We start from the raw sequence: 70,899 nt of genomic DNA on the forward strand, positions 1-70,899 counted from the left end.
GAAGAGCTTGTGCCACATCTGATGTGTTTTTCTGGGGATGGTTTTGAGGGACATAAGAATGCAGTTTTGCCTGGGTAGCGGTGTGCTGATGAGTTGAGAGAATCTGAGCTTTTGCCCCTGCCCATCTCACTGTTTCTGATTACTGCAGCACTGTATGTTGTAACAGGCATGTCTGAATGCCCTGCAGCAGTGGCCAACTTATTTGCAATGGATCAGTGATGATCCACGCAGCTGGGGTTGGAGCTGCCCCAGCCCGGAAGTCCGGTCTCCCTTGGGCTTTTGTAGCAGTAACGATCAGGACGCTAGCAAAGGCCTGGGACGGAGTGGAGGTGGTCTCCAAAGAGGCTGCTGTAACTGGGGCTTCTGTTGTTGGGTGCAGAATAACTCTTCAGCTGTGCGGGTTGAGTTTGATGTTGGGCTCATCATTAGGGTAGGAGAGCCCCAGTCACCAGATTTCTGTGTGAAGCTGTTAGAATAAACAGTAGTGACTGCCCAGGGCCTACCCTCTGGGCTCTGATTGTGGACTGTCAAGTTAAGCAGGGTGGTGCCTGGTTAGATCTTGGCTGGGAGAGCTGTGCTGCAACCCAAGTGCTTCCTAAGAGGTGGTGGCAATCCATGGCCAGGTGCACTGAGGCAGCTTGCTCATTCAGGGGCACTGCTACCAGCGGTGCTGTGTCAGGGGACCCAGCCTCTGACCTTGGCTTGCCATTAAAGACTTTGTGGCACTTTCACCAGGCTGGCGTGTTAGCCCTGCAGAACTGGCCACCGGCATCCCGCTCTGGGCATTCCATTGTCTGCCTAAAGCCCCTCAGCTAGCCTCTCTTGGAGCCCTCACGCCCTGCTCCAAACCTCTGTGCAGCGTCCAAGCACGGGGCAGGGCCGCAGCCTGCTTCCCCCAGAGGTCGCTGCGTCTCGGGACACCAGCCTACTCTGCACGGTGGGACGAAAAGCACCTTTGAACTGTAAGCCGTTCTCATTAAAAGTGCCGGGGGCCTTTGTGTGGGATTCCACCCAGAGCCTCCCCTCCCGCCCGCTCAGGAAGCGAAAGCAGGTTGGCGGAGTGTCGCTCTTGATGCGTAGGGTCTGCACCTGTTCTGCTATTAAAGATTACTACTCCTGGGGGCTTCCCTGGCGTAAGATGGTAGAATGAGGACAGGCTGCTCTGGGCCCTTGCAGCGCTCTGACTTCGGTTCTCTTGCTGGGATTTTTTTTGGCGGGGGGTGATTCATTGTAGTCCCAGCTGTGCAGGAAACCACCAGCAAGGTGCAGCTGCCCTGATAGAGATGATAGGACAGGGTCCTGCTGTCACCCTCGGGGCCGGCAGCAGCTGCCTGGCAGCTGGTACGTGTGGGTGAGGGGCACTGAGCTGCTCCTGGGAGGCCTGAAGACTGTGCTGGCTCGGTGCCAATGCCAGCTTTTGATTTCTGCCACTACTAATTGGCAGGGGACAGATAGGAGGGGGATGAGGCAGGAGGGAGAAATGGCTGATTAGAGCATGACGTGCCTTCCCCATGTCTCCTTGCTCCTGGGACATGCTTTGTATGGCGTAGTGCAATACTGCCGCCTTTCACAAACCTTGGCGGTGGGGGGGGTTGAAGAATCCCCCCCCCCGCCGCCTTTTTCTCCATCAAAGGCTCCCCAGCCTCGTGGGAGGAGCAGGGGTTCGATTCCTGGCCTAGGCGTGACCGTAGCACGTCGCTTCTTGCCTGCCACAATTTCCTCCTCCGTGGCGTGGGCCTGACTGTCCCGGGCAGAGCACAGCGAAGGGCTCAGCCAGGGTGGGTGAAGAGCTCCCAGGCGCCCCGCCCCCCACACTTCTGGCGCTTTGTACCTGCAGTGGTTTATGAGGAAGCTGTGGTGATGCAAAGGGCCCCTGTGGCTGTCTCCTCCGCAGAGAACCAGTGTGTTAATACCTGAGGGTGAGGAGTGAGGTACCCCAGCTATCATGGGACCAGGCTGGGGTGACACTGGCCTAACCCAGGCTTGGAGCACTGTTGGGCTCAGGCTGGCCCTGGCAGAGGCAGGAGGCTGGGACTTAAATGCCTGTGATCTAAAGGGGCCCAGATAAGGGGCCTGCAGGGTGGCAGGGCAGGGCACAAGCAGGTGCTGGGCCAGCAATGGGGCAGGGTGGGAGCTGATATTATGGCCAGGGGGTGGGCCCCAAGCTGGTGCTGGCTGAGGGGGCGAGCTGGGCCTGACATAAACATTCCCACCTGCCCCCCGTGTTGCTGTTCCCAATGTAGCTTTACATATGGCCCCGAGCAGAGGCTGCATCCTACCCCAGAGCTACGGATGGCTCCTGAGTCCAGCCAATCTGTTGCTGCTCTCGCTCCACCTCGCTCTGCTCCCGCCAGCCGTCCCCACTGGGAGCGGAAGATGGACAAGGAAAAGCGCCCGGGGTTTTATACAGCACCGGAGTAGCTGATCACACTATTTGCAGCCAGCTGGCCCCTGATCCCTGCTTGCTGCCCGGTCCTCGGAGGTGGAACCTGACCCCAGATGATCAGCTGGAAAGCCCTTGCTCAGATTGACAGTCTCCAGGGGCCAGGCATGGCCCAGGGCCGTGGCGGACTAGTTCCGCGAGTGGGTGAAGTGGGGCTATGTGATCAGTGTGGTTGCACCCATGTTGACCACCAAGGCTAGACCAGGACATACAAACTCTGCACTGATCCGTCTTTTTCCATTAGCAGCAAACCTGTGTTTGCCCTTCTCTATGGCTGGAGCTTAAAGCTCTGCAGCTTGACCAAGCGCTGGCTCCTGCCCATGGCCAGAGCTCCTTCCGAAGAGGGATGATGGGGCCGTGGCTGGCTCTGGTGTGGGGGTGGGGACTTTGAAGGCATCTGTTCAAGGCCTGTTGGTGCTGGCAGGAGTGTGTTTAAAATTCAGAATGCTTTCCCTGCGGGTGTTGCTCCATTTGTCACCAGCAGAGAAAGAACAGACCCACCCCCTGGGGGCCATGATTAATCCTGGGTGCCCCAAGTGGGTGGGAGCTCTCTCAGCCAAGCATGCGCTGCACGGGGGGAGCAGAGTTTTGGGGCGTGTAAAGCAGCCGGCGCTGGGGAAGTCAGGCGTTGATTGCCGTGGCTCTTGGGGATGGGGGCTTGCTGGCCCACTTGCCTTCTTCCTTCCCAGGACTGAGATCAAGGCCAAATGAGCCCTTTCTTCTTCAACCTTTCTGCTGTTGGGAAAGGCCTACACCTCCCTTGCCCTGTGGCGGTCCCAGGAGAGACCAGAGGGCAAGTTTCCGCCTTGACCCGTGCTGTGACCTTCCTAATAGGCTGGGCATGCATCACCCCCCCCTGTACAGAATGGGAGAGGCCGGGGGGGGCCACAGGCTCTTAACAGGGACAGCTCTACCCTTAGTCATGGGGAGGGGCCCACAGCAGTCAGCACCTGGGAAGTGTCCCAACCCCACCCCCTGCTTCAGCTCCAATACGCCTCAGCCCCAGGCTGCTCATGTGTAGCTGGGACGGGGCTGGTGGCTCGTGCTGAGGGGCACTGAATGAAGCGCAGCTGGGCTGAACGGCTGCTGTAATTTATGTGCTTCCCCCCCAGAGCCAGTAGGGGCGAGGGGAGGCCGTGTGGCCCTGTGGCACAAGCCCTTGTGGGGCAGAGAAGTCCTGCTCTGCCCCTTACTAAAGACCACAAGGCTTCAATGCCAGTGTAGCTCTTCCTGGGCCTAAGGCCACACCCTTGGGCCTAAAGCTGCCAGAAGCAAAGGGGCTGCTGGATGTGTATTTCTGAAAGAGGGACCCTCCGAAATGCTGCGAACACCCCCCCCCGGCAAGCTGGGAGCCCGGGTCTGCACATGCACAACAGCCACTGGACACACACTCAGTCTGGCAACAGGGGCACTTTTATTTCTGTAGGAGACGGGGGGGACTTACCAATAAAAATGACCCAAGGCCGGCAGGACACAAGGGTTGAGCCCTGGTTCTGCTTTGTCTGTCCATGGGCCAGGCTTTAGTGCCCAGCCCGCTCACGTTCCCCTGTCACAGCCAGTTGCACCACTCAGGCTCCTGGGGGTGGGGGTGGGGGTGATATTTATTGCTAAGAGGTGCAGCGGCTCAAAGGACCAGGGGCTGGAATGACGTGAATGGAGGGAGAGGAACCTTTCCCCTTTGGGTCACCAGTCCAACCCCCATCCCCCACTGGGAGGCTTTGCCAGCTGATTGCTGCTTGGTGGCCCATGTGAAACACGTTAATGGCTTTATTCCAGCATCCGCCGGAGGGGCCAGGTGGCCAGCGCTCTCTGTCTCACACACCTGGCAATTGGCACTGATTGGCCTCCTTGTTCGCAGCCTCAGCAGAGGCCAAGAGCCAAATGGGCCTTGCTGAGTCAAAGCCCCTTGGTTTACAAAAAAGGCCCGTTTGGGCTGGCGGGGGCGGGGGGGGGGGTGTGGTAGCCTGCCCTGCAGGGCTAAGCCCAGCCTCTCCCACTGCAGGGCTTGGGCTGGTACAAGGCCTAAAGTCACTTAATATCCAGGCATCAGAAACCAGATGGAAGCCCTAGTTCAACAAGGGGAGGAAGGTAGGCACCCTGCCTGGCCTCAGCATGAAGTGGGTAGGGAGCCCTTGGTGGTGGTCTGCACTGGCTGTCACTGGGCGTGCACGCCTCAGCCAGGAGCGGACAAGACGGACACGCCGCATGGGCTTGTGCCAGAGGAGGCATCCCATGGTGCTAACCTGCCCTCACTATGGAGCAGAGGCCCAAGCCTGCTGTTCAGTGCATTATGCAAAGGGCATGCACCGAGTCCTCCCCACCGACGCCTTTGCCGCCATGCAGCAACCAGAGCGCAGTAGGAAGGAAAACTGGCAGCTGTTTGTCAGCTCCTGCAGAGCCCTAAAGTTTGTGTGTGAACTTCAGATCAGCAGGGGGGGAAAAGCAAGCCGGGCCTAAAGGAGCATTTTTGTTCCACTTTTCTCCCCGCACGTCTCTCTGCTGCTCACTGTTGCCCTGCGGACAGATGAATGGGGGGGTGGGGGAGTGATGGGGATTAAAAGGTAACGCAGTGTGGCATGTTTACCTTTAGTAGCTGGTCCAGCTAAGAGGTTTATGCGGCTGTTGCTGCTCATTAGAGGAGCTGTCCTCTAGCTCAAGCATTAATGGCTTATTATTCTGGGACTGAAGGTCCCCAGTTCAAATCTGACCTCAGCAGCATCACCTGTACCAACCCTGCAAGCTGTATCTGTGGCTTGGCCCTTCCAGTAGCTAAGCATGTGCTTCTTGCCCTCGCAGTAGAAATACAGCTCTAGAGAGGGACTGCTCAGGGGCGTGGCACCCTTACAGGGCTAGCACTCCGCCTGGCAGCCATTAGCCACCCACAGACACACGCGCCAGCAGTACAAAGCCCTTTTGAAAAGGACTGAAGCAGAATTAAGGAAACAAAAAATTGACAAGGGCCGCAACTGAGTGAAACACGCACGTGACTAGCAAAGCCCGGCCCCTACGAAGGGAAGAGAGCCGTTTCCCCAGGCTGACAGTAGCAGTGGCTTTTCAAACTCATGCCGGGGGGTCGAAACAGCTTGGGCACAAAGGAGCTTGACCACCTCCATGGTGGACCACGGTGAGTGGCTGAACATGGTCAGGGAGACGCAGGCTGACCCAGCCTGAGAGCCTGTGGCTACAGTTCCGTGGGGCCGCAACTGCTGGGCGGGGCTGTGCCATAGGTAGCCGGTGCATGCAATAACCGGTGGTAGGGGAGTGACTGACACCCTGCAGGCCCAGCACTAGCAGCAAGCCCAGCGGCCAGCTTGGCACTGCTGCCTGCTCTGGAACCTGTACGAGTGGAGAGGGGAACATGGCTGGGCCTGGGGCAGGGGTGTGTGTGAGAGAACAATACAAGGTTGAGGGGGAAGCAGTGACGCGCACGACACGTATGGCCAACACACCCAGCGCGCTGGGAGCGCTCAGGCCCTGGTCTGGAGCCACTCCAAGCCCCACACGCCCTGCTGGGCGGTAACCTGGCAGGAGCGACCATCAGGGCCAGCTGCTGGGCAGTAGCTGCAGCCAGAAAGGCTCCATGGTGAAGCCAGGCCATAGAGCCTACCCACTGAGACAGCTTTGCATCCCCTTTAAACCACCATGCCCCCATCAGCCCCCACCTGAGCTGCCAAAGCCAGCGCTCAGCCTTGCCCCGGCTGGCAGAAATGTCCCACAGAAACTAAAAATAATGACCAGCCCCCAACCTCAGCCAGCAGTCACTGTTTACGTAGGACCTATGTTTTGCTACTCTGCAGCTAGCAAGGGACAGCCCTGTGTTCACCTACTGACCCACAGCCCTGGCCCGCGGGCGCTAAATGCAACAAGAACTGCAGGGTCAGCTAGGCCATCATTCGAAACATTCAAAAACGGTGTAAGACAAATCCCCAACCCTACTCGGCACTGGTGCCTAGCGTGTGAAGGGGAGCGAGCTGAGCTGGCAGAGAAGGGAAAAGTAAAACTCCTTGTGAGCCCTTACCAGCTGCCCTTTTGTACAGTTCGTTTATACTGGTGATTGTGTGCCCTTGTTTACAACCCACGTGGAGGGGCAGAGGGAGGGGACGGGCTGCACGTGCTAACCCAATGGGCTTTAATGGCTATTGCAATTGCTTGTCTCACATCTCCCACCAGTTGTCCTTCCCCTCGAGGGGGTGGGGGGTGGTGCTTTCCCCATTGCCAGCTGGGCTTGGACGTGACTCCCCTGGCCAGAGCAGTGGAGTCCCCCGGCTCCCGTCAACATTGACCGTTCTGGTACAAGTGTGATGTGATGGACAGGTAAACTGGAAACAACAGCCGTGCATCAATCACAGGGCACATGCATGCCTGTTTCACCATGCACGTTATCCGCGTACTCTCAGGAGCTGTGGGCACCTGTTCTGGTGGGGATTCCCCCACCTTCCTCGCCCCTCCTGACACCCAGCCTAGTGCCACCAGCTATAATGGGGAAGCACCTCTGGTACTTCGCTAGCAGGTGGTCTGGGCTGACAAGACCGTTAGCCCCAGAGGCTGCTGGGACATAAAACGAAAAGATGAAGGTTCTTTTTAGACAGTGACCTCAGTCTTGCTATTAGTGGAGAAGGGCCGCGGGGGCTGGACATAGTGGGTGGGCGTCTGGCTGAAGACCTCCGGCAGCTTCTCGACGCTGAACTGGCGCTTGTTGGCATAGATCTGTCGGCGGACATCAGGGGGGTGGTGATGGTTGGGGTCCCAGCTTCCCTTGAAGGCCGGACTGGCCACCAGTGGGTGGGCGTTGGTTTTCACCACTTTGGCCTTCTGCCCAGGTGTAGCCAAACCAACCAAGGCACAGCTGTCGTGCAGGGAAGGCATGTCTTTCTGATGCAGCCCCATGGGTGGGAAGGACAGAGGACCAGGCGGAGGCATGTCCACCATGGGAAACCGCTTGTAGAATTCTTCGGGCGCACTCTCTGCAGGGGAAAACAAAGCAAAGGGCAGGAAGTCAGACAGCCAGGGAACACACCCGCCTTCCTGGGCTGCACAAGAGCCTTTCGCCTCTCTGCCTGCCAGGATGGCTCTCCTCCATGCCTGTCCCCGCCTCCCCCGGACCTGGGCTTCAATTCTGCTGCGAGGGACAGAACCTTAGCCATTTCACACTCTGGCCCCCGCTCCATGAATGCAGCAGCTTCCCTTGCGCAGCCTTGTCCCAGGCCCCTTTCCTTCACTGATGCCTGTGCTGAGCCCCCACCCCTGAGCTAAACTTTGCTCGAACTCAGCACACATGACACTTGCAGTCCCTGCCTCTCTCTCCAGGCCTGCGGAACCGCTAGAGCTGGGGGGCCGCACTGCTCTCCCTGACAGCACCAAGGATGTCCCGTTTCCTTCCCTCTGGCCTTGGGGAAATCACAGTCACTGCTACCACGGGATGCTGGGAGAGAAGAGCTGAAGCAAAGCCAGAGGAAGCACAGGCTGGTGACGCAGCCCTGTCCGGTCCCTGGGCTGCGGTAGCACATACCTACGGCCTTGAGCGTGGCGTACTTGGCGTAGTCCGGAGCTTGGTGGGGCATGGTGCTCATCATCTGCAGCCGGTTGCTGTGGGCATGTGGCAGCCCCATCTGGGGGGCGATAGGGGGGCTGACCACAGCGTTATTCAAGTGCATATTGTCTGGAAATGCAAAGAAAGATTCTGGGAGGGAAGGTTTAAGGGGTCAGAGAGTCAGAATTTAAGGCCAGAAAGAACCATTAGATCATCTAGCCTGTCCCCCTGTCCACCACAGGTCATTCCATTTCGGCTGCTTACCCCAGTACTGAGCCCAGGAATTTGTGCGTGGCTACAGCACATCTTCCAGAGAGGCCTCCAGCCTTGATCTGACAGCAGCAAGAGCCTGAAAATCGACCACTTCCCTTGGTAGTTTGTCCCAATGGTTTCACCTCCCGCACTGATAAAAATCTGTGCCTTAATTTTAATCTGGCTTCAGCGTCCAGCCATTGGTTCTTGTTACACCTCTTGCCACCACATTAAAGAGCCCGTGTGTTCTCTCCATGAAGGTGCTTGTGCATTAATCAAGTTACCTCTCCATCTTCTTTTTGAGAGGCTACGCAGATGGCACGTGTTAAGTGGCTCCCTGCAAGGCATCTCCTCCCGCCTGCCAATCCTTGTTTGTTGCTCTTTTCTGCACCTTCTCCAATTTTTAAACATTCTTTTAAAACTGCCGACCCCAGAACTGGATGGGTATGCCAGGGTCAGTCTCACCAGGGACATACACAGAGGTAAAATCACCCCCCCCCACCCTCCCGTTTATACACTCAAGGAGAGTTAACAGCCCTTTTTGCCACGGCACCGCACCGGGAGCTCAGGTGGAGTTGCTGGTCCCCTAGGGCTCCTCGCTCTTTTTCCGAGTCACTGATTTCCAGGCTAGAGTGTCTGGCCTGCCTTCCTTGGTCCTAATTATATATATTTGTATTTAGCTGCATAAAAATGCATTTTAATGTTAACAAGCTCACCCTTCCCCCACCCTGGCCTCAGGTTTGGATACTCCCTCCCCCCATGCGTCCCCACAGTCTCCCCTGGCTTTGCCCTGAGCAGTCAGACATCTTTGCTGAGAGCAAACATCACCACCTGCCTAGTGGGACTGGACACCTTGGAGGACTGATCAGGGAACCTTCTATGGCTGTGGCTCTGGTGATAGTCTGTCCCCAGATCAGAAGAGGCCAAAAGCCCTTTGTGACCGACAGCTGTTTGGTGACTGGCATGAAGGGCGCATTCCCATTCCAATGGGACACCCACAGCCCTGACACCGCCATTCCCGTCAGCACTAACTGGCCTCCTCTGCAGAGAGACCAACGCTGAATGGGCCAAAGGACCTGACCTCCTGTCACTCCTAGCAGCAGTCCCTTGGTGCCAGGCTTGGTGTGGGCCATGTGGGTGCAAAGCTAGGAGAGTGGGTGCCCGTGTATCTGTTCAGACTTCAGGCTCCAGGGCTCTCAGTCGGGTGACATTCACCAGCGGTAACTTCAGATCAAAGCATTTCAATGCAAATTCCCCTTGCCCCCTTTAACCCGGGACAAGCATCACTGGCAAATGAAAGAGAAAACAGAGCCTTCCCCATCTTCCCCGAGCAGAGTTGAACTAAACTAAGAGGCCACTGGATTAGCAGCTGATTTCCCCGTGTTACACAGCTGGGGACCATGGTGGTACCAGTGACTCCTGGCTCCACCAATCCTCCCATTGTCACCACCCAGGGGAGTCCCAAGGGGACAGCATGGGATAGCGATCAGCCCATCCTTCAGCAGAGGAGAAACATTCCCCCCCCCACCCACCTCGGAAGCAGATCCCCTGCGGGGACATCCCCCGGCCACATGCTGGATGACCTCACCGGTTACCATTCACCAGCACTGGGACTAGCTCCAGCTCTGAGGGGGAAATCCCAGCCACCTGTGCTCTAGAAGGATGATATACAGCATGGATCCCACCCACCCCAGGTGCACTCTGGCCAGTGCCGGACGCTGCCCTGAAGCGTATTCTGGCGTGCTTTGCTCAGCCTAGCTTTAAAGAACCCAAGCGATGGGACTTTCCCCAGCACTGCCCCACCACGGGACTGCTCCACCTCCTAACACACCTCACGGCTAGGACAGTTTTCCTCCCTCCTCCATGCTCCCACCTGCTAGCCCGGGTGCAGCTAGTAACCCGCCAGCCTCGGGGGCTCCTGCAGCTTGTCCTAGCCGGATGACTGCACTGCGCTTTGACCTGTGAGCTGCAAACACACACTGGCTGCTGCCAGGGCAAATGTCACTTCCAATCTTTCAGAGAAGCAAGCAGGGGACTGTCAGCCTGGAGGGGGAGCCTCCTCCCAGAGGCTGAATGGGTAGGCAGCAGGGAGCGCACTGGAGAAGGGGCAGAAGGCACAAATGCAACTTATGCAAGCCTCGAAAGCTGCCCCCCTACAGCAGGGGCAGACACAGCCGCCACGCATCCAAATCAGTGTTGTGTTTCACCTGTGCCAGCTGTTCTTGGTGATGACTGTCCCAGAACCAGGAGCAGAACCAACAGGGAGCCCAAACTTCCTGAGCCTCAACATATCTCGCACCCACAGCCTCTGCAACATCCATGAGAGCAGCAAATACTGGGAGGGTGGAGAGAGGCACTCCCAGCTTCCCAGGGGAGTGTCGACAAAGAGCAGTGACGGGGCCCCAAGTGGGAAGAAAGAGGCCCCTTGAAGAGGAAGGAATTCCTCGTTTGAGAGTAGGGTTCTGGTGAAAGAATTTCCAGGGGCTGTATCCCCTCCTCCCTGGGAACCCCTGATGCCAGCATGGTGCCCCCAGCACTCCCCATGACCAGCGCCCCCTTACGCTGGGTTGACATTAGGAGAGGAGCTCAATGCCTGCAATCCTCCCCATGACCAGCATTTTGGTGGGGGGCCGCTCTCTCACCCTGAAGTCCACTGCGGGAGGGCTGCCTTTAAAGCTCTACTTTAAATAGAAAACAACAGAAACAAGGGAACAGACTTCCTCCCATGCATGTTCTTCTACTGCCTCTGTGCAAACCGCCCTGCTTGGTTTGCTCCACCCCCCCCAGCTTCCCTCCTGCCCCCCTCGAGTCCCATTCACAGAAATGGAAGGAGACCGGGAGGCCCTCTGCTGCCCACAAACCGGTCCCTGCCCAGCACAGATGGGACCGTGGGGAGGGCGGGAGGTGATGCTCTTACCTGTGCCATTTCTGGGGGAGCTCCGGGCAAGCCCGTCACCCATCTGGACCTGGATGCTGCCCAAGTGGCTGTCAGTCATGTGGTCAGAGGGGCCGTGGCCCGGCTGCTTCAGCAAGTCTGTGAGCGTTCTGGAGAAGGCGGAAAGGAAAGTAGCAAACCAGCGTCACGTGAGGGGAGTCTCCACACTCTCCGCCTCACGGGCGTGCGATACAGACACTTGGTGCAGACATAAGACCACTCAGCCAATGCACCTCAGTTTAGACCCACAGGGCAGGCCTACGCTTCATATGCGGCACTGCTGCAGCGCTTTAGTGAAGATGCTCTCCCCGCAGCGTAGTGAATCCTCCTCCCTGAGAGGCAGGAGCGGTGTTGGCGGGAGAAGCTCTCCTGCCATGATAGCACTGTCTGCATCAGCACTTAGGTCCGTGTAACTACGTCGCCCAGGGGGTGGATGAGTCACATCCCCGAGGGACATAGTTATATTGAAGTAATTCTGTAGTGTAGACCTCCCCACAGAAACCCTGGTTATTCCAGCCTAGGGCTCAATACAGCACTGCCAATGCACCTCCACTCCGGCCTGTAGAACCCACAGCTATTCCAGTGCCGGGCCACTACATGGGTCTCCCAGTGCCTCTCACACAGCCGCTTTCCAGCCCTGTGCAGCGATGGCCCAACAAACCAAACGTCATGGTGGCCAACCACCAAACTCACCTGCCAACCAAGGTGGGATCTGAACTCTGTGCTAGCCAAGGATAGAAGGAAAGGCCAAGCCCCACGTAGCCACACCCTCCCAGCACGCTCAGCCTTGTAGCATGATCCACTTCCTCTTGAAAAGCACGACCACTGTGGGGCACTTTGTCAATGTTACAAGGGAGGCCCTTGCCACCTAGTAAATGGTCAGTTGTTGCTACTGTTAAAGGGGTGGGGTGGGGGGCAGGGGAATTAAAGAGTGAAACCTTTGTGTTCATCACACTGCCCTCTTTCCCTTCCTGCACACCCAGAAGCTGGAGAGACCCATTTGCATGACTAGATTAAAATAAAGAAAGACATGAGGCTTGGCAAAGGTTACGGGCTTGGGGACACAATACCTGAAGGGTGTAAAAGCAGTGAGGGAGAGGAATTGTTCCGAGTGCACCAAAGATGTATAACTAGGAGTAATGGGATGAAACAGAGGAGGAAAACTCAGGCTGAATAACAGGGGAGGTTTCCCAAGGGACAGAGCTACCAGAATGTGAATTGTTTGCTAAGGGAAGCAATGGAAACCCCAGCGCTTGAGTCATTTCAAACTGAAGTGGAGAAAGCCCTGGAGAAGAGACTGTAGGGAAAGATCCGGCATCAGCAGGGATGTGGATGAGCCAGATGTGACCTTTCTTGGCTATTCTATCCATTTTTAATCATCCCTTTCTGAATAATGACATTAAAGAACATTACATAAGCGTAATTTGTTTAACATTCATGTGTGAAGACATCCCAGAAATTCCATGGTGCATGGAAGCTCCCAGAGCAACATATACACTCAGAAACCAGAACAGCCATGGACAGCAAGTTCCAGGATCAGATCCCCATGGTGCTATTGCATGAAAATTAGCATAAAAACAAGCCTGTTCTGCAAGGAAAGACCACGCAAGGGGTGTCTAGATAGTTTTTTCTGCCTCCAATCTGTATGATCATTCGCCTCCACTTTCCTTCTGAACACAGATTTGCTGCTTTTACTCTGTATTTCTCGCATATTCCACTGCAGATGCTTCTGTCACAGCCTGTCCCTGTCCCCTGCCTCTGGACAGACACCAGTCTGTTGTGAGTGGACTCAACCACTGGATCCCACATGCTCCTAAGTCAGTCAGGTCTGGGCAGAGCCTGGTCATTGGTTCTAGCTCTGGCTTTCTCAGACTTCCTCCCAGGTATCCGTTTGTGACCCTGTGTGCCTAGGGCAGCCTTCCCTGGAAATGCCAAGGTCAGGGCAGGCTGTAAAAGGGAGAGACTGGTGGGTAACACTGAAGTTAAGCTCCCCAAACAGTCACAAACTGTGCTCCTGATCCCCCACACTGGTTATCAAGAAGCATAAAAGGAAACCACACAGCCCCCTTTTAGTTCATTCCAGTTCTCTGGCTCCCAGTCAGCACCTAGGTCCAGTACAGTGAGCAGTTATTTTAAACTTGGCTCACATATACAAAATGTTCTTCTGACCCCAAAGGGTCAGTCACGTTACCAGGTCAATATGAGTTTGGATCTTACACAAAATACCATGCTGCCAGCCATTCCTTAAGCATCTAAAACTAAAAGTTTATTATAAAGAAAAAAGAAAGAACAAGAAGAGAGAAAACAGTCACATACATACAAAAACTTCAAAGTCCATATATCAGGTTCTTAGCAGCATAGGTACTGACTCCGTGGGTGCTCTGGGGCTGGAGCTTCCACGGGGAAAATTAGTGGGTGCTCTGCACCCACTGGCAGCCAAGCTCCCCTCTCCCCCTCCTTTTCCTCCCCCACCCCGAGTGCCCGCTCCTCCGCCTACCTCCCAGTGTTTCCCGCCTGGCCACCGCCAAACAGCTGTTTGCATGCTCCAGGAGGGAGGGAGAGGAGCGGGAAGCCGCGTGCTGGGGGCGGGAGGCGGGGAAGAGGAGGGGCTGGGGCAGGGATTTGGGGAAGGGGTTCAAATAGGGGCAGGGAAGGGGCGGAGTTGGGGTGGGGACTTTGGGGAAGGGGCTGGAATGGGGGCGGGGAAGGGGTGGGAAGAGACTGGTTGGGGAGGGGCCTCATGGAAGGGGTGGAGTGGGGGCGGGGCCGGGGACAGAGGTGGGGTCGAGCATCCAGGGGAAAGAGGGGAAGTTGGTGCCTATGCTTAGCAGTATTGGTGAGTTTGCTGGCTTGAAAGTCCCTCTGGAACGCATCCACAGCTTGGATGGGTCATTCAGTCCTTTGTTCAGAGCTTCGTTTGTAGGAAGGTTATTCCAGAGGTAAGAAGCAGGAATGAAGACAAAATGGAGAAGCTGCAGCTGCCTTTTATAGTCTTTTGCCATGCAGCTTGTATTTCCTTTGTTCCAAATGCAAGCTGCCCAGCACATGGCCTGGAAGCATTACAGTTCTGTCCATAGGCATGTCCCTGCATGCCTTGTTGAGTCATAAGGTGGATCCCTGACCCTTTCAATGGGTTCATTGTACAGTTGATGTCCCTTGATGGGCCATCAAGCATGTTAGGCAGTGTTGATGCCAATCTGTCTGGGGATGTCATCCAGATGCACAGCACAAGTTTGGAAATATATATATCCCCTACATATCTATACCTCATAATACAAAGATGAGACAAACATATAAACAGGACGATCATACTTGGCAAATTACAACATTTTCACAGATACCTCACTCGGCATATCTGGCACGACTCAGTGCCATTTTACAATATTGGGATTTATAATACCCTAAAGTGCCCGCCCCCAAATTCCACACAGCGTCACACTGCTACCCTACCTTGTGAAGTGGACTCTGCGGCCCAGCCATCTTAGACCCCAGAACCAGTGGCCCCACCCTCCTGAGCCCCAATTGCTCAGAGACACTCTTCCAACATTCCACCTTGCTGTGAGTGCTCTGAGCTTCTTGATCAACCCTTTCAGGGACAACATGGCAGGCAGGCAAGCAAGCAAAGCACTAAAGCATTACAGAGCTTTGCAAAATAAGAGTTCTGAGACATCCCCCTCCAAAGTCTGTTCTCATCCTTTCTGTGAGGCCTGCATCTCAGGCCAGGCAGAGTGCCTTCTGCCTTCTCTCTCTCTCCAGCCTGGTCTCCTGGCATGTGGCAGTGGCCAGCCCCCCGTCACAGAGATCATCCCCCTTAAATACAGTCTCTGACCCCTTGTGCCCATGTGCCCAGGCTAAGAAAAGCCAGCCCTTTCCCCTTCTGTGTAGAGAGCTTGTGTTCCATGTGGATGGCCAATAGTTGAGAGACAGAGCTGATGACTCTAGTTTGTTTTGTGATGGCTTCTCATTCAGTCTTTCAGCAAGGCCCTCCGCACCGCTCCTGGGAAGGGCAGCATGTGGGATGCAGCATACTAACCTGGCCCTGGACAAGGTGAGTCCTGGGTTCAGCTCCTAAACAAAAGGATATCCTAATCCAAAATGAAGGTTACCATCCAAAACGGAGTTTGCACTTTGATACAGACATAGCCTACTTTGTCACAGCTTCTATAAATGGGTCATTCCTGTATCACATTTAATTGTGTCTTGGCATCTGGACAATGAACTGAGACTCAGTACTGAAGTACATAACCATGAACTTTACACTAGTTTTTCCCGCACTACAAGGGAATTGCCACAGCTTTCACCAAACTTCTAAAGTCCTGGACTAGCATTCCCAGTGCTGAATGTAAAACTAGAGATGGATTCTCTGAGGACAGTCCCTTTGCCAGTTGTTCCAGATCCCAGTCTGGAATGGGGAAGGGCTGTTCCTAGGACTGTTATGCTTCACTCCAGCTCCTGTCAGCGACTGGTGAACATCATAAGCTAACTCTAACAGTAGCCAGTGGAGACAGTGCTTAGAAAGCACATGCCATTGGTTGATCATCTTGCATCAGTCTCTGAGAATTTGCACCAACTGAGATCTTGGGCTTTTTGTTAATCTCAGAATATTTCAGTGCTGGTCTTTCGATGGCAACCTTTGTTTAATTCCTCAACATTTTTCTTTTGCTAGCCATTGCTGTATCATTCTGTATTAGTCTCCAAGAGCACTCTGCCTGTGACAAATGAGGGACAATTTGCTTAGGTAGACTAACATGGCCACGAATCTCCATAGGTGCTCCTTGATTTTGGGTCTTTCCATTTGCACAATTGACTCCACTTTTCTTGGGTCCAGTCTTTGTCACTGAGTCCGTGTCCTACATACCTGCCCTCACTCAGCCTGACCTGGCATTTGTGCCTGTTTGATCTCTGGCATGCTGCTGAGCAGTCTGCAGTCTGTCATTGAGGTGTGGATTGTTTTTGTTCCAAATCAGCAGACCATCACCAGTAATTATTTCCACCCCATCCAGATCCTCGAAGATCTAGGACAGGACATATTAGTACAGCTCAGGTGCTGAGGCAATCCCAAAAGGAAGTAGCTTAGCCATTGGGTCTCCCCACTCACCCTCCCCCCCCCACCCAACCCAAGAGGGATGTTGAAGGCACAGAGATTTGGTTTGATTTGTATTTTGGGGTGAGGATTTGAACTGGGTTTTCTTTTATAGGAATTGATTCACATTCCTCCCCACTCTGTGTCCCCCAGTAAAAATACTATTTTTTCCACCTTTTTATAACCATAGCTATGAGTCAGTTCCAGCAGGCTGGAAACTGGTGGGCTAGGCTTTTATCTTTTGTCTCTGGCAGTGGTAGGACATCTCTGTCACTGAAGACCATGCTACCTGAGGCAACTGGCTTGTTCTTCTTTTATCAGCACTCAAATGGGCCTGTTGCATCAGCAAGTTCAATGTTATTTGACCTACATTTTCTTGGGCTTCTTTATGGTCATTCTTTTTTTGTGACTTTTCCTCTTGAAATAAAAAGAACATCAATCCCAGCAACCCAAAGCAACCTTACAATATCAAAACAGTGTAGACAGCTGTCAATAAGAGTCTATGCTATAATAAAAAGAGAGTGCGAAGCCCAACAGTAAGCAGCAACCCTCTAAACACAATGAAACAGTTTGCAAAGCTCTATGCGCATAAGCAACCCTACAACAACAAACAAAGCTCACAGCCTCAAGCAAACTCCTCCCCCACTCCCAACCAACACAAATAATATACCAGGAACTGTTACAATAGCCAAGAGTGTTCTTAAATAGGGAGGGTGTCACAAGCACGTTAAAGTATCCAAAAATATTAGATTTCACCAACCTCCACTGTCACTGTCTAGAGCAATGGTTCTCAACCAGGGGCACATGTGCCCCTGGGGGTACGCAGAGGTCTTCCAGGAGGTACCTCAACTTATCTAGATATTTGCCTAGTTTTACAACAGGCTACATAAGAAACACTAGCGAAGTCAGTACAAACTAAAATTTCATACAGACAATGACTTGTTTATACTGCTCTATATACTATACATGGAAATGGAAGTACAATATTTATATTCCAGTCGATTTACTTTATAGTTATATGGTAAAAATGAGAAAGTCAACAATTTGTCAGTAACAGTGTGGCTGTGACTTTTGTATTCTTATATCTGATTTTGCAAGCAAGTCGTTTTTAAGTGAGGTGAAACTTGGGGTACACAAGACAAATCAGACTCCTGCAAGGGGCACAGTAGACTGGAAAGGTTGAGAAGCACTGCACTAGAGCAACCCCACAACAAACCTATGTGTGCCACTGTCAAGGTTCCTTCCCCACTCTGAACTCTAGGGTACAGATATAGGGACCTGCATGAAAGACCCCCCCTAAGCTTATTCTTATCAGCTTAGTTTAAAAGCTGCTACCACCAAAGTGTTATACAAAGAACAGGGGAAGTGCCCACTTGGAAACGTCTCCTCCTCAAAAAAATATCCCCCCAAGCACTACACCCCCTTTCCTGGGGAAGGCTTGATAAAAATCCTTACCAATTTGCATTGGTGAACACAGACCCAAACCCTTGGATCTTAAGAACAATGAAAAAGCAATCAGGTTCTTAAAAGAGATTTTTAATTAAAGAAAAAGTAAAAGAATCTCCTCTGTAAAATCAGGATGGTAAATACCTTACAGGGTAATCAGATTCAAAACATAGAGAATCCCTCTAGGCAAAACCTTGAGTTACAAAAAGACACAAAAACAGGAATATACATTCCATTCAGCACGACTTATTTTATCAGCCATTTAAACAAAACAGAATCTAACGCATATCTAACTAGATTGCTTTCTAAGGGTATGTCTACACGACGAAATTAGGTTGAATTTATAGAAGTCAGTTTTTTAGAAATCGGTTTTATATATTTGAGTGTGTGTGTCCCCACAGAAAATGCTCTAAGTGCATTAAGTGCATTAACTTGGCAGAGTGCTTCCACAGTACTGAGGCAAGCGTCGACTTCCGGAGCGTTGCACTGAGGGTAGCTATCCCACAGTTCCCACAGTCTCCGCTGCCCATTGGAATTCTGGGTTGAGATCCCAATGCCTGATGGAGCTAAAACATTGTCGCGGGTGGTTCTGGGTACATATCGTCAGGCCCCCGTTCCCTCCCTCCGTCCGTGAAAGCAGACAATCGTTTCGCGCCTTTTTTCCTGAGTTACCTGTGCAGACACCATACCACGGCAAGCATGGAGTCCACTCAGGTAACCGTCACCGTATGTCTCCTGGGTGCTGGCAGACATGGTACTGCATTGCTACACAGTAGCAGCAACCAACTGCCTTGTGGCAGCAGACGGTACAATATGACTGGTAGCCGTCATCGTCATGTCCGAGGTGCTCCTGGCCACGTCGGCCAGGAGCGCCTGGGCAGACATAGGCGCAGGGACTAAATTTGGAGTGACTTGACCAGGTCATTCTCTTTAGTCCTGCAGTCAGTCCTATTGAACCATCTTATGGTGAGCAGGCAGGCGATACAGATTGCTAGCAGTCCTATTGCATTATCTTCTGCCGGGCAGCCATGAGATGTGGATGGCATGCAGTCCTTCTGCACCGTCTGCTGCCAGCCAAAGATGTAAAAGATAGATGGAGTTGATCAAAACAAGAAATAGACCAGATTTGTTTTGTACTCATTTCCTTCCCCCCCTCTCCCGTCTAGGGGACTCATTCCTCTAGGTCACACTGCAGTCACTCACAGAGAAGGTGCAGCGAGGTAAATCTAGCCATGTATCAATCAGAGGCCAGACTAACCTCCTTGTTCCAATAAGAACAATAACTTAGGTGCACCATTTCTTATTGGAACCCTCCGTGAAGTCCTGCCTGAAATACTCCTTGATGTAAAGCCACCCCCTTTGTTGATTTTTAGCTCCCTGAAGCCAACCCTGTAAGCCGTGTCGTCAGTCGCCCCTCCCTCCGTCAGAGCAATGGCAGACAATTGTTCCACGCCTTTTTTCTGTGCGGACGCCATACCAAGGCAAGCATGGAGGCCGCTCAGCTCACTTTGGCAATTAGGAGCACATTAAACACTACACGCATTATCCAGCAGTATATGCAGCACCAGAACCTGGCAGAGCGATACCGGGCGAATAGGCGACGTCAGCATGGTCGCATGAGTGATCAGGACATGGACACAGATTTCTCTGAAAGCATGGGCCCTGGCAATGCATGCATCATGGTGCTAATGGGGCAGGTTCATGCTGTGGAACGCCGATTCTGGGCTCGGGAAACAAGCACAGACTGGTGGGACTGCATAGTGTTGCAGGTCTGGGACAATTCCCAGTGGCTGCGAAACTTTCGCATGCGTAAGGGCACTTTCATGGAACTTTGTGACTTGTTTTCCCCTGCCCTGAAGCACATGAATACCAAGATGAGAGCAGCCCTCACAGTTGAGAAGCGAGTGGTGATAGCCCTGAGGAAGCTTGCAACGCCAGACAGCTACCGATCAGTTGGGAATCAATTTGGAGTGGGCAAATCTACTGTGGGGGCTGCTGTGATGCAAGTAGCCCACGCAATCAAATATCTGCTGATATCAAGGGTAGTGACCCTGGGAAATGTGCAGGTCATAGTGGATGGCTTTGCTGCAATGGGATTCCCTAACTGTGGTGGGGCCATAGACGGAACCCATATCCCTATCTTGGCACCAGAGCACCAAGCCTGCGAGTACATAAACCACAAGGGGTACTTTTCAATAGTGCTGCAAGCTCTGGTGGATCACAAGGGACGTTTCACCAACATCAATGTGGGATGGCCGGGAAAGGTACATGACGCTCGCATCTTCAGGAACTCTGGTCTGTTTCAAAAGCTGCAGGAAGGGACTTTATTCCCAGACCAGAAAATAACTGTTGGGGATGTTGAAATGCCTATAGTTATCCTTGGGGACCCAGCCTACCCCTTAATGCCATGGCTCATGAAGCCGTACACAGGCAGCCTGGACAGTAGTCAGGAGCTGTTCAACTACAGGCTGAGCAAGTGCAGAATGGTGGTAGAATGTGCATTTGGACGTTTACAGGCGCGCTGGCGCAGTTTACTGACTCACTTAGACCTCAGCAAAACCAATATTCCCACTGTTATCACTGCTTGCTGTGTGCTCCACAATATCTGTGAGAGTAAGGGGGAGACATTTATGGTGGGGTGAGAGGTTGAGGCAAATTGCCTGGCTGCTGGTTACGCGCAGCCAGACACCAGGGCGGTTAGAAGAGCACAGGAGGGCGCGGTACGCATCAGAGAAGCTTTGAAAACCAGTTTCATGACTGGCCAGGCTACGGTGTGAAAGTTCTCTTTGTTTCTCCTTGATGAAACCCCCCACCCCTTGGTTCACTCTACTTCCCTGTAAGCTAACCACCCTCCCCTCTTCCCTTCGATCACCACTTGCAGAGGCAATAAAGTCATTGCTGCTTCACATTCATGCATTCTTTATTCATTCATCACACAAATAGGGGGATGACTACCAAGGTAGCCCAGGAGGGGTGGTGGAGGAGGGAAGGAAAATGCCACACAGCACTTCAAAAGTTTACAACTTTAAAATTTATTGAATGACAGCCTTCTGGTTTTTGGGCAATCCTCTGTGGCGGAGTGGCTGGTTGGCCGGTGGCCCCCCCACCGCGTTCTTGAGCATCTGGGTGTGGAGGCTATGGAACTTGGGGAGGAGGGCGGTTGGTTACACAGGGGCTGTAGTGGCAGTCTGTGCTCCAGCTGCCTTTGCTGCAGCTCAACCATACACTGGAGCATACTGGTTTGATCCTCCAGCAGCCTCAGCATTGAATCCTGCCTCCTCTCATCACGCTGCCGCCACATTTGAGCTTCAGCCCTGTCTTCAGCCCGCCACTTACTCTCTTCAGCCCGCCACTTACTTTCTTCAGCCTGCCACCTCTCCTCCCAGTCATTTTGTGCTTTCCTGCACTCTGACATTATTTGCCTCCACACATTTGTCTGTGCTCTGTCAGTGTGGGAGGATAGCATGAGCTCAGAGAACATTTCATCACGAGTGCATTTTTTTTTCTTTCTGATCTTCACTAGCCTCTGGGAAGGAGAAGATCCTGTGATCATTGAAACACATGCAGCTGGTGGAGAAAAAAAAAGGGACAGCGGTATTTAAAAAGACACATTTTATAAAATAGTGGCTACACTCTTTCAGGGTAAACCTTGCTGTTAACATTACATACATAGCACATGTGCTTTCATTACAAGGTTGCATTTTGCCTCCCCCCACAGCGTGGCTACCCCCTCAACCCTCCTCCCTCCCCATGGCTAACAGCGGGGAACATTTCTGTTCAGCCACAGGCAAACAGCCCAGCAGGAACGAGCTCCTCTGAGTGTCCCCTGAAGAAAAGCACCCTATTTCAACCAGGTGACCATGAATGATATCTCACTCTCCTGAGGATAACACAGAGAGATAAAGAACGGATGTTGTTTGAACACCAGCAAACATACACTGCCATGCTTTGTTGTACAATGATTCCCGAGTACAGTGTTACTGGCCTGGAGTGGTAAAGTGTCCTACCATGAAGGACGCAATAAGGCTGCCCTCCCCAGAAACCTTTTGCAAAGGCTTTGGGAGTACATCCAGGAGAGCCGCGAATGCCAGGGCAAATTAATCCTTTCACATGCTTGCTTTTAAACCATGTATAGTATTTTAAAAGGTACACTCACCGGAGGTCCCTTCTCCGCCTGCCGGGTCCAGGAGGCAGCCTTGGGTGGGTTTGGGGGGTACTGGCTCCAGGTCCAGGGTGAGAAACAGTTCCTGGCTGTCGGGAAAAGCGGTTTCTCCGCTTGCTTGCTGTGAGCTATCTACAACCTCCTCCTCCTCCTCCTCCTCCTCCTCCTCCTCATCTTCTTCGTCCCCAAAACCTGCTTCCGTGTTGCCTCCATCTCCATTGAAGGAGTCAAACAACATGGCTGGGGTAGTGGTGGCTGAACCCCCTAAAATGGCATGCAGCTCATCATAGAAGCGGCATGTTTGGGGCTCTGACCTGGAGCGGCCATTCGCCTCTCTGGTTTTCTGGTAGGCTTGCCTCAGCTCCTTAAGTTTCACGCGGCACTGCTTCGGGACCCTGTTAGGGGCCTCTGTCCTTCATGCCCTGGGAGATTTTGACAAAGGTTTTGGCATTTCAAAAACTGGAACGGAGTTCCAGCACGGATAGCACGGATTCCTCTCCCCATACAGCGATCAGATCCCGTACCTCCCGTTCAGTCCATGCTGGAGCTCTTTTGCGATTCTGGGACTCCATCATGGTCACCTCTGCTGATGAGCTCTGCATGGTCACCTGCAGCTTGCCACGCTGGCCAAACAGGAAATGAGATTCAAAAGTTCGCAGTTCTTTTCCTGTCTACCTGGCCAGTGCATCTGAGTTGAGAGTGCTGTCCAGAGCGGTCACAATGGAGCACTCTGGGATAGCTCCCGGAGGCCAATACCGTCGAATTGTGTTCACAGTACCCCAAATTTGACCTGGCAAGGCCGATTTAAGCGCTAATCCACTTGTCAGGGGTGGAGTAAGGAAATCGATTTTAAGAGCTCTTTAAGTCGAACTAAAGGGCTTCATCGTGTGGACGGGTGCAGGTTTACATCGATTTAACGCTGCTAAATTCGACCTAAAGTCCTAGTGTAGACCAGGGCTAACTCTTTACAGGAGTTCTGACCTGCATTCCTGCTCTGGCCCCGGCAAAACCATTACACAGACAGAGCGGACCCTTTGTTTCTCCCCCCACCCAGCTTTGAAAGTATCTTGTCTCCTCAGTGGTCATTTTGGTCAGGTGCCAGCGAGGTTATATTAGCTTCTTAACCCTTTACAGGTGAAAGGGTTTTTCCTCTGGCCAGGAGGGATTTAAAGGTGTTTACCCTTCCCTTTATATTTATGACAGCCACGCATGGCTAGTGTAACACTGAGGCGGTCATTAGCAGCAGGGCTTGAGTTTGGAACCTCTGGAGCTTAATGCACAAGCCTCTACTGCTTGAGCTAAGACCCAGGGCTGTTAAGCTTGCTATGGGGGGGGGGAGGGGGCTATCAACCTTTATGTGGCCTAACCACCACTGAGTGGGCATGTCTTACACTAGCAGAAACCCCTACAATAGGCCATTGTGAACAGACCAAACAACCGACCAATGAGCGTATGCAAACATTCATGAGAATCCCTCCAATGACAGACTGGTGGGAGTATCCCAGTGGTTGTTAGCAAGCCAGCCATCAGAAACCCATATGCACAAACCAGTGCTCAGAAAAAACCCTACAGTAACAAAAGTGTCACAGCCTATTACTCAGAACCAGCCCTCTGACAACAAAACATACACTGTCCAGTGTTCTTGAGCAAACCTAAGATGATCGCCATGCATGTGCAATGACGGAAACATGTTAGTAAAGATGGAGATGTCAAGCTGGGGAGCCAGAGCCTGAAGATCCAAACCAAGCCCTCAGGTCTGACTAACCCCCAGTTTTTGGATACTTTGAATCCAACCCCCGACTGCAGTTGAGGCCCATCTCTGGAAGGAACCGTTGGCAATTCTTTTCCAACCCATCAGCAAGAGGAGCCAGAGGAGGGCGAAGGAGACAGTGTGGCTATCCAAGGAGCGGAGCAGCAAATTAGTGACAGTCACGGGTGACATTGCCCAAAGCCAGGATGAATTCTTCACCTCCACACTCAGAGAGAAGCTGAAGGTCGCAGGCTGGTGACTGGGAAAGAAGGTGTGGGAGGGAAACCAGTGAATCATTGAGTGAGTAGAAATGTGGCAGCTCAGTGGGGGTGCTGCAGGGTACCTACCTCATAGCCGAGTTGGGTCACTGCACTGGCCTCCCCCACTGAAGTTCAAATCATTAGCTAAAGCAACACGTGAGATAAGCTTGGGAGTCTCAGCTTAGTCTCCAGTGGAACTGTGTCAGCATTACTTAGATTGTAAGCTCTTTGGGGCAGGGACTGTCTTACTCTGTTTGTACAAGGCCTGGCACACTGGGATTGTGGTCCATAACTGGGACTCCTAGGCACTGTCCCAATACAAATAATAAAGCAGCAACCACCACATATGGACCACAAAATTAATCAAGAATGGCAATCAATCACTGAAGAGAGGCCCACTCCTGGTGTGGCAGGAGAGGTTTTAGGTCAAGATCAAGGATTGGCTAGACTGGGCCTAGAATAGCAGGGGGTGCTGATGGTCAGGATTGAGGAGACCTGGCAAAGCAGTGGGGCAGCGGGGGATGGGATGGGGCCCTTGGACTGGAATAGGGGATGGGGTAGGTCAGGATCATGACATTGGAGCGTTATGAATGCGTTGTTGCCTCTACACTATTATTTGTATTCTGGCAGCAAATAGAGGCCTATTGTGATAATTGGGCCTACAAATTTACCCTAATTGTAAGCTCAACGGTAAAAATGTGTGCAAGTCCCTAAGTTGTCACAGTAACCTGTCCCCACACATGCTGATGGGGGGAAGGGATGAAATGCAGACAGAATGATGGGTGTACGCAGACACAATAGTGCTATGGAATTAGTCCAACCAAAAAGCCCTACTGATATAACTCGAGGACTGTGTTATGATCATGCTTGGCAAGCAAGAAAGTGTGGGTCCAGAAATCAGTTAACCAAAACTGGTGGGTAAAACATTCAGCCTAAATGGTGAACAAAGTAAGAGGGGGATGGGCTATTCCACCCATCACTCCCTGTTTGGGTCCTTAAAGAAAGATTTTGTGCCAGGAAACACAGAAAAAGAAACAGACTGAGGCTATTGGAGTGAGTGCCCCCATGATGGCTGCCACCCCCATCGTCCTGTAAGACCCTTGATCCTCTTCGTCCGAACCCTGAGAGATGGTCCTGACCGGAGCAGGCCAGTGAGAGGGGCCCAGATGACAATCACCACCTCTACTTGCTCCAGCTGAATCCCAGATGCCACCTGGATAAAAAGGGATCGGACACCAGCAACAATGACAGGTCCAGCCCATCTCGGCTAACTTCTTCTCTTTCCCCCAAAAGGACAGTTATTACCGTCTTTGACACCACCTCAGAGAGTGTCAAACAAGGGAGGGGGTTTCCTTCTAAAAACTTGCTCTAGCTGAAGAGAAAGGGAACAAGGGATGCTGTTAAAATGAAAGCCTCACTTAATGCTTTACATCTCAGGTGCTTTCACTGCTTTTGTCCCGATTGATCAGGGCCCCATTGTGTAGAGCAGGGGTGGGCAAATTTTTTGGACTGAGAGCCACATCTGCGTATGGAAATTGTACGGTGGGCCATGAATGCTCACAAAATTGGGGGTTGGGGTCCAGGAGGGAGTGAAGGCTCTGTCTGGGGGTGCAGGTTCTGGGGTGGGGACAGAAATGAGGAGTTCAGGGTGCAGGAGGGGGCTCTGGGCTGGGGCAGGGGGTTGGGGTGCGGGGAGGTGAGGGCTCTTGATGGAGGTGTGGGCTCTGGGGTGGGGCTGGGAATGAGGGATTTGGGGTGCAGGGGGGTGCTCCAGGCTGGGACCAAGGGGTTTGGAGGGCGGGAAGGGGATCAGGGCTGGGGCAGGGAGTTGGGGCATGAGGGGGGGTTGAGGGCTCTGGCTAGGGGTAGGGGATCTGGGGTGGGGCCAGAAATGAGGAGTTAAGGGTGCAGGAGGGGGCTCCAGGCTGGGGCAGGGGGTTGGAGCGTGGGAGTGTGTGAGGGCTCCGGCTGGAGGTGTGGGCTCTGGGGTGGTGCTGGGGATGAGGGGTTGGGGGTGCAGGAGGGTGCTCCACGCTAGGACTGAGGGGTTCGGAGCGTGGAGGGAGATCAGGGCTGGGGCAGGGGGCTGGAGCACAGGAGAGACTCGGGGTGCAGGCTGTGGGCAGTGCTTACCTCAGGCAGCTCCCGAAAGCAGTGGCCATGTCCCCCTCTCCAGCTCCTATGTGGAGGCGCTGCCAGGCGGTTCTCCGCACTGCCCCATCCACAGGCCCTGCCCCTGCAGCTCCCATTGGCTGCAGTTCCCAGCCAATGGGAGCTGTGGGGGTGGCGCTTGGGGTGAGGGTAGCACGCGGAGCCCCCTGGCTGCCCCTAAACATAGGAGCTGGATGGGGGGACATGGCGCTGCTTCCGGGAGCTGCGCGGAGCTGTGGCACGTGCGTGTGGAGTGGCTGCTGACCCTGCTCCCTGGTTGGAGCGTGGGAGTGGGACAAGTCCCAGACCCCACTACCCAGCGGGAGCTCAAGGACCAGATTAAATCAGCTGGCGGGCCGTGGGCCATAGTTTGCCTAGCCCAGTGTAGACACAGCACACTAGGTCCAATTGAGCTTGCAAGCTAAAAATAGAAATGTAGCTGCAGTGGCATGGGCTGTCTGCCCCAAGTACAGTCCCACCTGGGACCCTAGGTACTTCCTAAGGCAGCTGTGCTGTCCTGCCGCCCGTGGCCACACTTCTATTTTCAGCGTACTAGTTTGATCAAAGCTAGTGCACGTGTCTAACCGGACTGGAAATATCACCTCCAGCCCACAGTGCGGAGGTACCCTCGGAGAGAGCCCCTGCTCCAAAGAGTTTATAATTGAAGGACTGGCAAGGGAAGCAGATTCACCCCAGGCCACATTCCTGATCAGTGGCTGAGCCAGGCCCAGGTCTCCTGAGTCGCATACTCACTGCCTCCCAATTCACGTGAACGTCTCCCTGCCAATCAGACAGGTCCCTTCCCTGAGGCAACGGTACTGCTGCACGGTAGGAAACATGCTATTAGGGCAGATCTAAGGAGACATGATGGATGCCACAGAGCCATAACTTTGTCTAGCATTCTCAAGCTGTCCCATATGGGGGCAATGGATCAGCAACCGCTGTGAAACAGCGTGACTAGGATTCCTGCTAAGACTTTCAGTTACACCAGAATGCATTAGCCCCAAAAGAACACTAGTTCTGTTCTTTTCACTGGCTGTAGGGGCTGCTCACACTCTGGGCAGGTTTCAGAGATCCCTTGATCCAGAGGCAGCAAGTTGCCACGGCCTCAGCGTCAAAATGTATCAGAGGCCTGACTCCTCTACCGGCTCATTCAGGTCAGGGTTCAACTTAGCCAGAAAGGATCAAATGCTCACTTTTGTCCCTCCTCACCGGGACCTTGCTTGGCAAATCAAACAAATGAGCAGAATTCTACCCCCTTCACCCAGCTCCCCGCTGCCATGGGTATGTTATCACTGCAAATGCCAGGGGCTAAATTCACACCTGGAAATAGCAGGCTGCCCCTTTTGGCCTTTGTAAAGGAGCAAAGGGGCAGCATTTAGCACGCCCAACCCACACTTATGGAAAGCGATGGATAGACAGAAGTGGGAGATGGAGAGAGATAAAGAGAAAGGGCCCGATCGTGCTCTCACACCAGGGCCAGTGAGGAACAATTCCTACTCCTGAGGGCATTCTGTGCCAAAAATATAAAAATTCTGCGCACTATATTTTAGAATTCTGGAAATTTTGTCAAATAAATGTGGAAGCTCCAGCATGGCATTGGGGAGCACAGGCCATTGGGTTCACAGAGGTGGGAGATCATAGTGCAGCTCCCCCAGCCCCTCAAGGACACGGTGAGGCTGCGCCCAAACCTGACACAGCACAAGGACCAGGCCTGCCCCAGAAACACTCCAGGGCCCTGCCCCTCTGTGCCAGGTGCACCAGGTGTGGGCAGACAGGCTCAGCAAGGCAGGATCCAAGTGTGGAGGGGCTTAGTGTGGGGGGATCCAGGTGTGGGTTGAGAGGGTTCTGTCTGGGGCATCGTGGATGTGGGCAGCTCAGTGGAGGATCTGGGCGTGGGGAGGAATCTGGATGCACAGGGGCTTGTTGGGGGGTTCTGGGTGTAATGGTAATGGGACTCTACGGGGGGTCCAGGTGAAGGTGGTTTGGGGCTCAGTGAGGGGGTTCTGGGTGTGGGGGAGATAGAGCTCAGCAGAGGGTTCAGCTGCAGCTGGTTGGGGCTCAGTGGGGTGGGGATCAGGGTGTGGGTGGCTCATCGGGGTGGTCCAGGTGCAGGGGGAGTAGGGATCATGGTGGGGGGGGTGTGAGTGCAGCGGGGGTGAGGCTCGGCAAGAAGGTCTGGGTATGAGGGGATCTGGATGCACAGGGCTTGGGTGGATGGGGGAGCAGCTTCCTGTACAGGGATCCCTCCCTCTGCAGCTGAGGAGCGATGGGAGGGGAGTTTGCAGAGTTTCCTTCAGCTGGGGGAGAAATCTCGGGGTGGGTCTGACCTGGCCCCAGATGCTGTGCAAGGTAAGAGGGAGTCCCGTCCTCCCCAGCCCAGCTGGGACTAGCAGAGGAGCCTGGCACAGGGTAGAAGCCACCAGCTGGGTCTTCCCCAGCGCCACCTCCTGCTTTACAGTGATTTACCTCTCTTCCAGCTGCCCTGGGCCCCCAAAACATATTGCTGTGGAGGGTTGCATGACAGTTCTTGTGGCTTCCCTTTGCTTCCCCGTCAGAAAGTCATTTTTCTGTAGGGAAGCAAAGAAATCTGCGGGGGACATAAATTTCCCCAGGAGTAAACTCCTCCATTGAGGTCAGTGGAGTTCACAGCAGCATCAGCCTGGTACATGCAAGAGGGACAGGATCTTCTAATACAGCACTTTAGTCTGTGGTGTGACCACTCCAATCTCATGCATCCGACGAAGCGGGTATTCACCCACGAAAGCTTATGCTCCAATACGTCTGTTTGTCTATAAGGTGTCACAGGACTCTGCCGCTTTTACAGATCCAGACTAACACGGCTGCCCCTCTGATACTTCACTCCAATCTCGTCATGTACATCCTCCAATAGCCATTCAGGCTCCCTTCCCCGCAACTTCCACCCTTCTCGTCTACTGCTTGGTTACATTAGGACGGTTTTAAGAAGGCAAGATGAAAATGAACTCCCTTTAATGTGGTGGGGCGGCTGCTGCTTAGGTTTCTGCGCTTGTGGGAGGCTACAATGCTGCTGTCCTTACTCTCAGTGAGTAACACCACCGCCGTTAATAGCTCCTAGCAGAACAGGGTACTAGCCCACAGGAGGCAGGGTGGCAGGCTTGGGGATATAGATCGGAAGCTGTTTGGGGCCAGGGCTGTATTTACTTCTAGGGCAGGTGTGATGCCCTTCCTCACACCAGCAAGTATCTTGCTCCATTGGCTTCAGGAGGCCACCACAGTTCAGGAAGGTACAAGGGCAAATAAAGGCAGTACAATCGGGCCCTCTGTTTCTGTACAGCACCAAGCCCATCCTGATCTTGAGTGGGGTCCCTGGGCACTACCATAATGCAAGTAAGGAAATAATACATCTCCCCCCCGCCCCGTACTTATCTGTCAGTTTGTTCTCTCCCCCCAGATCTAGGACTTCACATATCCTAGGACCAACTCTTTCTTCCTTGCCTGAAACCTCCCCTGCCCTGCTCTAATCTCTCCAGCTCTCTCTGCAGTTTGGTTCTGCCTCCTGGGGCTTTGTCACCCCTCTGACCATGCTTTCAGCCGCAAGTGCAATCGCAGCTGAATCCACACCAAAGAAACACCCGCCCCAGACAGACGTAAAGCAGCCCCACAGATCGCTGAGCGGGGCTGACTTTTATAACATCAGTTGATCTAAAAAGCTTCTAGAAGCTTAAGACATCGGGACTAGGCCACAATTCACTTAATGACAGGTGGAATTTCTGCCATTGTGACAGGGCCACCTTGGAAGTGCTCCAGGAACCATTGCGTCAATATGAAGACAGCCTGACTGGCTGCCATGGTACACGGACAGCATGTACAGTAAAGGCTACAAGGTGCTACCAGCCACCTTTGCACCAGCTACACAAAGAAGGCAGTGATATTCCGTGACCCTGTGTGTTTGTGGTGAGCACGAGCAATGGACCCAGCCCACTGTAACCTGGGCCTGCTGCATGCAAATTGAGACAGGGCCAACAGGAAGCCTGTCTGCGCTGCCTGCTCCCTCTTCGGCATGTGGGATTTCAAGACTTCTGCTGCAGCTCTTCAGCCAGGCGCCTGATTCTCCTTGCACCTGAGTGTCGATCACGTGGAACTCCACTGAAGCTGCACCCCCGTAAAACAAGAGTAGGAGGCAGATTGGGCTCCCTTCTGCAAAGGGTCACTGTGTCCATGGAGTGGGGTTAAAGAGGGAGCCATGGGGAGCCTCCACCAATAGCCTGCAGGGGCTGTGGTGAGGGAGCCAGGAGACAACGCGGTGCACAGATATACTGAGTGTGTTGCCGATTGCATGCTGCCTGTTTTTACAGTGGCTGTGGCTAACATCCACTCCAGAAGAGGCTACCCACAGCCTCTGCCAAGCATGAGCCATGTGATGGCTGTCGCAGTCAGTGGCGCCGTGTCTTCTCGAATCTCTTCAGACCCAGGGGCTGTCCTCTGCTTTCCTTGTGCGGTGCAGACCCCGTTGTACCAGAGTCAGGACTCTGACACTGAGGCCATTGCAAGCCTGCTCCCTCCACATCAAGGGATCTCTGAAACCAGCGCAGACCCTGTGCTACTTCCTGCATCCTCTCCAGGCAGCTTACCCAGCCGCTGTTATCTTCTCCCTCCAGTGCGGTCTTGTTAGAGGCCATCTGTCCGGGGACAGGTTACCAGCTTCAACACCTCTTGCTGCTGGGGTTGCTGGCCTGCATCATCAGGCCACCTGGATTCGTCACGGTTGCATTACTGCTTCTGTGTGCTTGCATATGTTGTGAGACATGCCCCACTCCTGCCTCTGCACGTAAGTCTCCAGTGCATTTCAGTGGAGAATGCCAGCGCATAACATCTACTCCCTGCTATCAGCACAGTATAGGTGCAGCTCTCCCCTTTCCATGACATTTTGTGTCAAAGGGAACTATCAGGGTCATAGACAATATATTTCATAATAAACTGGCTAGAGTGTACCCGTGCTACTGCCCTCTGCTGGAGGGAGTCAGAACTCCTCAAGTGTGTGTCATAGAGCCTATGCTGCTAACAGAGATATTCTTTTAGCTCATGTGGTAGAAGCCAGAGGATGCGAGTTCTACGTCTGCTTTGCTGTGAAGTTCAGAAAGACCATGGTGTTCAGCTCAGCAACAGCCATTATGGTGCTCTGGTAGGTGGCCAGAGACTAGCTCCCATACTGCATATGCAGGATGGGCTGGTGTGGGGTCCTACTTTTGTCACATGGAAGAAGTGCAAAGACATGCAAGAAAAACCTGCCTTTTCCCACTCCATATGCTCCTGTCCAAAAATACGCAGCTTCTGGGGAAGAGATCTGTTCAGTGATGACCCACATATTTCAAAGTACCATCCCATGTGATTGGAACGTGTGTTTATGGGGAGCTAGACCCTGAGGGGGATCAGAATACATTACCGGCTCAGTCAAACAGGGACTGCTAGCGAAGGGAAAAAAAACAAATGCTCAGCACTGGTACCACAGGAACCAGACTACAAGTAAAAAACAAGTTTCCTTTGGTTAACACAATCTGCCAAGAGGACAGCTCACACGTTAACCCGCTGATGGCAAGAAATGCAGGAGAATAAATGGAACCCAACCACACGTGTCCTGAAGAAAGATCTGATGGTTCTCATTATTGGACTAAGAAGATGTGATTCCCAACAGTGGGCTAAGCTTTTAGGGTACTGGTGTATCTGCGTAGCACTGCTAGGTGCTACCAGTTTCATGGAAAGTCTCTTTCTTTCTGTTATCCACACACATGAAATGGGAAATTACCCCTCCCCCCCCGACATCGTATGACTAAATGCAGCCCCAGGCATGGACAGGGCCAGGCGACGGAAAAGCACATGTCTCTGAGATTCCAGCAGCTGGATCTGGCAACGGACAGCTCCTTGGGATCGCGCTGATGAAGCTGGTAGGGCACCGATTGAGTTCTAGTTCAAGTGTGTAGGTAGGCACTGCTGTGAGGGAGTTCACATGGCTGGCCAGAGCGCAACTATAGCTAATGGCCACCAGACAGTACTTTCCCTCCCCTCTTCTCACTTTGGTTACCCTTGGAGAGGGCAGGGTTAGAATACCCCCCTTGCTCAGGCACACATTCTTCATACCCCACTCCAGCCCCCCCAAACCCTCCCATCGCAGAAAAGGCAACAGACCTTCTCGGCACGCCCCAGCGGAGCAGAGACAGATGTGTTATGACAGAAGTCATCGCAGCATCCCTGGGGATGGAGTGTTCTTCCTCCAGTTATCCCAGCCAGGAAAATGAGCACACGCAAACACGCACACGCGCTCTCAGACACGTGCACACCCCAAGAATGCAGAGAGCTCCTTCCCAGGAGCAGGCTAGTGGCAGTGGGCAAAGGGCAGAGTAGTTGGAGCGGAGGGAGGCGGGGGGAGTTTGTATCAATTCGGTAGACCTGCCAGCATTTTGTCAGGCAAACGAGGAACAGGGAGGAGGTGGCTGGGATGAGGGCAGACAAAAAGAGACATAGAGGACGAGGCTTCATCTCAGAGATGGACTGAGGCTTAATTGAACCTGGATTCACCAAAATGTTGGGCCTCCTAATCCTGCATGCTCCCAGATGGACACTTGGCCAAAGTCAGGCAGACCCCAGCTCATCAGGCAGCTGGCTACTAGCGATCACTGGTGCATGGCACCGCTGTTTGTTACTCTCGAGGATGAGTGTGTCCCCTCTGAGCATGGGGCTGAATCTTGCCTTCATCTGTCCCTGTCATCGCCTCCTCAGCACTCTTATTCCTCCTCCCAGCCCTGAGCGGCAGCTGCCTTTCAAGGGATTCTGTAATCACCCTGCCACCCACCCCAGCCTTCTCCTCTACACCCATCACGCCCAGCTGCTCGGCTGAGTCACCCCCTTGGGGGGGTGGAGCTTTCATGTCAGTGACTGGCAGGAGGTGGGGCTTCTGTCTGTGCTGACTCAGTGGCTGCCAGTGATGGGGGAGCAGAGGCTGCTACTGGTTTGGAGACCGAACGCAGGGCATTTAGCGGCTACAAAATTGTATAACAAAGCAAGGGGGACGGGTGTTAAGGCCCCCGACATTTCAGGGGATGGAGATATTTTGAGATGCTCTCCTGATCATTGTCTGTCCTGGTCAGTCATCTCCTCGGGCGCTGCCTTTTTACTAGATCCCCTAACCCGGCTCCATACAATGGATTCGTCACCAGAGCTAACCCCCTGGCCGACAATCTGCAAAGTAGAACATGATTAGAAACTCACCCAGTTGCTTGATGGATCCATGTCCATGTTCCACCCTCTTTGCCCCCTTTCCTCTCCCGCTCCCTTCTGTCTATGCCTTTCCCCATCCCTCGGGCCCCTATCATCTGCTCCCCCTTCGTTTCATAGCACACAACTTCCTTACTTCTGCACAACAGCTGTTCTCGGCGAACAAGCGACCTTGCGTTCCACCAGAAGTGGCGCTGCTGATCGGGAGGGAGATGCCCAGGCAGAGCTGTGGCTGGTGCGGGTCCGGGTAGGGGAAGGCCGGGCTAACAGGAGGTGCTGGCAATCAGGAGCCACGGGCACTGGCCGGGCCACATGTGGAGCCTCCATGACTGGCTGAGGAGGGGCAGCTCTGGGTCAGGACTGAGACGCAGCGGCAGAGCTCTGCCTGGGAACCTTGCACCCTGCCTGGCGCCAGCTGCTCTTATTAGCACCTCGCTGTGAAGAGCATAAAACTCGCTATAAAAAAAAAATCAAGCTGAAGAGAGAAGCTGCAAAAAAGTAAAACCGACAAACCGGTGTCAATTGTGCTGCTGCTGCTGCCCTTCCTCCCCCACCCACAGCACTGCCAATGCCCCGCCATCCTGACCCCTGGCACTCCGGCTACTCCAGTCCTAGCCTCCCCTCCCCCTGCACTGCCAATGCCCCGCCATCCTGACCCCCAGCACCTCTGCTATTCCAGGCCCTTTGCCAGTGTGCCTCAGCTCTGTCTTGCACCACCCCATGATGTTCCAGTTGGGGGATCCTCTGCTGCCCTTGAAGCGACAGTCCCCATCAGCTGTGTGCCAGCCTCTAGGAGACAATGTCACCACATAGGGCGTTGTCTACTAGGACCTAGGATGAAAACCCAACCAAACTCACCACACTGGTGACCAAACCCAGAGCCGAGACTTATGAATAGCAAGAGGCTACATTCCTGATTTCCTTTTCATAGCAAAGTGCTGTACAGAATGAATGTTGGGGGATCACTCACACTGCCAGGAAATGCAACCATCTCTGCGGTGGAATGCCACAGCCATGCTCACCCAGCAGAACGATCCAGCCATGCCATAGGCTGGGTAAATTAGGATAATCCCCTCCACTGAAATCTGAGAAGGAATTTGGGAGGTGCAGTGCAGTTACCTAGGGTGGATTTGACTGAGATGCCAGTTTTAACCCCCATACTCTTGCAAAAAGTGCAGTGGGGCTTTTAAAGACCGCATGCCTGCCCCTCGGGATGGTGTACATTGACTCCAGTGGAGAATCCCCACGAGCGGTCAAGGCAGCATTTGCAGGCTTCCTCCAAGAGACGGCACTGATTCCATGATCTGAGCGCGGGACCGTTCAGAGTGCGGCGTCAGGGGATCGCTCCGGATGGCACAACGCACCCGCTTTGTGTCAGGCGCCCCGTGCCCAGCGCGGGGCACTTGGCATAGCCCTGGTCTATGACATCACAACCTGCCAGCCGGCCCAAGAGATCTGGTGCACGGAAGTCAGGACTTTCCTAAGGAGTTTGGCTCTGGAGTCGCTCTCCCTGGCTGCAGCTCGTTAGTGGCTCTCTCCCCGCCTGCCACTCAACAGGGGTCAGTGGAGCAGCTGGTTGCAGGCACAAGGCTGAGCGAGTTCCCCCAGGCCATGCGAGCTGGACTCTCTGGCAGCCCCAGTGAGTCTGTCAGTGAGCGACACAGTCTCGCCTTAAATATGTCCCCCACCAAAGGACCGTGGCACCTCGCTGACTGTCCCCCGCCCCCCCAGGTCCACTAGTGTCATGAGTCAGGCGAGGTCTCATGTTCTCCCGTCCTGCCACAGAAGGAAGCAACGGGAAGGGGAGGCATGGGCATTTTAAGGAGCTGGCATCTCAGGTGCCACTGCCTTCCCCCGTCTCCTCACCACCTGCCTACGCACACACACGCTGCCTTTCATCATGGACAAGCCCCTGAATCACCCCCCACCCCACCCCAACAGAAAACTGATAACAACTGAACATGCATCAAAGGATGTAGGGCCTCTGGGGGCCATCGCTGGAGCAGAATGGCGTGGCTGGGGGTGACATACCTCTGCCCCGAGCTGGGACTGAACCTGCCCAGAGTCCTGGGGGGGGGGGGGAGATGTTCCCTGAGGGGGAACGTGTGTGTGTGTCTCTGTGTGTGTGTGTCTGTGTGTGTGTGTGTAGCGGGGACGGGTGGAGGGGGCAGGCAGAGGTGATGCTAGCCCATTGGGGGCCCTAAGCAGGAATATTTGGAGGAGCCCACAACACACATAATAAAAAGTGAATCCCTCCCTCCCCAGAGCTGCTTGGGGCCCTGAGCAATTGCTTAGTCTGCTTCTGGGAACACGACAAGAAGAACATTTATCTGAAGTCAAGAACTGACATATTAAGAGAGCGCACGCCAGAGAAGAAAAGAGAGAGAAGGCGGAACACAGGGACGGAGGGACAGACAGCAATACAGAGATGAGGGGAGTGAGAGAGAAGGAAAGGGGAGAAAGAGGGTGGTGCGGGGGGGGGGAATTCTGTACCCCTCCCCATCCCTGTTACTCTCTCACTGCTGGGAAGTTCAGCCCCTCGGACTTGCTGGACAAAAGAGAGGAGACACAGAGGTTGAGAAGAGTCCCAGCAGTGTCCGGGTGCTGCAGCTGCAGTCCCACCTGCCATCCTGATCCCTCACTCCCACCCATCCCTTCAGCTGGCTGCCTACTCCCTCTTGGCACCCACACGGAAAGCCACCCTGCCGGAGAGAGGAGGTGCCCTGGCTGAACTTGCTGCCCAGAGCACAATCAAAACCAGCCCGGACAATGCTCATAGCCCAGCTGCCGTCCTCTGGCAACCTGCTGGCAAGGGGGTGTGAGGGTCATGTGGTAAACATACAGACATCCATGTGCACGCAAACACACACCCACACTTTGACAGGACAGAAACTAATGAAGCCGCTCAGCAAGCTCTTCCCCAAAGCAGGATGCTGCAGGAAAGCCAAGACATTCATTGTAAGTAATTGTCCTGTATAGAATCGAACTTTGAAATGCCCCCAAACAGATGGCAAAACTATGAGCCTTACACTCAGAATCACAGAAATCAGGGCTGGAGAAGACCGGTTAGAGTAGACACACCTTGTCCATTCTCTGACGACTGTTCCCCTTGGTATATCCTCTCAGGATCTGACCAGTACATTGTTAAATGACCCAAGTGATGCGGCTTCCATCCCCCCCTCCCTTTGGGGGACTATTCCATAGCCCAGCAGGCCTCACTGGTAGGAAAGGGTTCCTGCTCTCCAGCCTAAATTTCCGTTGCTCAGCTTCAACCCGACAGCTCTGATTTCTACCCCCTTGACTCATTCCTCTCCCTCCTCAGTGTTTCAGACACCTAGCTCCCCCATAGATTGTTTTATCAGGGTCCAGAGCCAAAATTAAGGAGGGTTTGAGGGGTGGCAGGTCACTGTGGGGATCTGGGGTTGGACTGGGTCTTGCCCTCTGGAAGGGAACATGACAATGCAGCCGAGAGGGAAAGTCTGGAAGTATTGTCTATCTGTTGTGGAGCGAGACAGAGGGAGCAGGGACAGAGACAGAGCGGAAGGGAAGAAGTGAGGTCCCTTTTACCTGGACATGGTCATCTCCGTCGGGGGGCTCCGTGATTTCTCCAGGCCCAGCTTGGTGAAGATGCCCACCAGCACCATGATGGCCACCACACCACAGATGATATATACAATCAGGTTGGTCTTGTCTCGGGTAGGATCCTCGGGGGTCTCATCCACCCGGGCTGGTGGCTGGCCTGTGTTGACCCAGTTGGGGGTGTCATAATTGGAGCATCCACTTTGGTCCAGCCGCCCGTGCTTGAACTGGCAGCAGAAGCGGTACCCACAGGTCCCACAGCAGTACTGGTAGATCCCTGAGTTGCAATTGAATGGAGGGTCCCATTGCCCCATGACATCGTAGTAACCACGGCACCGGTCGCTGCCTGGCACAGCCTCAGTGGGGGCCACCACAGTGTCCTCCAAGGTGGGAGCCCAGCTGGTGTTACCATGGCTCTCCACCTGCCCCTCCAGCTCAGGATCCTGGGTGCTCGGAGCCCTGGTCCAAACCCGCCCTGGGTCCAACAGAACCAGGCAACAGAATCCGAAGACGTAACCTCGCTCCATCCATGCGCCACTCCCGCTTGCCATCACGCTCTCCTCGTCAATGGGGACGGAGACTGGTTAGCTCCTCGCCCGCCTCCTTAGGGGAGAAAAGCCCCTCTCCTCTGGAGACGCAGCAAGAAGGGTGTTCAAAAATTTCCAGCCAGATGCTAGGACACAAGCTATATCACTCCGTCTGCCCGTGGGAAAAGACGAGTCACCCCCTCCTCACTAAACAGCTCCCCCCGAGCAAACCCCACAACTAGAATAAGCCACCCGCTCAGCCAAGGGCTCAGGGTGGGTTGGGGGGCAGGGGAAGGAAAAAAGGAGAAGAGGAAAATCCTAAAGATAAAAACAACAATATGGGGGGTGTCAGCCTTGCATCAGGGCAACCCCTGAAATTCCTAGCAAGAGCCCAAGTGCAAGGAGGCAGGAGATGCAGATCGCCCTCTGCTCCTCGTCCTTTAGGAGTGAATTTTGGATCTTTGTAGTGTCAGTCGAAAGGCTGCCCTGGAAACAGCGAGGGCTGTTCCCATTTCGGCTGCTCAAGGCTGGGAGAGGATCCTGGAGGCAGCCAGCGCGGCTCTGTCTCTCTCCCCCTTCCTCGGAGACACTGAGCTTTCTGAAAAAAAAAAACAACACACACACACAACCTTCACACCAGAGAGGGAGGGAGCGAGGGAGGGAGCAACTGAGAGAGCGGGAGGGAGACCAAGGAAAGGGAAAGAGGGAGAAATAGTCCTTATTCCTTCCTAAACCGAGTGGGCTCCTGCGCCACAATTGTCTGACAGTTACCAAAGGAAACCAGGGAAGAACCTTAGCCAAGTCCTCTAGCACATCCACTGTCCTCCGTGCAGAGCCTTGGATGGCAGCCAGAGCCAGGCTGTCACCAGGCCAGAGGGGATACAAGAGGACACCAGCGGCTCCTTATTGACTGTAGCCACAGGCACTGGTGCACAAGTGGCTTGAATGAGAGAGACATCCACAAAAACACACCGGTCAAGGGAGGGATTGAAAAAGCCTGGACCTCTGCAGGGCTACCCCCCCACCCCCCCCCACTGCAGGGCTACGCCCCTACACACACACAGACACAGACACTCCCTCCTCTGGCAAAGCTCTACCACCCCTTAAGGGCCCACTGCAGTTAGAGCCCCAGCCGGGCAGTACCCCGGTTTCAGGCCATCATGTCTGGGACCATTACTGGAGTGCATTTCCTAAGGGTCAGAAAGCGCCCATACAGTGTTGTCACCATCACCCTTATCCCCACCCACCTGAAGTTAAACCTTCCACCCAGACGGGCGGGTGTGGGGGGAGGGCACTCCTCTGAGGAGCTTTGAAGGCTTATACATGTCACCGTTTATAAGCATAACCCTCTGGCGCAAGCTTTTGCAGCTCCAATTCAGGCAAAGCTCCCTATTGACTTCAGTGTGGAGTTTTGCCAGAGGGAGGATTGCAGGATCAACACATCCCCCCAGCCTTGCCCATACACCCAGCCATCAAACAGGGGTGTGTGACATTAGACTCCCAAGTCCAGATGTAGGCACCCAGATAAATGGGCTGCTTGCCAGGAGTTCTGCGCACCCAGTGAAGTGCTGAGTTCAGCAGGAGTTGCTGGGCATTTAACACTTTCAAAAGCCAGGTCCCTTCTTTCGGAATCTATGTCCGCACTGAGTCACTGGAGTAGAGGCCCTTGTTTCTGAAAATCTTGGCTCTAGTTAATGGGCCAAGGGGGCTGCGCTGGCTCCAGAGGTTAAGCACATGACATGGAGCCATCCACCTCTAAGTGGGTCCAGTCCAGACTCAGGAGGCTGATGACCAAATGCCCTTTATTGGGCACTCTGCCAGCTCTTATACGGTGCCCACCGCTCTGGGCCCAATGCCTTCCAGCAACACATAAAGCAAAGATATTAGCCTCTGGCGCAATGTGGATTCTCCACAGGCCTCTCCCCAGAAGGACAGATGATGGGTGGGGCTCAGTTTTCTCAGACAAATCTTTTTCTAGCGAAGGCCAGGGCTGGACGTGTACCTCCTCCGGCAGAAGGAAGGGGCAGCTCTTGGTTTCTGCGGGAGCGAGATGTGAGGTCCAGTGCGAAATGTCCTGCACAAATGGGCTTCCCCCCAGTGCCGTTCCCTGGGTGCGCCAAGGTAAGGCCAGGCCTCTGAGTGCTGTTCTCAATGGGCAAGTCATGGTATCTGCACCACACGTGGCAAAGGTCTCAGCCCAGAGCAGCCTCTCCCAGCCAGAAAATAAAGGCCTTTGTGCCCCTCTCTTCCCCACAGAGTGCTGAGAATGCAGCGGCATAGCTTCATGCATACCCAAGAATGCGCGGGACTCAGCATCCGTGTGACCAGAGCACCCATGGGCCACAGTGAAATGCACAAATAAATCAGCATGGCGATGGTGATGTATTATGGAGAGTCAGCTGGGTAGCCATCGCCTCTCTCTTCTGACTGGGCAGTTTTGCTCCTTTGTTTATTATTGCCCTGGGAGACGTGCCCCATCCAATCCATGGGCATCCCCATCCAATCCATCCCCATCCAATCCTTTTTGTAGTGGTTGTCTTAGCACCCTGGACTGCATCTCAGGAAAGCTGGATTTGACTCCTCACTCTGTGACAGCCCTCCCTGGGCAAATCACTTCACTTCTCTGTGCCTAAATCCCCCATCTGCAAAGTGAGGTTAGCACTCTCTTCCTTTTCCCCCTGTGGGTGTTGTCTGTTTACATAGTGAGACAAGTCTGTGCTATAAGGTTAGGGTGACATAGGCCCCCTTGCGTCGAGCTAGCTGTGTATGTGTCTACACTTAGATTTGCCTCCCACCGATGTAAACGCCCCATTACAGCGATGCTATGACACCACCTCCCTGAGCAGCGTTGAGCCATGGTTGATGTACTGAGGTTAATGCAGCGTGAGTGTAGACCAGAGGGGGGGCAAAGTATGGCCCGCGGGCCACATCCGGCCCGCAGAACCCTTCCCTCTGGCCGCCGAGCTCCTGCCGGGGAGCGGGGTCAGGACAGGCTTGCTGAAGAGCCAGCCCAGCTCCCTGCGGGGCAGCACGGTGAGCGGGGCGGAGGCTCGCTCCCATTCTGCTCCCCTCCCTCCCTTGCAGTCACAGTTCCCCCAGCGCCTGGGCAGTGTGGCTGCAGATCTGGCTGGGGGGCACAGCTATAGCGCCGCCAGACCTGGTGCTCCAGGGCTGCACGGTCAAAGAGTAGAGGGAGTTCTGGGGGGGGCGAGGAGCAGGGAGGATTGCAGGGGTGCAGTCAAGGGGCCTGGGCCCTGCTGCCGGGGACAGGGGCAGAGCAAGCCAGGGCCCCTCTCCACCCCAGTATGCTTGGTCCCTGTCCCCAGCAGTCAAGCCCAGCCAGGGAACGAGCCCTGCCCGACTGCCGGAAGAGCTGACAAACAAGCAGGGGAAATGCACAGGGAAAGGACTGAGCCCCCTTTCCCCCAAACCACAGGTAACGTGGGGCGGGGAGAGCAGGGAGGGTTGGATAGGGGGCGGGGGTCCCGGGGGGATGGTCAGGGAGCAGAGAGGAGGGGTGTTTGGATAGGATGTGGGAGTCTTGGGGGGCAGTCAGGGGTGGGGAGCAAGGGGGGTTGGATGGGGGTGGAGGTTCCGGGGGGCTGGATAGGGGCCGGGGCCAGGCCACGCCTCGCTGTTTGGGGAGGCATAGCCTCCCCCAGCCTTCCCTACCCGGCCCTCCATACAATTTCCGTACGCGATGTGGCCCTAGGACCAAAAAGTTTGCCCACCCCTGGTGTAGACGCTGCGTTACCTATGCTGAACCTAACAGTCCTCCAGCAGCTGTCCCACAATGCCCGACAGTGACTGCTCTGGTCACAACTGTGAACTCCACTGCCTGGGGTCACAGAGACTGGAAGCCCCTCCCTCCCACCTGCTTTGAAGCCCTGTGAATTTTTGAAACGCCTTGTCCTGATTGTCCAGCTTGGTGTGCACAGCTAGCCGCTCTCCACTGCTGGGTGTCCCTGCCCAGGTGACCATGCTGGCAACACATCACAGACATGCTCCGGCTTGCAGTAGGCAGGAGATATTGGATCTCCTGGGCCTGTGGGGAGAAGAGGCTGGAGCAGCTGTAGAAACAGGGACATCTCCGAGCAGCTTGCATGGGGCATGCGGGAGAAGGGGTCTGACAGGGACCAGCAGCAGCGCCACGTGAGGGTGAAGGAACTGCGGCAGGCACACCAGACGGCTAGGGAAGCGTATCAGCAGAGCTGCTGCTTTTACAAAGAGCCGCATGCCAGACTTGGTGGACACCCCACAACCACCCCACACACCACCGTGGATACCTCCAAGGAGCCCAAGTCACACACCCCAGCGTGAACAGCAAAGACGAGGAGGAGGTGGAAGAGGACAATGGGGGCCACGCAACCGGCGGGTGGTGATCCAGCTACGTTGCTTGCCAGGCCCTCTTTAAGACTGCACTGCGGGCCAGTCAGTCCCAGTAGTCGAGCATAGATGAGCCCGATGCAGGAGAAGGAGCCCCGTGTAAGTGTGTAAATGTATTTTCCATTGCAGTGATGTTCTGATGGTGCCCCCGACTTAATAGGACACAGCGATCGGCTTTTCAGGCCTTTACTCGTACTAGGAGAGGAAGCGGAACAACTGAGAGAGGTGGCATTAGCTGCTGGTCATTCCCCTATACAGTGAGGTGGGGGCATGCGGAGCAGTTTATGCACACAGGGGTGTCCCTTGAACCCTCCTGAGAGATCTCGATGAAACTTCCGTGGAGCTACTCTGCAATCCTTCCCGAAGGTTTCTAGGGATGGCGGCCTTATTTCTTCCTCTGCGGTGGGACATGTTCCCACACCAGTCAGTGATCACTTCGGCAGGCACCATTGCAGAGCACAGACTAGCAGCATACAGGCCCGGGAGGCTTTGGGACGCCTGCAGCAGCTGTGCTCTCTGTGCTTTTGTCACCCTCAGGAGTGAGATACCAGCGAAAACCATGACCACCTGCGGGAAATGGTGCCCGTATTCAGTGCCAGGGCCCTATATTCATATAGTTTCATGCAACGGAGCAGTTCCCTCATTTTCCTCACCCCTGACAGGCCATACTCACCACGGCTGGTGTTGTGAGTGGCACCATGCACAAGCACTCAGAAGCAGAACAACAATAAGCACGTCTTCTTTAAAACATCAGGGGGCTGAGGAAAGGGAGTTCTCAATCTTAACTTTCACTTTCCATTGTGACTGTCCTGACAATGGTACCTCTGGGTGTGGGATCTGCAACTGCTACTGTTGCGGCCTTGAGGGGTTCTCCCTCCATGGAACGCCTGAGGCGGAGAAAGAAGAGGCGGAGAAAGAAGAGGACTCAGGATGATGTGTTCACTGAGATCCTGCAAGCTAGTGCTGCGTCAGGCCATGAGCAAAGGGCCTGGAGGGCGAACACTGAAGACAGCTTGGAGAAAGAAAGAGCACACTGGAGAAAGGCCCAGGAGTTCCAGCAGGAAGAGGAGAGGGAGATGCACCAGGACGTAATGGAGCTTCTTCAGCAGCAGATGCTGCAGACTCTTGTAGACCTTCAGGTTCAACAGCATAGGCTCACCTCCCTTTGCAGTCCATGGAAAACTCCATTACAGCTAGGGTTGCCAACAGTCCTCTATTACAAGGGGTGTCCCTTATGTAACCCTTCCGCCAGTTGAAGTCAGCAGCAACAAGGACTGGGCTCAATATCTAGGAATTCATTTTCAACAGTGCAACACAGAACTGTCTGGAAGCCCCACCCCCGTAACCTGGGACAATCACACATCACCCCTTGGGCGCCTCTAGAGGCAACACTTCCCCTCTCACAAGCACAGAGTCTGAGTTTAGAAAAGACACATAATAAAAAGGGGGAGAGTAACCCAATATTAACTTGGGAAAACGCTGCATGCAGGATTCATAAGCATAAAACCATGAACAAAACCTGCACCGGAGAGCATGTTGGACAGTGTCCTTTTGCCTCAGGTTCTTAAGTCCAACAAACAAAAATTCCTTTCACATGCCCCACTTAAAGTGGTTGTCCTTGGTCAGTGAAGACCCAGAGTTCAGAGGTGCATCTGTGCAAGTTCACCTCCCACCCTGGTAGGGGTGAGGGTTACTTGCTCCATCATCCACATACTCATCCCCACCCTTCCTCAACTCCACTGGCGTGTGGTACCCCTGTCCCCTAACTAGCGAGAGCAGTTCAGTTGAGGGTGAACTCCTCAGTCAGGGCATGCTGAGCACAGTTCTGCCCACCCCTTGATTCACACAACAAGGATAATGACCCTTTATTACCCCTGCACCCAATAAGAAAGTGACTTGTGATCCAACCTCCCCATCATGCTTAGCACCTAGGCAGGGTGGGTGTGTCCATGCAAACAAGGTTGGCTCCTGAAGTCTTCCACTAGATATCAGGGGAGCGCTCACTCAAACCCTGCTTACACTTATTTAAATAGAAAATTGCCTGTCATACGGGATGCCTTTTAGCCCGTATTTCAACGTGTTAAACATATTCTCATTATTCAAAGCCAGTTTTAGTATTACCTCACTTTCCAATTAAATAAAGTTTGTAAAATTAGACAATTTAGAATTGGCCCCATGATTTGCTGAACCAATGTACCTCTAGCGCAAAAGGTTCCCAAACTGTGGGGCACAGCCCCACGAGGGGGGGAGGCACAATATAGTTATCAGGGGGGCATGAAGACCTGATGAGGCCACGCTGAAAGGCTGGAGTCAGGAGGGGGGACTCTGTCCAGCAGGGAAAGCGGGCAGGGAAAGTGCACAGGGCTCTGTGCAGGTAGGCTCGGCTGCCAGCACCTGGCTCCCTGCCCACCTCACTTCCCCACTGCTGCAGCAGCCACTAAACCAACAGTTATGCTCCTCTGCTAGGGATGTTGGCAGAGACTCTGTGAGCAGGGAATGGAAGGCTATATCTCAGGAGTGCTGACCCCCATGCCAGACAGAGCCCCTTCCTGGCCCTGGTCCTTCAGTGCAGTTCCAGGGCACACGGCCCCGTCCACTTGCCCTGCTAGATGGCGCCTGTGCAGGGAAAGCAGATGGAGCCTTGCTCAAGAGCTGGAGTCAGCAGGGGGCCCTGTCCAGCAGAAGGCCAGTACTCAGGGGTGCATCTTTCCAGTCCCCTCCCGACCCTGGCCCTGCAGTGCTGCCCTGTTCACGTCCAGAGCTGGGTCCCGGCAGCCAAGACTGCTGCAGGGAATGGAAAGTTTCCTCAACAGCCCCATGATTAGTGCTCCCCACCCTTGTGATATCGGGAGCCCCACTGGGTACAGGGTACTCCTCCCCCGTAGGGGTGGTAAGAAAACAGTTCTGTGTATTTTTGAAATACAATTTTGGCAACCCTAATTACAGCACCTCCTGAGCCCCCCTCAACATTCCACATGGCATCAGGGGCTGCATCCTTAGCCCTCCCACTCCACCCCGGGGGGGACATTAAAGGACAACCACAGCTTTACATGCACTGACCTGTGAAAGCCACGGTTGCTGTCTGTGTAGCTAAAATGGACAGGCACGTTCTTTCCCCTAGTTAAGTTCTTTTCCATTCCTTTACTAAGTTTTTAGTGTATTTGCTTTTAAATTGCACAGATTTTAATTTGCACTGTTTTTGTTGCTCAATAAAATTCTATTATTTGGAAAATAAATTCCTCTTTATTAGTTCACAACATATGCTGCAGAGTGCCTAGCAGTTCTGAAAGCACCCGCTTACTTGTTATTGTATAGTGTGATGACTTGTAGGATCAGTGACGAACAGGGTAATAATCATAAACGTACAGCAAGCACCGCACAGTTACTAGGTGCATTGACAGTGTTATATTCAGAGACGTACACCAAGCACTGCACAATTTCTAACAGGCCCTGAAACAGCAGGGCCAAGTAGAGCACAGTACATCACAATGCATCACTGTGGCCCACTGTTAAAGTGCTCTTTCAAAGCCTCCTTGAGCCATTGAGCTCTTCTAATAGCCCTGTGTTCAAATACAACAGACAGCCGCTCCATCTGCACCCCGGTGGCAACTTTGCTTCACAGATATGATGCAGGACACAGCAGGCAGCTATAGCCATTGGGATGTTTTTTTCCACTGAGATACAATCTTGTGAGTAAACAGTGCCAGCATCCCTTTAGACTACCAAAAGCACATTCAACTGTCATTCTACACCTGATGAGCTCGTAGGTGAACTTTTGTTTGGTGCTGTTGAGGTGGCTTCATGAGCCAAGGAGCAAGGGGTAGGCTGGGTCCCTCAGGATCATTACTGGCATTTCAGCATCGCCAATGGTAATCCATTGGTTGAGAAAGATCCCTGCTTGTAGCATTCTGAACAGTCCTGCATTCTTAAAGATGTGAGTGTTATGCACCTTTCTTGATGAGCCAACACTGATGTCAGTGAAGCATCCCTGGTGATCCACCAACGCTTGCATAACCATAGAAAAGCAGACCTTTCTGTTGACGTACCCTATGGCAAGGTGGTCTCGTGCCAAAATAGGGATATGCATGCTGCCTGTTGTACCACCGCAGTTTGGCAATTCCATTGCCTCAGATCCAGCCACTGTGTCCTGCATATTGATGAGAGTCGCAGTCCTGCATAGCAGGAGACAATTAATAGCCCTAGACACTTGCATGACAATGATCCCCACAGTGGATTTTCCCCACGCTAAAATGATTTCCCAAGTTTCCACAGTGCAGTCGACACTCGCTTCTCCACTGTCAGGGCAGCTCTCAGCTTGGTGTCCCTGCACTGGAGGGCTCGGGCGAGCTCAGAACATAGATCCAGGAATGTGGCCTTGCACATTCAGAGTTCTGTAACCACTGCTCATCATCCCAAGCCAGCATTATGCTGTGATCCCACCAGTCGGTGCTCATTTCTCAGGCCCAGAAGTGGCGCTCCGCCCTCTGCAGCTGCTCCGTGAACACCACCAACCACCGTGAACTGGTTCTCACTATGTCCCACAGCCACCTGTTCTCCCTGAAACCACCACGTTCCCTGCTGACTTGGTCTTCCCAAAACTTCCCAAAAGACACTGCGCTGGACGGTAGCGGGTTGCACACTGGGCTCCCTACCCATGATGCAGTGCACCATGCATTGACACAAGCACTCCTGGTGAGTACCCGCAGCACTGATGCCAGGAGCCAAATATGCATGCTCACAAGCGAAATACTAACTGTGGTGGCTTTATGCTGACATAATTTGCATTGGCAAGAGTTTGTAGTATAGACATGGCATTAGTTACTCAGGGCAGGGATTGTCCTTACTAAGTTTGTAGGGTGCCCAGCACAATGGAGCCCCCAGGCACTACTGTAATATACATAATAATATCAACAACAACAACCAACAACAACAGAGAAACAAATGATTAAATGGGTCATAGAGATTCAACTCCCTCCTAAAGGTGGCTCCTTGTTACAGGATGAGTGGCCCCTTTAAGAGGGAGCAGGATCCAGCACACCTGTAACTGATTACCTACTGTCCAATTGGGCTTTAGAGAAAGACACTGCAATGTCTAGCGAGAGGGGGAAACCAGATCACAAGAGGTCAGGGGCTAATTTTGTTTACTCCTGAAAAAGATGGCACCTCTAGCAGCCCCTGCAAGTGCTATACAGGAGCACTGGTTCATGGCTGACTGACCCTGCAGGAATTGTGCCCCTTACTGAGTCACCCACATCACTTCCTGCAGCACCCTTAGTTCTCCCATCCAAGTACTGACAAGGGCCAACGTTGCTTATTAGAACTGAGAGGATTACAGCCCAAGTTACTACAAATCTCAGCAGCAGTCAAACCCTTTAACCAGTCAGATCACCCAGCTCACTCTGAAGCCCTGCCTGAGATCTGTTTTGCAAATTAACTCTACTCCCTCCGCCGTCACAAAATGACAAAAAAATTACATGTAATATTATCAAAAAGAACAGGAGTACTTGTGGCACCTTAGAGACTAACAAATTTATTTGAGCATGAGCTTTCATGAGCTACAGCTCACTTCAAAAGCTTAGGCTCAAATAAATTGGTTAGTCTCTAAGGTGCCACAAGTACTCCTTTTCTTTTTGCGAATTCAGACTAACACGGCTGCTACTCTGAAACATGTAATATTATTAGCAGTTACCAGATGGCGCTATTGTGTATAGCCTTACAAGTTCTGTTTAACTGAATGTAGAGGCAGTTAGACCGTGGAGACAAGCTTGTGGGCAGTTGTGATACAATACTTTCTAGAAGTTAGTCACCAGTAAAGTTTGTTCCCTACCTGAGTGCCAACTGGAATAATCTCTTAGGTGCAGAGATGCTGCTCACTGTCATGCATGCAGAGAAAACCATCCAGGGCTCAGAAGGCCTGTGAGTGCAGAAGCAGCCTAAGAAAGGAAGTGACCAAAGTTAGGGAGCTTACTGGAGTCTCGTTGCCCATGAGGAACTGGGAAAGAAAGGACCTTCCTGAGGGCTGGATGAAGTTCACGCAGCAGGAAGCACTTGTCTTCAAGAACCCTCTGAAGTCTGAAGAGGAGAAAAATGACCTGTGGGCACAGCACACTATATTTGATTCATATGTCTCGCCTAAGCTAACCCAATTGTTGGCACGTTATACAAATACAAGGTCCAAGTAGACACATAGAAGAGCGTGTCACAGAATGAATGTTGCTATCTGGAGACTGTGCAGTCACTGACATGGATGCTCTGAAGCAGTGGTTGCTAAATCTTATTGCTTCACATTCCACCTTCTTAAAAAAAAATGGATGTTTGAAATACCACATGAAAATACCTTCTACTTGTGTACATTTATTTTAAGTATTTCTGGACTCTATAGCAACGTAAGTGCCCGAGGAACCCTAAAACATTGGATTATAATGTCCTTTTTAAACACTGCAGGTTTTTATCAGTGCACCAGTGTGTTTTTTTCAGGTGTGTGTGTGTGTGGGGGGGCCTCTGGGAGCATTACACAGAATTGTACATGTTCGCCTCAGTTGCCCAAACTGCACGACTTCTGGCAAGCTCAAGGTAGACCTAGCAGAAAGCTGGAGAAGAGTACAGTGCTCATCTGCACAGCCACAATGCACGGCACACCGCTTTATGCCAGTAGAGTTGGTGAGTGTTAGCCACTGTTATGGCTGAAAGCAACCAGGAACATGCATTTTGATTCTGGGGCATTTTCTGCCCTGCCACAGTGCATGCGACAATTTCTTGTTTGAGATTGAAAGATGTTTACATTTTTGGCATCCCACTTGCAACAAGCTCCCGAATTGCCGCTGTTTGGAAACCCTACTCTAAAGTAGGTTGAGGCTGGTGTCGGCACAGAACCAGCTCCAAAGTCAGGGAACCACAACCAGAATCTGGCCTGTGCCCTAATGAGATGCCCAGCAAGGTTCTGTGTTTACCAGAATGAGGCAACTAATTGTCAGTTCAGGCATACTGTGATATAAGTCAAAACGCATCCATTCTAGCTGATACATCCAACTTGGAGGGGCTGTGCTACCGCATGAAGGAAAGCCTGTGGTTCATGCATTCAAGACTCTCACGTGCAGGGAAATAAAGTGTGCACAGACTGAAAAAGCAGTGTGTGCAGTTGTCTTGTTTGAGTCCTTTCATGAATAGGTGCACAGGAGAGGCATTACAGTGGACTCTGGCCGTAAGCCTTAGAGGCCAGCATGCTAATAATTCCTCATGTGTGTTAGCCAGTGCATATATTATACATATAACTTGCATCACAAGTGAAGCATATGATGTGAATATTGTAGGTATTGGGCAGTTCTGCCGACTGAATTGTGTTGTTTTTCCCACAATGATGTTCACTCTTGTTCACTAGTATATCCCACAATGCCTTGGAACAGGACAACTCAGCATTTGGCATAAGTGGATAGGAAAACGGTCAAAGATCAAATTAATATTCTGCCCCAGTACAAGCTGGGGAGGTACCTTCAGAGACCAGTAGCTAGAACACTAGTATCGAAAACAATAAGAATGGTACAGAACAAGTTAAGGAACTGGTCCAAACTAAGGGGTTGGATCTTAGAAAGCACTTTATACATCATCATCTATAAGCAATCGCCTTATAAATACACGTGTTTTTGGGGGCGTATCTCCGAAGCACACCTACTGTGTAAAGATGAACATGCTGGGAGATGAGAATTGCTGCCCAAAAGGAGGGGTATATAGGTCTCCTTTTTATATTGCGCTAGTTTGTCTTAGACAAGAAGTTGACTAACATTAGTTATTTGGTCTTGAATATTTTTCATAACAAACCACAAGTATAGTCAACTAACTTGCTAAACAACGTAATCAATATGTGGCTGTACCACCAGGGCCACAAAAGAGTGATGTTGTACCTGCGGAAATACGATGCTGTGGTTAAATGCAGACTAGAGGAAGATATACCAATCACTGACATTGTAAGCAGATCCTTTGTGGCAGGCATGACAATATGGAGGAATCATTCGAGGCCTTAGTCCTTTTAGTCACAGCTGGTTAAACTGACTCAGACGAGAAAAATCAACTGAACTGAGGGCTGCAGCTAAGCAAGAGCCTCCGTGATCTGCGTTGCTGGAAACAATTGTCATTGACCAGCCAAAAGAGAACTGTGTGTTGCCAGCACCAGCATAAGATTATGAAGCAAAGCAGCTGGGAACCACCACTGTCAACAGACACATGAGAGGGCAGGGACCTGCCACAGGGGCCATCCGCCCCCTTCTCCAAGGAATAAGCACAGTGTCGCCTCCTCACTCCCCTGGCAGGGAGACACTGGTAGGAGGCAGCCTTCAGATACTGTGGGCCAGGTTGTGAGGTTTTTATTTCCATTTCTTTCTTCCCCTGCTCTTCCCAACTGAAGCTGCATCAGTTCCTGTGGGCTGGGTTGGAAGGAAGGCCAGTGCTGTGGGGAGCCATGTCAGACCGGCTGTGGCATCGGGGCAAATGGGAAAGTGGGACATCGTTACAGTGGAGGGGGAGGGAGCGAGTAAAGCAAGGAGAAATTGCAGCTAACTCGCTCTGAACTTCTTCCGCCAAGTTCACTGATTTGTTGTTTGTCTGTTGCCTTCTGTTTGTCTTTCTACCACCTTTCGTCTGTTTCTGTTTATCTTGTCTTTTGCGACTGGAAGTTCTTCAGGCTGTGGACTGTCTTTGTACAGTGCCTAGCACAATGGGGCCCTGATCTCAGTTGGGGCCGCAAGATACTACAAATAATGGTAATGCATTTAAAACATTGCATGGGAAGGTAATGGTTGAGGATGAGCGGCTCTCTAAAGGTGAAAGACTTGTGGTGTCAGGAGTTGGGCCATCCAATAGGGACACGTGAGAGCGGAGAAGTGCATAGCCACATGTATTGTGGCATGAATGCACAAATCAGACAGTGCTTTCAAGCTGGCCAGTTTGCCTCCTGCATCACACTTCAAAATTGAAGGAGCTCCTAATCCAGGACATACCATCCTGACCATGACAAAAGGGGGCAGCATCCCTTTCCCCACTGGATAGTGAAAACTAGGTAGTGGTAATGAACTATTGAAGTTCTAACTTTGAACTAGAGCGACCGAGAAACAAAACCCTCCCCAATGATTGCCAAGCACAGAAGCCCCTTTGTGTGACAAGGAATATCTGAGGAGTTGCTATCAGATGAGCCCTGCCTTGCCCCACTCATGAGAATTCCAACAGCTTGCCCATAGTTGTGATTTTTGTCAAAGAATATAAGAGCATAACAACATAAGAAAGGCCATACTGGGTCTGACCAAAGGTCCATCCAGCCCAGTATCCTGTCTACCAATGGTGGCCAATGCCAGGTGCCCCAGAGGGAGTGAACCTAACAGGTAATGATGAAGTGATCTGTCTCCTGCCATCCATCTCCACCCTCTGACAAACAGAGGCTAGGGACACCATTCCTTACCCATCCTGGCTAATAGCCATTAATGGACTTAACCTCCATGAATTTATCCAGTTCTCTTTTAAACCTTGTTATATTCCTAGCCTTCACAACCTCCTCAGGCAAGGAGTTCCACAGGTTGACTGTGCGCTGCATGAAGAAGAACTTCTTTTTATTTGTTTTAAACCTGCTACCCATTAATTTCATTTGGTGGCCCCTAGTTCTTATATTATGGGAACAAGTGAATCACTTTTCCTTATTCACTTTCTCATGATTTTATGTACCTCTATCATATCCCCCCTGAGTCTCCTCTTTTCCAAGCTGAAAAGTCCTAGCCTCCTCATATGCGATCCGTTCCAAATCCCTAATCATTTTAGTTGCCCTTCTCTGAACCTTTTCTAATGCCAGTATATCTTTTTTGAGATGAGGAGACCACATCTGTACTCTGTATTCAAGATGTGGATGTACCATGGATTTATATAAGGGCAATAAGATATTCTCTGTCTTAGTCTCTATCCTTTTTTAATGATTCCTAACATCCTGTTTGCTTTTTTGACTGCACACTGCATGGATGTCTTCAGAGAACTATCCACAATGACTCCAAGATCTTTCTCCTGATTAGTTGTAGCTAAATTAGCCCCCATCATATTGTATGTATAGTTGGGGTTATTTTTTCCAATGTGCATTACTTTACATTTATCCGCATTAAATTTTATTTGCCATTTTGTTGCCCAATCACTTAGTTTTGTGAGATCTTTTTGAAGTTCTTCACAGTCTGCTTTGGTCTTAACTATTTTGAGCATTTTAGTATCATCTGCAGACTTTGCCGTCTCACTATTTACCCCTTTCTCCAGATCATTTATGAATAAGTTGAATAGGATTGGTCCTAGGACTGACTCTTGGGGAACACCACTAGTTACCCCTCTCCATTCTGAAAATTTACCATTTATTCCTACCCTTTGTTCCCTATCTTTTAACCAGTTCTCAATCAGTGAAAGGATCTTCCCTCTTACCCCATTAGTATCACATAAGTATCATAGCAAACTCCCATTAGTCACAATCCAATGGGCAAACAGAAACAGCACAGACTGCAAACTGCTTACTGGGACAGATAAAACAGAGCCGAGGAGCCCAATGCTTTGCTCCGCTGGAGTCGCGGAGCACACCGGCTCATGGCATGGGATCCTCTGCCAAATTCCTAATCTGCTTTGTCAGTGACAACAAGAAGTCATCAGCCCAGGTAAAGCTCAGGAAATGTTGAAGGCTAGAGAAGCCTGCTGGACAGATATGACACTAGGAACTTCAGAGCCAAACCTCTTCTCCAGGAAGGAGAGAGGGGGTGGACGTGCAGAACCCTGATAGTCAGTGGCAGCCGGCACTGTCAAAGCCAAGTTATACAAATAGCAAGCCCATCTGGTAACAACAGACAATGGAGGAATTTAAACTTTAACCCAGTTGGCTATAATTTTTATTCCAGAAGGTCTCTGTCCAGCCCACAAGGCAGATTTGTTCGCCAGGACGACTTCACACTACCTCTGACTGTGCCTGAGGTTTGGACAATCATTTTACCTGTGATGGTCGTATAGCATCCAACTCTATCAACATTTGGAACAGAGTTAACCTCTGAATATTACAATTTGAAGTCAAATAGTGTTCTGAAGTTATACTTGGGTACAATGTTTTTTTAAATATTAAAAAGTGATGTTCAGCAAAGGTGAAGTCTATGATAATAGCAAACTTGATAAATTTTCTTTTTCTTCTCTCAAAAGGGTGTGTAGCATTAGGAGTCATCAGACGGTACTATTACAGTCTTACAAGATCAATTTAATGATGGCACAGTGTCAAGGCTGATTCCCCACTCTGGCACTTTGAGCGCAGAAGGTGGGGACCCGCAAGGATTCTAAAAATTAATACTGATCACTCCAGGCTTTTATTAAACTTCCAAGGTTACAGCTTCTCTCTGACCTTGGATGGGTAGATGCTGCCACCACCCAAGTGCAAAAACCCTTTGAGAACCCAGGAAGGCGCAGTTGGGAATTCCTTCCTGTGTGGTACCCTCAAGCCCTTTCACTCACCCCCCCCCCCCCCGCCGGGGAAGAGCTCAGAAAGAAAACAAAGGAAATCAGCTGTTTCCACCAGCTAATTAAACAACATGTGCACAAGCCTCTTAGGACACAAAAATCCAATTCGGTTCTTAAAAAAAGGTAAATTTTATTAAAAACAAAAAGAAAAAATACATCTGGAACTTAGGCTTTTTTCTATATAAAAAAACCCCCAAACAATTACAAGGATTAAGCATCAAGATCACTCTCGAGGTCCAGCTTAAAGGTTACAAGCAAAACAAAAGCATCTGGGGTTGGCACAGAGGAGTCCACAAGCCATAAAGAAATAAAAGGGATAAACCTAAATGCGTCTTCCTAGACATTTCCTGATCTACTTACATATCTGGGGTTTCAAATGAGTAGTTTCTAGGTATGATTTGATGATTTTTCATACCTGGCGCTAGCTCTTACAGCCTAGTCCAGCCCTGTCTCTGCTCTCTGGGAGAGCAATACAGACAGACAAAAGGGGAGTCTTGTTTCAGTTTTAAAGAGTTCTAGCCTTCCCATTGGCTCTTTTGGCCAGGTGCCCACTCACTTCCTTTTACCTATGCATCAGTGTGATACTTTTTAACCCTTTACAGGTAAAGCAAGTAGAGAACAGCTACTGAGAGGAATTTATAGCTAACTGGATGGCTGGGTGTCCATAAAAGCAGGCTGCCCCCATCCCTCTCTTCTTTTTAGAAACTGATGCACCGGGATTTTTTTTCCTCTCCAATTTGCGCTCCACGTCTACGTTCCTGGTCATGCCAAAGAGAACATCTGTGCCATGTGCTGTTTCTATATACACACAGAATGCCTGATGTTCCTTACAGTGATGTAAGTGCAAGTCAGAGTTGCACCAGAGTAAGACTGGTGTAAAGAAGGAGAGGTGTTTCCTGCTTTTGGCTCCATACCAGAGGAATGACTTTTGTACTAGTGATGATTTTCCAAGTCAGACTTAAAAATGTAGCTTTTTCCTAGTTACCCAGGATCCATTCTTGTTATTTGTATCACAGTGGTGCATTGAGGCCAAGATCAGGGGCCCCGTTATGCTAGGTCAGGGGTGGCCAAACTGAGCATGAGAAGGAGCCAGAATTTAGTAATGTACATTGCCAAAGAGCCACAGTAATACGTCAGCAGCCCCCCCATCAGCTCTCCCACCCTGCTCCCAGCGTCTCCCACCTACCAGTAGCCCCACCGATCAGCACCTCCCAATCAGCTGTTTTGTAGCATGCAGGAGGCTCGGGCCGGGGAGCAAGGGCACCGCAGGCTGAGGGGAGGGGCTGGGAAGGGGTGGAGTGCCCAGGGTCAAGGCCTGTGGCAGAGCCAAGGGTTGAGCAGTGAGTACACCCTCCCCTTCCCCCCGCAGCACATTGGAAAGTTGGCGCTACAGCCCCGGAGTCAGTGCCTATATAAGGAGCCGCATATTAACTTCTGAAGAGCCGCATGTGGCTCCAGAGCCACAGGTTGGCCACCCTGTGCTAGGTGCTGTACAAACATGCGGTAAGAGAGAGCCCTTGTCGTAAAGAACTTATGAACTAGGTCGACAAGACAAAGGAAGGAAGTATTAGCAGTCCCACTGGACAGCTGCAGCCCAGAGAAGTTAGGTGACTTTCATAGATTCATAGATATTTAGGTCAGAAGGGACCATTATGATCATCTAGTCTGACCTCCTGCACAATGCAGGCCACAGAATTTCACCCACCACTCCTAAAAAAGACCTCACACCTATATCTGTGCTATTGAAGTCCTCAAATTGTAGTTTGAAGACCTCAAGGAGCAGAGCAGACTTGTCCAAGGTCGCACAGGAAGTCTGCAGCAGAAGCAGGAATCAAGCCTAGGTCTCCCAAGGCTCACTCCATTGCCTTACCTGCAAGGCCATTATTCCTCTGGCCGGGTTTGGTGTTCTGGCTGTCGAGGTGCCCTGATGTAGGATTTATAAACCCAGACATTAATGAGATGAAATACAGAAACTGAGGTTCATTTAACAGTCAGATTACAATTTTAAATACCCCAAAGTCAGGAAATGCAAGATTTAAGGTTCCCAGAGGAGGCCAGATTCTGATCTCTTAGTTACAGCCACAGAAATCCCCTCAAACCAGTGGAGTTATTTTGGTTTACACTGCTGGATCTGAGATCAGAATCTAGCCCAGTAACCTTAAATCCACACTGCAAATGCAGGAACCCAGTCTTGCCCGCAGATACATCTGTGCAGCTCCTGCTGAAGTCATTCGGAGCTGTGTGAGATCACCAGAGGCACAACTGGGCTTGTGGCATATTAAGTTTACATTTCACAGTATTATTTATAATCCCAAATATTCCAAAGGCTCCATTTTCATTGGTGGTGTCCAGGATTACACTAGCATATGTTAAGCGTGCCAGGTGAGAGTGCTGGGAGAGCATACCTCGCATGCAGTCACAAGCCACTGGTAATGCAAGTGTGGCAGACGCACCTCTGGTCACTAGAGGGAAAGCAGGGGTGGCCTAGTCGGAACATGGGAGTGAGATAAATGCAAATAGGTGCATGATCTTGGGTACTGACCTTTATGCTCAGACGGTGGCATAACAACGCCTCGGGGTGACTCGCAGCATGGCTAAGTTATGCTGCTCCCCCACATTTACCATGCAAGTATCCCAGTGCTCAGACACAAGCAGACAGGTTCCTGGTCTCATGCATTCCTTACGAGTGCTCCTGGCTGAGGGAGTCCGTGCCCCGCAGAGGTCCTGGGAAGGTCTTGATGGTATCATTCTTTTTCTGGAGGAAACAGCGTCCCAAACTTATCCCCTTATGTTGAAGAGTCCAAGAAGACTCTGGATCAAATTATAACGACAAACAGCAACAAAAGCCCCCTTTTGTTCTGTGCTATATGAGCACCTAGCAGGGAGAGGTGGGAGTGTGTGTGGCTACTTGTGTGGCAGGAATATATGGAGTTATTTCCGCAGCACCATTGTGGGCTCCATGGTGCAATAGCAGCACAAAGCCACACCTGCGCAGCTCACCCAGGCACTGCTGGGGTAACTGTGCTCTCAGTCACACAGGTAGATCCCAAGTGACCTGACAGAAGCCAGGGGAGTGACTGGAGTAGACAGCAGCGTAGCTGACAGCAGGGTTTAGCCCCGTTTACGTGATTCCTTTGGTCAGGAGATAGCACCTAACGTCAAAGGGTCTGGAAATGTCACACTGGGCACATTGCCAAGTGGTTTTGCAGTCCCCACGCAATGGAACTAGCTTTCAGAAAATGTGGAGACGGGAGGGGGCTTAGACTGACCATCACCTCACCTCCAGCTGCTGTAATGTCCCAACACTGCCTGCACAAATATCCAACCCGCCTTAATCGAAGGCACTGATCGGGGTATACGAGCCCCTCACAACACCCCTGTGAGGTATGGGGTGCTAGAAACCTCACTGTACAGCATGACTTGCCCAAGGTGAGGTCACACAGGAAGCCTGTGTCAGAGAAGGGCACTGAACCCAGGTCCCCAGCTAGTCCCTGCATCATCTGATGCCCTGTACAGCAATGCACCACAGACTTTGGGCCCATTCCTGAGTGGTGCAATGTTCTCACATCCCCCAGGAGCGTAAAAGGGCCAAATGCTGAGGTTCTTACTGAGCCGGTGAGGTGCTGAGCATCAGGGGTGAAGGGCTGGACTGAAGTCAATGGGAGCAGAACTGGGGCCTTCAATGGGACCTGAGACCACTCAGCCCCTCATAGGATTGCGTCCTCATTCCTCGTGTAGGCGGAACACCTCAGGCGGTCAAACCGCTGCCCCCCTCATTTCTGCAGAGGAGTTGACATTGCTCAGCTGCCCACCTGACCCACAGCCTGGGGCCCCAAGAATGACACTGCAAGACTCACGTGCATTTGGGTGTGCAAGGGGCTGCTGTCCCCCCACCACTGCGGGCCGCATCTGTCAGCGGCACGTGAGCTGTTGGGCAGTGGGAAGCCAGTTGCTGGAGCTCCGCCAATAAGATACCTTTGCTGGGGGTGGGGTGGGGGGAGGAGTCTGTTCCCCATTCCCCTCCCAACACAAAAATCCTAGCTCCAAGCACCGGAGCTCCTGAAAAAGACCAAAGTGCTAAAACACTCCTGTGAATGTCGGCAGCTGGAGCAGTTAAGAAATGCTGAATAATTCAGGGCAAGAGACCTCCAAAAGGAGAGAGCACAAGGAGGAAGAGAATAACAGTGCTCCACCTCGAGTCTCAGGGGACTGGGGGAAGGCTGCTGCAGGTACACTGGAGAGGGTCAGGCAGAGGCCAGGCCAGCCTCGCCTCTCCCTCAGGGCACCTGTGCAACGCCTAGTCAGGATGGTGGAATCTGGTACTTGCCCAGGTGGGAAAGCTCTCAGACAGAGCCAAGGAGGCCTCCTGTGTTTCCTGCAGTCCTTCCATTTCCCTGCCTTCCGACCCTGGCTCTGTGGCCACTCAGTGCATCTCTCAGGTGAAGCAGGCCAGGCTAGGCCCAAGGACCCCCGGGACAGTGCAGGATGATCTGGTAGGGGATGTTCTCCTCTCTGCATCAATAGTGAGTCAGTCCCCCAGCGCTGTGCTGCTAGAAGGGACATCTTTCAGAGGAGCCCTATAACCAAGGTCTTGACCACTTGTGGCCATTAAAGACCCCGGGGTGTGTTCTGCCAGTGTAGGGATGCAACTGCTGTGCCTTGAGTCCTGGCCAATTCCAGTTAGGTAATTGAAACAGAGACTGCAACAGCAGAAGAGACCAATGGTCCATTTATTCTGGTATTCTGTATCTCTCAGCGGTCCGTTCTTGAAGCTTTGATGGGAGGCAAAAACCCTTCCTTCTGCACCTCATTGTGCACTACGGTACCACAGGGGGACATTTCCTCCTGCCTCCAGCTGGTGATTAGTTTATGCCCTGAAGCGGGAGGATTAATAGCACTTGTTTCACTACGTTCTGCAGACATGCAATTCCCCAGGCCTTTTCACTTGGAGAAGTTACTCTTCACTCTCCTTCCCTCAGAGAACTGTGTGGGACTGGTGGTGCAGAATGGGGGTGGCTGTGCTTTGTATACCCCCTCAGTACAGCACTGTGGTGTCAGGATATCCAGACGAGTTGAACCAGGTTAGTGGAACCGGCCTGTATGTTTTTGTTTTTAGAACAGGACAGTCTCCATGGTCTGGCTGGTTCTCATGAAGACAGGGATTTGCTCCAGTTTCTCTAGAACCAGCTGATGGATATCCCCTCTACTCATCCTCTTTTGAGCTGCCCTCTGGCCCAGCAGCTGCCTCTGTGCTGGACCCGATGCCAGGCCACCTCCAAGGCTGCCATGTGGTACTGCAAGATGCTGCAGCTACATAGCTGGATGCAATGGAGAGGGAGCTGGCAGTGACACAAGGGGCCCAGCATAGAGACAGCTGCTGGATCTGATTGAAGTGTTCTAGTACAGGGGCCTCAGACCAAGGGGGGGAGGGGGGCGCATAGCAATCCTCGTGACAACCGACTGCCTCATTCTCCCCCAGAGTCTACAGCTGATGCTGGTGGGATGAAAACAAGGTGAGCTGGGGCTGCTGAAGGACACCCAGAAGGCAAAAGCTAGCTCTGCGTTTCGCCCTGACTGAGTGCACACAGACCCAGTGAAGGAAACAGCTTGCACAGAGAGGAATTTGCCCCAGAGTGCATAGCAGGGCTTTGTTCCCAGAGCGGGTGCCGGCCAGGCACTTCAGACACTGGGTTCTGATCCTGGCTACGGCTATGGGCAAGGTCTTTGATTTCCCTCCCATCCTTTGTCTTGTCTATTTAGACTGCAAGCTTTCTTGGGGCAGAAACTCTTACTCTAGGTTTCTACAGTGCTTCGCACAACAGGGCCCTGATCTTAGGGCACTCAGCAGTAGTGAGACTATAAAAAATAAGTATAAAACCAGTCAGGAAAGTCATTAGATACAAAGACAGGAAGGTCGGAGCCCCTCAAATGTCTGATGTCCCCTGCACTCACTGGGAATTGCCAATGTGGGCTATGCTCACCTGATCCTGACAAGAGGGGTGAACTGCCACAAGAAGAAGAGCACTCTTTTCTGACTCTACATCACACCCTGTTCACGTGCGTGAGAGTCACGGCAGTTAACCAGCAGCGTTCCCGCTGGTACAGAAACGACTGGTCCCCATGCTGAGATTTGCCAGGCTTGGGGACTGGGGAAACAGCTGCAGTGGAGAGACATTTTGCATTTGCTGGGTGATGATTTTCTGAGCGCTTGTGTCTGGCTGGGGCAGAGTTGCTCGGATGAGAGCATATGGGCCGGAACAGTGTGTGGCGTGCCTTCGCTGTGGCAGACCGGCAGCAGGAGGCAGAGCCTCTCTTCAGGAAGAGAGGCTGTGCCAAGCTCATTTGGAGCCAGAGCGTGAGTATGTTTGCAACCATGTGTGCTTAGGAGCTCAATAAGGCACTCGGGTATCCGCAATGAGTGCAGTATAAATAGAAAGATCTGCGTGTTTGCTGAGACCACAGCCTGTCACGCTGACCAGTGTTGGCGCATTGTTTGCTTGTGCTCCCCAGTCTGTCTGTATCCAGCTGTTGTCTCTTGTCTTACATGTAGATTGTAAGCTCTTTGGGGCAGGGACCGTGACTCATGGGGGCCTGGTCTGTGACTGACAAACCCAAACCTCCCTTTCCCCCGGTTCTTAAGGCTGTGACTCAGCTGGGCCATGACAATGAGGTGGCGGCATCTCTTCTCACAGGCTATTCATTCCAGGAGTCTGGCTGTCCCAGCAGGCATACGGGGATGCTGCCCCCCCCCTCCCAATTTTCTGTCCACTGCCTTCCCCCACAGGCACCCAGCCTTCCCACCCACTCATCTCTCTGCCTGTTTCCCTCTCCTGGTGAAGTTTAGAAGGGTGAAGCAGACAAAGGCTGCTCTCTGTGAATAGCTAAGCAATTGGAGGCCCTCAGAGCAGTGAGCGATTAAAAACTGGGATAATTGCTGAGTTTGGAAGGGGAAGGAATTAGAGGTAAAACAACAGAGGTTCCTAAAATCATGAATTTTGAAGAAAAGGCCAGTCGGTCCCTCCCTTTTCCTCTTTCACATGGCAGAGCATGGGGACCGAGCGCCCAGCTGGGAAACAAAACCCACCACAACACAGATACCAGGAAATCCTGTTGTACTCAGCAGATAATCAAGCCGTGGAACTCACTGCTGCTGGAGAGTCTAAAAAGAACCATGCGCTTCTAGGAATACAAACAGCATCTGCTTTTAGGAGAACAATGGAAAGGATGGGCAGTCCTCCCACTACAGGAGAGAAGCTGATCCCCTGGTGGGCTCAAAAAGAAATCTCACCGCTAGGGTACTGTACAACAAAATCTGATAAACTGGAGCACAGCATGGGGTTCCTGCACTCTTTTGACTGGTCTGTCCTTAGTTACTGGGAGACTTTGGATACTAGGTTAGGGGACCATTGGTCTGCTCCAGTGTGACATTTCCCAGGCCCTGTTGAAGGATGAAAGAGGTTAGAGGGCAGCTGACAGTGCAGGGAGGGTGTGCGCTCACTCCAGAATGGTAGGAGGGGCTAGGAACGGTTTGGGGGTCAGTACGGCCTCGTCTCTCCTCCGTGCGGTGATGAGGAAGGTGTAGATGTTCTAATAGGGGCCCGGGATGAGAGGTGTGTTCAGTCTCCATGGACCAGTCAGTGTTTGGCCTCTCTGCTGGCAGTGCCAACTAGGGGCTGCGCAATGCCAGTCACGATGGGGGAGAAGGACCAGAGGCAGAAGACAGAGGAGCTGCATGGGACCAGAGATTATCCTGATGGAACCCTTGACTTCCTGAGGATTTTGAAAAAAAAACCCCCTCTTTGCAGAGGAAATATGATTCCCAGGAAGCATAACCAGTGAGTGTGATGAGCCCCCAGCTCTGTGGCACACCAGGTAGAGGTGTCTATGGCACATGGGGTGACACTGGCTGCCCCTGCCGTGTTGTAGGAGAGCAAGAGCCCGCCGGGGGCAGTGAAGGGCTCTGGGTGGGGAATCCTTTGTTCTGCAGCCCCAATGGTTCTTACAGGTTTCAGAGTAGCAGCCGTGTTAGTCTGTTTTTGCAAAAAGAAAAGGAGTACTAGTGGCACCTTAGAGACTAACCAATTTATTTGAACATAAGCTTTCGTGAGCTACAGCTCACTTCATCGGATGCATTCAGTGGAAAATACAGTGAGGAGATTTATATACACACAGAACATGAAAAAATGGGTGTGACATACACATTGTAAGGAGAGTGATCACTTAAGATGAGTTATTACCAGCAGGAGAGCACTGGGGGGGCGGGGGGAGAAAACCTTTTGTAGTGATAATCAAGGTGGGCCATTTCCAGCAGTTAACAGGAACGTCCAAGGAGCTGTGGGGGGTGGGGGAAATAAACATGGGGAAATAGATTTACTTTGTGTAATGACACATCCACTCCCAGTCTCTATTCAAGCCTAAGTTAATTGTATCCAGTTTGTAAATTAATTCCAATTCAGCAGTCGCTTGTTGGAGTCTGTTTCTGAAGTCTTTTTGTTCTAATATTGCGATCTTTACGTCTGAAATCGAGTGACCAGAGAGATTGAAGTGTTCTCCGATTGGTTTCTGAATGTTCTAATTCTTGACATGATTTGTGTCCATTTATTCTTTTACGTAGAGACTGTCCAGTTTAACCAATGTACATGGCAGAGGGGCATTGCTGGCACATGACGGCATATATCACATTGGTAGATGTGCAGGTGAACACAGAGCCAGAAGAGTACCCAGAAGTCACCTACTACAGGACAGGCCCAACAGACTCCAACGAGAGACTGCTGAATTGGAATTAATTTGCAAACTGGATACAATTAACTTAGGCTTGAATAGAGACTGGGAGTGGATGTGTCATTACACAAAGTAAAACTATTTCCTCATGTTTATTTCCCCCACCCCCCACTGCTCCTTGGACGTTCCTGTTAACTGCTGGAAATGGCCCACCTTGATTATCACTACAAAATATGCCCCCCCCCCGGCTTTCCTGCTGTTAATAGCTCATCTTAAGTGATCACTCTCCTTACAGTGTGTATGATAACACCCATTTTTTCATGTTCTGTGTGTATATAAATCTCCTCACTGTATTTTCCACTGAATGCATCCGATGAAGTGAGCTGTAGCTCACGAAAGCTTATGTTCAAATAAATTGGGTAGTCTCTAAGGTGCCACTTGTACTCCTTTTCTTTTAATGATTCTTACAAAGCTTGAGTGGCCTGGATGCCTGTTATGTGTTACTTTTCTGCCTGGCTGCACGGTGGAATGTGACAGATGCCTCCATTGGTGCCTTAACCTGCCACTAGCCCCAGTTTAAATCGGCCGTGCATATGGCCCACAATGCTTTGCCTCTCCCACTCTGCGCCAGGCACACCCAGAGCTGCCTCCTCCTTTGTTTTGTTACCCAGCCCAGGCTCTGTTTGCCCTTGGCTCATGGAGGGCCACTCCCAGCTGGGGAGGCATTTGCTGTTTTGTGTCTTATTTTCCTTTGGCTTTATGAATCACAGGGGAGGGAGAGAGCTTCAGTACAGGAGGGCTGGGTACAGACAGACCCTCCCACTGGGCTGTGTCAGCTCTCAAGCTAAGCAAGTTGAGGCCTGGTCAGCCTTTGATTGGGAGAGCTATTAGGGAAACCAAAGTGGTGATTCAGTAAGAGGACTCTCCTTTGAGTTACTGCTAGTCTAGCCAGGCCCAGCTTGCTGTGCTGTGGAGGTGCTGCCTTTCATAGAAGATGTAAAACCAAGTTCCTGGCCACTCATGGCCAGTATTGAGCTGGGGATGGTGTCTAGCGGGGTACTGCAGGCCTCAGGTTTAGCACAGGTCTCACTTGACACCTTCGTTAATTGTCTGGAACACAGCGCTAAAGAGCACATTAGTTACATTTATAGATGACACTGAACTGAGAGGAGTTTCAAATGCCAGTCACCTCAGAGAAATAAGACACTGGAGCCTACAGAGTCCCTAGTCCAGGACTGCTCTTGGATTCCTCGCCTACACTGAGCAGTCACACAGCAGCATTTGCAAGTAACGCTTTCTACCACCTCTGCTTGGCTAGGAAACTCTGTCCCATGTTGGTGGATGAAGACCTGGCCTCAGCTATTCATGCCTTTGTCACCTCCCGACTGGATTACAGCAACGCAATATATGAAGCCTTGGGCACTTAGGAAACTCCATCTAGTACTGAACACTGCAGCGCATCTCCTCAGCAACACAGGCTATTGTGAGAACATCACACCTGTCCTCTGCTCTCTACGCTGGCTTCCCACAGAATAGCAAATCAAGTTCAAGTTCTTGGTCCTTATGTTCAAAGTGCTCCATGGCCTGGGCCCAGGATGTCTAGAAGATCGTCTAAAGCTCCGGGACAAAGACCGTGGTTGACAGTTTTGCTCCTCTGGCACAAGAGCACTCTCAGCAATAGGAGTAACGCTCTTCTGTGCGAGAGAAAGAAAGAACTTTCTCCAGGGCTAATCCAAGACTGTGGAATGAACTCCCTCAGAAACTAAAGACCATCACAAACCTCACTTCCCTCCACTCCAAATACTGGGCACGTTGCTTTAACTTCGCCTTCTCCAACATCACACAGCCACAGGTATATTTACATAAATCAATTTAAAAAAACCCACACACTACCAAAACAAAACACTCTTCTGCATGCACGTCTCCTGCTGGGGAAGAGGATGAGAGAACAAACAATACATGACAGATGTGCAGTCCCTGTGCTTAATGCACCACTGGATACTACGGAGATGAGCATGGTATAAAAACCTATATAGAATAGAAAACTCGGAGCTAAAAAGGTAGTGTAGTCTAGCGGGCAGGGAAACAAAGGTGGAATCAGTAGAGCTAGGTTCTATTCCTGGCTCAATCAGTGTCTGGCTGTGATTTGTTGCCCTATCTTCCCCTTCACTTCCTTATTTCCCCTCTCTCTCGTCTCTTCAGATTGTAAGCGCTCTGGAGCAGAGGCTGTGTCTCACTGTGTATGTATAAAATAGAGCTTCCAAAATTGGTTCCATGAATAGAAATTTTGCCAAAAAGTGCATTTTTCAAGGCTCCAAACTATTTATCAATTCACATCAGATTCCACGAATACTTTTGTCTGGAAAAATAATTGGAAATGTCGAAATATTTCATTTTTAAAATGTCAGTGTTTTGTTTTGCAAATGTCCCTTTCGGTGACATGTGAAATGTTTTGCTGGACTCAAGCAAATCTCTTTTGTTTTTGCTTTATCAAGAAAAATGGAAACATTTCTGTTTTGGTTCAAAATTAACCAAATTTTTCTTCAGATTTTTCAGTTCCGCCACTGAACTGAAAAACCAATTATTCACTCAGCTCTAGTACAAAGGGCCCAACGTAGTGGGGTTCCTTAGTTCCTTAGGGCCTCTTGGTGCGACTGTAATTCAAATAAATAACAGAGAAATTTAGGAACCTAAGGAGAAAATAAAATAATATTCATCGAGAAAAAAATTAAGCTAATATCACTGGGGAAAAATAGCCCAATGGTCATATTGACTGAGGAATGGAGAAACCTGGGGATGCTCAGAGAAATCTAGGGCATTTCAGTGTGGACAGCAAATTAGATGGAAGCTTTCAATAGCCTATAGCCACTAAGGCAGATGCTGTTCTTCACTGCATACGCAGAGGTGCCACTTCATGGAAGGTGGAATGTGTGTCTGGGGGAATGTCTCATTCCATTTTGGGCATCTTGTTACCAGAAAGATATTGACAAACTGGAGGGAATTCAAAGAAGCGCAGCGTAAATTGTCAGCCAGGATGAAGGGTTTGACTTCCAAGAAGTGATTAAAAGAGCTAAATGTGTAAAGCTGGGCTAAGCATGAGAACTAAGAAGGGCTATGATAACAGTCTGCAAATCTCTGACGGATGTAACCGTGAAGGAGGGGAAGAATTATTTAATGTGATACACAAATATAATTAGGAATAGGAGGATGAAATTATGAAAGGGAAAAGTTAGGATGAAAGGCAGTAAACATTTCCTGATGGTGAGATGTGTCTGGCTGTGGAATAGTCTCAAACTAGAATGAGCAAAACACTATAGAAATGTGCCATAGGGAACAATCCTGCTTTGGCTGGCATGGATTGGAAGATGCGATAGGGCTGGTCTCTCTCTAGCTCCTGTGATCAGCTGTTCATGTGTGCCAGTGTAGTGCATTTCTGCACATGCCCTGCTCTGGGAACTCCTACGCACTGTGGGACTGATGTGATGAATGTGGATGTGAATGTTAAACCTACTCTGCATGCTCTTATATAATGCTGGATAATGTTAGTGTTAATAAAAGGATTATTAAAAATGAACTAGAAGCACAGGAATTGGAGATGAGAAAGACAGCCACGCCAGCCAAAGCTGGATTGGTCTCTCCAGTACATTCTCCAAGGCCTTTTTTAGTACAGTCTTTAAATGTCCTTCCATCACTTGTCATGGGAGATTACTTCACAATCTAATAGACCTTGCAGGAAGTGTCCCCCGATATTCAGCCTAAGTTTCATCTCATAATTGTACCCCCTTGGACCACCCTGAACAATTCCTCTTCCTCCCCCTCCCCCTCCCCCCCCCCCCCCGCCATGACATCCTTGGCTATTGTTCCAAAGGTGAACACGTCAGCTGCTAGTGGAGAAGCTGCAGGCTGGCTACAGAACTGGCTTTTGAGATGTATAAAAGGAATAACTTGCTGTCACAGATCCCAACTGAGCCCCCCTCCTGGCCACTCAATAGACTGCTGTGACGGAACCCCGATGCTGGGTCCTTGGGTGATTTGACCCTCTGGAGCCTGAATGGAGCTCAGCCACTGCCCCAGTCTGGGGTACCGAGGCACAATCTTGGAGCATGGATCTCTGGCTAACACCCCCTCATGAGGGTGGGAACCTGCTGTCCAGTTGCCCCTAGACTCAGTGTTGACCATTCAAGACTCCCCTGTACTTAAACACTCCCTCTCCGAGGAAGCCCCTCCAACCCCCAAGGAGTGAGCCTCCTGGGTTACGGTTTAACTCTCTCAGGAGACCCGTGGGAAGTGTTACACACACATACTTGTACGGGATCTAACAGCATTGCTCTTTTACTTAGCAGAGAAAGCACAAGCGAGTACAGATCATTTAGAAAACAACAGGCATCCTACATGCAATGCCCCTTACTAGCTCACCCTTCCCTTGGGAGCCATCTGTGTTCAGGAAGGTAGGCAGGGTCCCCTGCCTCATCAGGGGTCGCTTCTTTCTCCTCTTGAGCTGGAGGAAAATCTCCCCTCCCCCCAATAAAGAGATGCCTGTCCTTTTATAACTTTTAGCCCACTTTGTCAGGTGATGTGCTCAGCCTCCTCAGTGATCTGACGCCTCTACCAGGTGACTCCATTGCTAGGCAGCTTCTCCCCACTGCTAAACCAGTTCTCTTGGGCAGGGGCCCCTATTGTTTAGAGCTACTCCATTTCAATAGTTGTCCCTCCCAGTGCCAGCACCCCTCTAGCATTTTAGTTCAAGATGGGGGTCAAAGGACAATAGGAAGGTAAAGACCAATCTTACAATCAAAATGGAGGCTGTAGTCTGACACAGAGTTCATAATCTCACACAGAATTCATAAATTGTACAGTGTCCCCAAGTCATCACAGCTGCCTTAAACTCAGGCTCTGTGGAACAGGCCCCAGGAGAGGGAATGCAGAGCAGGGAGAAATCATTTGGGTGAGGATAGAACTAATGGAAGTGTAGTTTGAGAAACACTTTGGTTAACGTAGTAAAGGCAGCTCCACTCTGTTTCTTCCAAAATGGCCACGGGGAACCATTGCCAGCTCCATAGAACTGTAGGAGGGGAAAGACGGGAGCCTGTGAGATTCTGGATAAATCTTCTCCCCCTTCACGTTCACCCCACTATCCTTCCTGCCTTCCTAGTGCTGACTTCCATTTCCATGGCATCTTTCATCCCAAGACGCCTCATAAATATGCGTCACTCACCACTTCACTCACCACTGCCAAAGAGCCACTTGCAGGGTGGCAGGAGCACAACCGCCATTCCACGCCAGCCACTCGGCATAACCGCGTGTGGGAGGGGAAGTGAGGAGCCTCTTCCCAACTAAAGCTGCAGGCAGATTTTAGAGGCAGCTGGAATGTCTGATCTGCAGCACCCAACAAACACCCTGTTCCCCCTCCAGCTGGCACCAATTAGCCCCCTGATTGGCGAGCTCAATGAAGAAGCTGAGGATTGAATAGACCCAGGAGGGTGAATGCTATTCTGCCCTCTCCAGGGCACAGCAGTGGTACGGAAGGGGTCACTGTGATGATCCAGTCTGACCTCCTGTGTAACACAGGCCAGAGAACTTCCCCACCATAGTTCCTTTTGAACCAGAGCACAACTTAAAAACAAAATACAATCTTGACTTAAAAATTGCCCGTGATGGAGGATCCACAACCAGTCTTGGTAAATTGTTCCAGTGGTTAATTGTTTAATGACCTGTGCTGCATCTGGTCTGGAGATAAACAGGAGACTTCCCTCTCCAGACCTTTCACCAGTGCAAAGACTCAGCTGGTATAAATTATCACCACACCACAATGGAGCGATGACACTTTACACCAGTTGAGCATCTGCCCCATTAGCGTCAAAACTATAATAAAAAAAAAAAGTCCAAAACAACATTGCAGTCTGTTGCAAACAGTCTGTGGCGATCAGCCAGTCATAGTTAGTGCCAGAAATGATCAGTTAGATCACCTGGTCCATCCCCCACCCAATGCAGGGTCAATTCCCATACTCTCCACTGATGTTTCATTTAAATTGATATGGCTTCCACTGGGTCCTAGTCTCAGTATTCAGATTTCCCTGGTTGTCCTCTCAAATTTCCCCTTTGCTCTTCACCCTCACTCTCCTCTGAATTTCCCTCTCCCCTACCACCGCTCCCCCCCCCACAAAAAGAACGGTACTGAGCTTCTCAGAGTTGAGTACAATATGTTTGGGGAGGGTCTCAGCAGTGCTACTTGGAAAGAGACTGTCACGTCCTCGCCCCACAAACCAACGTCATGATGCACAGTATGAAGTGCATTGGCTTGGTCTTGCCACTTTGTCACAGTCGTATAGCGTGCTGCAGTGACGCTGTTGAGTTTTAAAAAAAAATGGCATTACAGAAGTGCCTAAAGGCTGCCGCTGTGTCTGATCCTATCGAGCAAGGCACTGCCCAAACACATAGTAAGAGATGGGCCCAGCCCCAAAGAATTTAAAGTCTACAAGACCAAAAATGGACTGGGAAACAGGGGAAGCGATTTGTCTAAGGTCACCTTCCTGATCAGTGGCAGAGCCAGAGGGCTGGAATACAGGTGCCTTAAGGCCGGTGGCAGCCCATGGGCATGGCTGCTGGTCTGTAGCTACCCGCTTTTAAAATGCACTGATTTGTTTTACTATAAAGAGAGCTTCTTAAAATGAAATAATTAAAAAATGTATTTACTTTTCAGTAATGATGGTTTTTGTTTCTTTTATTGTACCTCATCAGTGCCCTCAGCCCTAAACGCTCAAAACTCATGAGACTGGCTTAAAACCATAAGCTGTTTTAAAAATTTTAATTTTTGACTCTTTTTCTTTGCCTTGGGTTTTTGAGCCTTTAGGTTACACTTGGGTGATATTTTCCAGTTTTTCTTTGCAAGCATGAAGTCTAGAAATTTAGGGTAGAGGGCAAGCAGCAGGAAGTGTGAAATGAAAGTTCAGATTCTCCTGACTCCAGGCGCTGGGGCTTTAAGAAAAACACCCAATAACTATGACCTTCATGATAAAATAGCAAGAATTGGCTACACTGCTTCATGCAGACACTGATCCTGCAGTGAGTTCAGCGTAGGGCTCATTGGCATCAGTGCGGCTCGGCATGGGTGCAGAGATGGATCTGCATTGAGTTCATTGTAGGCTCAAGGCCTCAGCTTGGATGCTGGAAGCAAACAGCTTTGTTTCAGTTTCTGGATGGCTTCCTTTCTGATTTTCACAAACTATGCTGTTGTGTTTTTCTGTCTGACACTGGAGGGCAACATTTAAACCCAAACCAGAAAGAAAACATTTGTTACTAACAAGAACATAATGAAAATATTTTTATTCCTCACAGGTGCATAAAACATTTTTTTAAAGAAAACTCAAATGTTGGGCCTAAACTAGATCTCACCCCCTCTCCCGCCCTGACACAAATCATGAACATATTAGTGCATGGAAGGGAGTGATGTTTAGTGGCTAAAGCACAGGGCTGACTGTAAGAAGATGAGCGTTCTAGTCTGGCCTCAGGCTTCCTGGGGCAACTTAGGCAAATCACTTAGGGCAACACTTCCAAAAAAGCCTATTGCCTTAGCTTTTGGGTGTCCAGCCTGAGGCTCCCTAACACCTAATTTTCAGAGGTGCTGAGCACACATACAACAGCTCAGCACCTCTCAAAAAGTCAAGCCCCTGAATACCTTAAATTGGGCACCCAATAATGGAGGAACCCTATATTAAGGAGATACGTTTGAAAATGTGGGTCTTCGCCTTTGTTTTGCTTCAGTTTCCCCAGTAAGATGGTGATAACAATACTGCACAGTGTGGGCTGTCAGGCTTTAATTAATCTGTGTACAATCATTTGCGATCCTGAGATGGAAGGGGCAACAATAGTGGAAAGTGCTGTTACCCCGTGATGCTGAGATACCCAAGTGAGGAGTGCCTGGGGGTTACCTCTGACAGGTAGCACTGGTGGGGTATTTTCTTAACTAGTCTGTCTTTCCATATTTCTTTTCTAGACAACTCAGGAGCCTTCCAGCTCACCTGCCTATGGAAACGCCTGCTTAGGTTCCCCCAGTCAGCCCGTGGCAGGGCTTGGTAGGTGAGGAGAGCTGGGCTGGGGCTGGGAGGAGGGCTCACGCTTTGGTGAACAAGGTAAATTCATTTCTTTGCTGCCTTGGTAAAGACAAAAATTAGCGACACCTGACCGGCCCCTCCGCTGTCTTCCACATCATTGCAAGAGACGTTTTCTCATTGCGTTTTTCTTCTGATTCTTTTACCTCCGGGAGACAAGACGGCACAGCAGGCTGCAGTGAGCTCACTCCCTGTCTAATGCAGCTTCCCCTCCCGCCTGTTCCCCCCCCCCCCCACACACACAATACAGCCTCAGTGGCTTTTGAATGGGAGGCTTAATGGGCTGAAGCTGTTTGGAGGCTTTTGAGACACTTTTTTGTTTTTTGGTCCCTCCTTTGAAAGGAGAAAACAAAAAGACTCCACTGAGAGGGAGCGGAATTTGTTACTGGCTGAGGCAGAAAAACCCACCGTGAGTTTCCCAGTATGTTGAGATGGCACAAGTGACACGCACTTAAAGTCGAAATGGGGGATGGTGCAGGAGTGCTGGGCTTGAGGGGAGCTCCCAGCTACTGCAATCCCAGCCGCTCCCACCAGGAAATGGAGCGGGGGCGAATGGCACAAGGATGCGGGGTGTTCAGCAAGAATCACTGGCAGCACTGGCTATGAGCACTTCACAGCTCTGCCAGTTCCAGTACCCGCTGCTGTAGGGAATGCTTCAGGGACATTAGCTGTAGGGGTACCTCTCCCAGCAAGGCCAGTGCAGGGCAGTTCACAGCTCAGTACTGCAGTCCAGGCCTCGCCCAACAGGAGGCAATGTAAGAAACCATCTAGCGTGCACCACCAGGTTTGAGTTCTGCCCAGTCGGCACCAGGC

The 70,899-nt window shown here is 51.6% G+C and overlaps 1 protein-coding gene across 2 annotated transcripts; it reads right to left on the minus strand.

The window, feature by feature from the left end:
- Window positions 1–3,834: 3,834 nt before the first annotated feature.
- Window positions 3,835–38,294, minus strand: SHISA8 (shisa family member 8). 2 transcript variants are annotated; one of them, XM_073327221.2, is made up of 4 exons: window positions 36,831–38,294; window positions 11,143–11,270; window positions 7,953–8,123; window positions 3,835–7,407 (listed from the first exon to the last, which is right to left on the minus strand). In XM_073327221.2, exons 1-4 carry the CDS (start codon window positions 37,391–37,393, stop codon window positions 7,025–7,027), a joined length of 1,245 nt encoding a protein of 414 aa, XP_073183322.1. In that variant the 5' UTR covers window positions 37,394–38,294; the 3' UTR covers window positions 3,835–7,024. The 2 variants fall into 2 exon arrangements, with proteins under 2 accessions (XP_073183322.1, XP_073183323.1); XM_073327222.2 differs by having other exon boundaries at window positions 7,953–8,102; window positions 36,831–38,292.
- Window positions 38,295–70,899: the final 32,605 nt, after the last annotated feature.

Source organism: Lepidochelys kempii, chromosome 1, assembly GCF_965140285.1.
Source record: "Lepidochelys kempii isolate rLepKem1 chromosome 1, rLepKem1.hap1, whole genome shotgun sequence".
In the NCBI taxonomy this organism is placed as follows: domain Eukaryota; kingdom Metazoa; phylum Chordata; order Testudines; family Cheloniidae; genus Lepidochelys; species Lepidochelys kempii.

What these genes read in the sequence shown, in the direction of transcription:
- SHISA8 (XM_073327221.2), bottom strand. Translation starts at nt 37,393, where the DNA reads ATGGCAAGCGGGAGTGGCGCATGGATGGAGCGAGGTTACGTCTTCGGA. An exon ending in ACGGAGATGACCATGTCCAG is followed by an intron (nt 11,271 to 36,830) that starts GTAAAAGGGACC and finishes CGCCTTCTCCAG; the next exon opens with AACGCTCACAGACTTGCTGA. An exon ending in CTCCCCCAGAAATGGCACAG is followed by an intron (nt 8,124 to 11,142) that starts GTAAGAGCATCA and finishes CTTCCCTCCCAG; the next exon opens with AATCTTTCTTTGCATTTCCA.